Source organism: Boleophthalmus pectinirostris, unplaced genomic scaffold, assembly GCF_026225935.1.
Source record: "Boleophthalmus pectinirostris isolate CB_2022bp ecotype Guang Dong unplaced genomic scaffold, ASM2622593v1 HiC_scaffold_3, whole genome shotgun sequence".
NCBI lineage: Eukaryota > Metazoa > Chordata > Actinopteri > Gobiiformes > Gobiidae > Boleophthalmus > Boleophthalmus pectinirostris.
Window position 1 is genome coordinate 9799031 of NW_026571299.1, and position 60948 is coordinate 9859978.

The 60948-nt window shown below is 38.5% G+C and overlaps 1 protein-coding gene and 1 non-coding gene across 2 annotated transcripts; one reads left to right on the forward strand and one right to left on the reverse strand.

The window, feature by feature from the left end:
* Window positions 1–5835: 5835 nt before the first annotated feature.
* trnal-uaa (transfer RNA leucine (anticodon UAA)) lies at window positions 5836–5918 on the reverse strand. The gene has a single exon. It is a non-coding gene; the product is annotated as a tRNA-Leu (tRNA).
* Window positions 5919–9174: 3256 nt separating this feature from the next.
* On the forward strand, window positions 9175–60341 carry tgm8 (transglutaminase 8). Its single transcript, XM_055160274.1, has 15 exons — window positions 9175–9247; window positions 28741–28908; window positions 33166–33423; window positions 35418–35536; window positions 39303–39431; window positions 43224–43401; window positions 45127–45262; window positions 45496–45599; window positions 46615–46730; window positions 46957–47083; window positions 48627–48916; window positions 54861–55059; window positions 56272–56435; window positions 57507–57640; window positions 60164–60341. The coding sequence occupies exons 1-15, from the start codon at window positions 9220–9222 to the stop codon at window positions 60327–60329; spliced, it is 2316 nt and encodes a 771-aa protein (XP_055016249.1). The 5' UTR covers window positions 9175–9219; the 3' UTR covers window positions 60330–60341.
* Window positions 60342–60948: the final 607 nt, after the last annotated feature.

The window sequence follows — 60948 nt, forward strand, 5'->3', positions numbered from 1 at the left end:
ATGAATACAAACTGCTTATCCCACATTTGAACACCAATAATAATATGTTAATTTCACTTATATTTCAGGCGAACCTGCTTAATAAGGAGCAAGTGGAGAAAGAGGACCAAAGGAAGAACACGAATTTCTTCAATTCCGAATCGTGTTTGGATCAGACTCGTCAGGATCTCTGCAGCTCTCCTGATGTCATCATTGAGGAGATTGTAGAATACCTCGATGAGGCCTCGGTCCCGTGTGAGACAGATCCTGTTCTGGACTCCATCAGTCTGTGTGAGATCCTCCTCGAGATCCAGACTGGATCAGAGGAGCAGGGTCTGTGTGAGACCCCAGACAAAGAGACAGATCCAGAGACAGAGACCAATCCGACACCTGAGATCACTGGACCTGAGATGTGCAGGTAAAATGTCTTTCAAATATTAACAAAAACATCTGTTCCTATAGAAACACAGTGCTATCTAAACTTATTACTTACTGTTAGAATTGCACTTAATCATGATTCTCTTACAGTGAACCAGAGGATGAAACAGAGGATGTTTCTGGAACAGCCATTCCTGATGAAGGTCCTGTCTCAGACTCTGGTGATCCATCACAGGTCCCCAGAGAGACTGAGCTCTTTCCTATACAAGAGGACGTGACCCCAGGATCTGACCATAATCACACTCCTGAGCTTTCAGAGATGAGTGTAGATGAAGAGTTTCCACCTTCACCTAATGACCGTAATGTCCCTGAAGACTATACTGGACCAGACCGCTCAGTCCAGTGTGAGGCGGATTCGGCCCTGGACTCCATAAGTCTGTCTGAGATCCTCGTCGAGATCAATACAGAGATGATTTCTGAAGGCAGTCCTGTTGAGGTCAGTTTCCCTGATGGTCCACCTGAGGAACATACTGAAGTGTTAGAAAGCATGACAACCCCAGGATGTGACCAAAATCACACTTCTGAACAGGACCAGGGCATGAGTGAATCCAATATCTCCAGGTAAAAAAACAATCTTTTTTCATTCTGATTTGTATGTGACATTCATCACCAGTGCTATTTGAATATAAATGGTATTGCAATAATAATAAAAGGATTTTTTATGCCTTACAGTCAAAAAGAGCCCACCAGTTCTCAGATCCTGGAAGGACCTCCTGTGGCCTGCTTCATCATCAGAGCCCTGGTCCGAACACTGGTCCAAAAATCAACCTACGAACAAGAAGACCAAGCAGAGGTAGTCAGATTGTTGCTCGAGAAAACCAGAGACAATATTCTCCATCAGGACGTCCCTATCTCCGTCACAAACATGAGGGCTCTGGGCAAAGCTGCAGCCAAAGACCTCCTGAAGGAAATTGAACTGCAGGGGGGGCAGATGAGCGCAGAAGATGAAGCCTTCCAGAAAGCCACAGTGAAACACATCAACAATCACCTGAGAAACTTTCTGTTTGGTCCCAAGAAGAAGAGACTCTCTCGGCTGTTTGCAGCTGTGGGCAGATTCTTCTGTGCCCAGTGAACTTATTCATTGCATTTTAAATAAATCATATCAAAAAGCAATATGTTTTTTTAAACTTTTATGTAAGATAAATAATCAATATTTTACTTCGTGGTGTTAATATGTGCATGTCATTAAATGAAATGAGTTGTCGACTATTGAAAATTTTGGTTGTCTAAGGGCGCTTTCACACCACTAGTTCAATTATTAATTTGCGGCCCACTTTCACACCTGCAAACAAACCAGAATTGGTCCCATCGACATATATCCAAGGGTCCTTCACACAACAGGTTCGAGTGCACATGGCTCAGGGACGCTGAGACTTTCACACACGCCAGACCTCTCGGAAGAGTGGCTGAGATGCAACCTTCTCCCTGAGCCCATCCGCAGGGTACAGACAGCATCCGGTCCCCATGCCCCCAAGCAGATGCCCGACTCTGGCAGACAAGGTTTTTCAAACCCAGTCTAATAGTTTCCCTGGCCTGGGGAGCTCACTCGCAAACCTGTGGCCCACCAGCTGTGTGGCAGGTGTAAGGACCCAACCCCGGCCCCTGTCAGACCCCTTAACTGGGGCACGGGGGCCTGCTGCCAGGGCCCCGCTGACCCGGTGCACACCCACAGGGCTACCTGGTTGATCCTGCCAGTAGCATATGCTTGTCTCAAAGATTAAGCCATGCAAGTCTAAGTCCACACGGTTGGTACACTGAAACTGTGACTAATTAAATCAGTTCTGCTTCCTGTGATCGCTCTTCTGTTACTTGGACCACATTTGGCCACAGTTCAAGGTTGGTCGCATGTCTTCTTCACTCATCACAAACAGGGAATAAAATAATTAATATCCCCTCCCATGATGCATTTCTATTAGTTCATTTGGATCTACTGTCTGTAGCTCAGAACCAAGTTTGCATTCTCCCCTGAAGACCACACCAGAGTTCGGTGTGGAGTTCAAACCCACAAGGACTTCTGTCAGTGGATCTTAAGTCCAACACCTTAACCACTCAGCCATTCTGGTGGTGTAAAAAGTGCACTTGTACTTGTGTACTATGCTGGTGGGGTAAAACATGTCAAATCTAGGCACTAAGTCTGAAACTCATGAAAAAATTCAAAATGGATTTAAACAACACGTTTTCAGGATCCTGTGATCAATATGAGAGTTCATGGTCCTGTTTCAACCGAAAGGTGAGAGTAATTAACTGAAAAACTGTTGCTTAATGTGAGCTAGTAACTGTAATTTTACGCATGAGGGATTTGTTTCACATCACAAATCATCTCACCTGTTGCAATTCTGACTAAGTCAACTCTTTCTGGTCAGATTGTGTTAAATTAAAGATCAGATTAAAGTCTAATTTGAGTAACAGATCTTCAGACAGAGCAGCGCTACATTCACATCACACCCCTGGAGAATGTTGATGACAACAGCCGCAAAGTATCAATTAAATAAATGCCAGTTTTGCTGTGAACCTTTAAAAATAGCTACATCTCACGCCCAAAGATCTCTTTCTTTTCTGAATTTTGTTTTGTTGTTGTGTTTATATTTGGATTGGACAGAAATGTGTCACACGTTGGTGAGTTACAGTTCACAAAAGCAGATTCAAAACAAAAATATGAAATCAAACAAACTATTTTTTTCTCATTCTCATGGATCCAGCCTTGTGTTTCGTATTTATAGAGGGACAGATAATACTCCCTACAACTGTACAACAACTCACCCACTGCACCGGACTATAGAGGGAAAGAGGAGCTCATTCTCCAACAGGCTCCTCATACTATAATACTCCCTAAATCTATACAACAACTCACCTTTATGTAATAGATAATACTCCCTACAACTGTACAACAACTCACCCTTATGTAATACAGATAATACTCCCTACAACTGTACAACAACTCACCTTTATGTAATAGATAATACTCCCTACAACTGTACAACTCACCCTTATGTAACAAATAATACTCCCTACAACTGTACAACAACTCACCTTTATGTCAATAAATAATACTCCCTACAACTGTACAACAACTCACCTTTATGTAATACAGATAATACTCCCTACAACTGTACACAACTCACCTTTATGTCAACAAATAATACTCCCTACAACTGTACAACAACTCATGTAACAGATAATACTCTGTACAATTGATAATACTCCCTACAACTGTACAACAACTCACCCTTATGTAACAGATAATATTCCCTACAACAGTTTACCCTTATGTAAGAGATAATACTCCCTACAATTGTACAAAAACTCACCCTTATGTAAAATATAGCCCTATGTTGTGTCATCTTTGCACTCTTGTATAAAGCTGAGATATATTTGTATTACTATATTTACATATTTTATTTGTACTTGTACATGTATTTTATAATTATGCTTTATTTACACCAGCCTCTTGCTTTTTTTGCTACGTATTTAGAATTTATTATTACCGTTAAAATTTTTTGCTCTTTGTTATTATAATATATTTCTGTGCCTATTATAAAGAATTTCCTTTTTGGATCCATAAATTTGTCTAAGTCTAAGTCGAAGTCTAGTCTGTGCACAATACGTGGATGAATGAATCTGCCCTTCAGTTAAAACCCCTTTTCACCTCCTTGGGTTTTATAGACATGACATAATGGAGCTGCTTTGTCTTGCTTTTGTCTATGCACACGTTCGAGTAATAATAACCGTTGTCATAATAATACATTAGCCGTATATAGCGGTTTTCCAGACGCTCAAAGTCCTTTATTATTAGTCTGTCTACAACTCCAAAGCTCCGAATGTTTTGCTCCACCTTGTGATGTCATGAAGCTGTAGTTTCCAGTTAACAGCTACATTTGACCTTTTGTTCAGCGGAGATTAGCGATTTCAGGGCTTCAAATTCTTCTAGTCTGAAGTCCAAAGTCTAAACTGTAGTGAATGTGTATGGAGTTTAAAAACACAGTGGAGCACATTCTGTTTTTACCTCATGACGTCGCAAGTAAAACAGAGACTCCAGATCTGTTTGTGATGAGAAAACAACATAATAACTTTTCTAGCTATAGATATTCAGCCCATGAAATATATTTTTTTTAATATAAATCTGAATTGTGTAATGCAAACCTAAACATGGCTCTACCAGGAGTGGAACTTAAACCTACGAGGATTCTGAATCATTGGATCTTAAGTCCAACGCCTTAACCGCTCAGCCATCCTGGTACTGACACATGACGTTCATTCACATTATTTGCCTCAATCAGACAATTTTAGTGGCACCAGTGCACTTATATTATCTTCAACCTAAAATAGTTAAAAAGTAATCTGTGGACACTATTTTAACCTTTTGTTGTTAACTATTAGAGGCTGATTTATGATGGATTTTTGTTTTTAGCGATTATTTGTTTTGTGTTTCGAAAGCTAGATCTATCTCTCTAGGTCTCCCTGTAAATCATTAATGTTACTGTCCAAGCTGAAATGAAAGTGTTACTGGAAAACTTTCAGGCCAGTCAGACTAAGGTTACGTTCAGACTGCAGCCTGAAGTGACCCAAATCTGATTTTTTGGCCCCTATGTGACCTGTATCTGATCTTTTAATGACAGTCTGAATGACACAGATGTGATTTTTTCAAATGCGACCCAGGACACTTGGATATGTGCTCCTAAAACCAATACATATCCGATCTTTTGACATGTGACTTCAGTCTGAACAGCCAAGGCGCATTCATCCGACCTACACGTTATAATCAAGCCACAAATGTACACAAACGTTCTTCTCGTTATATGAAAATTGTTAATGAAGTCCGTGTCACTGAAGCGAAGCACATCACCACTCACCACTCTTGGCTACGTCTGCGCATCCACACGTTCCTTTCAACAGACTGTCCCACAAAACACCACGGCCAAAAACCTCGTCCTTCTCCTTCTCAATCTCCTCCTTAAAACAAGTAAGTTGTTCATGTTCTGGCTCCGGTACGAGAGGAACTTTAAAATCTCCAGGTGCTCAATGCTCGCGTCCATGTTTGGACAACTTCCATAAACACAGAAGCACGCTCGCTGCGGTTGACGTCGTTTTGTCTCCAGTGTGCATGTGGGACACTTTCGGGCCGTTTAACGTTCACAGTGGAGATCACATACAAGTCGCATTTAATTGGAAATGTGAACGACCTCGCAAAAACATTGGATTTCCAAACTGAGCATTAAGCCCTGCAGTCTGAACGTAGCGTAAAAGTTCAACTTCCACTAAACAGGAGTGGGATTTGAATCTGTGAGGGACAAACTCCTGTTGGATCTTATGCCCAACACACAAACCACTCATCCTTCTTCACGCACCTCAGACAAAGTTACAATTCTTTTTCTTTATTGTTTTATTCTGTTTAAATATTTTGAGCCCGTGTTATATCTGTACCAGGAGTGGGGTTCGAACCCACGAGGACTTCTGTCCACTGGATCTTAAGTCCAACGCCTTAACCACTCGGCCATCCTGGTGGTGCTTAAAAGTATTCGGTTTAGAGGTCTTGAATTTTCAGTCCCGCTCCCACACTCAGTCCCACATCTACGATATTTTGTCCCGCTCCAGCCCGCAAATATCTATCAAACACTGAGAGGGAAAAGGAATTGTCTAAAATGTGTGTAAAATTAGACCACGCCCGCAAATTTAGGCTGCTTAAAATGTTTTTATTATTTCCAAATAAAATATCCAGCACAAATGATGCACGATAGGCAAACATTCATCATTTGTATATTTAAATTTAAACTCATATTTAGTTTGCGGGAGTGCAGGGCTCTATCGCACGGGTCCCGCAGGATTTAGAAAGTCATTAAAACTAAAACACACACTGACCTCTAAACCCCTGCACCTGCCACACTGACCTCTGACCTCAGCATGTCAAACGTCAGGCAGCATGTTGTTGTTGTTGTTGTTGCTGATTTGAAATTTATAGCTGTAGTTATGTAACAGTTATATTTATGTATGAGTTTATATTAGTAAAAATAGTTTGATAATTGGTAATAAAAGTGATATGATAATTAAAACATGTTTATAAGTAATTATCTTGGAAGCTTCATGAAATATGAACAGAGCCAACACTCATTAAACTTAATAACATTTGATTGACAGATTGAGCTCAGTCAATCATCAGCTGTTCATTATTATTCATATTTTTTTAAAGCTTATACCATTTCTATGCCTTTGCTTTTCCTCATTTCATTGACACATGGGTCAAGTGCAGAGAATAACATGTGGACCGTAAAACCTTAACTGTTTATAATTGTAACTAATTATTAATCACTGGTAATTAGACCTTAAGCTTTAACTTTACTACACCCTTAACTATATTCAGATCATGTTTCTGCTAATAACATCTTCACGTTGTAGTAATTAATTTCATGAATACACTGATTTCTTGACAATGTTCAGTTTAACTCAGGGCCTTTTCTCTTTCATCCTTCAGGTCACTGGCTACTGTCCAAACTCAAACTGCAGTGTTGATGGAAAACTTCCAACACAAATAGAGCAAGAATCTACTTCCACATACCAGGAGTGGGGTTTGAACCCATAAGAGACATCTCCCATTGGATCTTAAGCCCAACACCTTAACAACTCGGCCATCCTGGTACAAAAAACACTTTTATACATATTAAAGAAGACAAACTTTTTTTTTTTCCCCCAAGGATTTTGTATTAAACTTACAACATAGTTCATTATTTTTACATTTTGTTTGTTGTAAACTGCAATATTAAACTAAAATGGCTGACACGGGACTATAAACCGGGACAAGGGGGCTTTTTTACTCTCACATACCTGGGATGCTGTCCTGAGGAAGTCGTCCTGCCTCCACCGGCAGGAAGACAGCGCCAAAACCTGTTTAAACCAGCTGACCGTACATGGTCTTCCTATAATTTATGTTATTAGGTTCATTTTTTGGACCAAGAGTTTGTTTTCTTACCTGACAGTTTCGACTGCTCCCTGCGCTCTTCCTCAAGGGCCGTTCACACCAGAGCGTCCAGTTTATATGTAAAGTCTATGTGTTTTTGTGGCGCGTCTTCAGACATTGATGCAGTGCGTCTTGAGCGTTCTGGCGTCGACACTCTATACAGCAAAAACTGGAGGGTTAAAATTTGAGGGTAAAATATGTCAGAGTTGTTTTTAACACCAAAAGTGTTATTTTAACTATTTGAAAGTTAAACGGGGGTTTGAGTTGATGTGGTTGAGGTTAATTCAACTTTCTCTAGTGTTAATTCAACTTCTCTTAGTGTTAATTTGGCTACTTCCATTCACCACATCAAACTCTTGTGAGAGAAGACCAGTTTGAACCAGTTTTGTACATAATTTCATCTTAAATGAACTAAAATAAAGTAAAAATAAAATAAAACACCTCTGTGTGTTGTTTAGTTAAGTCAGAATAACTCTACAAAGTGTTATCTGTTTACTCTCAAAACATTAATATAACTCTAGATTTCGGAGTTAAATAGGAACTTTGGTCCAGTGTTACTTAATTAACATTTCCAAAAATGTTAAATTAACTCTAGACCAGATTGGACTCATATAAACTCTGAGAAAATGTTAAAGTTGATTCTGTGAGAGTCAATTTTAACACTTCACTTTTTGCCGTGTAGACGTGCGTCCAAGGCGTCGACGCCAGAAAGCTGAAAATGCTGAACTTTCCACGTCAACCAATCAGGATCGAGTGTCCAGAGGCGTAGCGATGTTATTATCACCGAACCGGACCAAGAGCCACTTATACTACACCTGTAAAACTTTATCATTTTAATCCAAATATTCCTGATGATAGTGTAAACTGTTGGAAAGAGGTCACTAATGTAATTTCAGATTTAATTGAATATGACATAAAGGAAAACTTGAGGATTTTAAAGACATTTAGTTGCCCTTTTTGCGCATTGTAAAGAAGTTTGATATGTACACATGGGGGAGGGTCTTAATGTATGTATTTATTTATATTTTTGTATAATATAATTTTATGTTTCAATATCTAAAATCTTAATAAAAACATTTGTGAAAAAAAAAACAAAAAACAAGTGCGTGTATTTTACATTGATCAGTTCATTTCTAGAGGCTCAATTACTTCAATAAACTAACTTGTTTTCAACGACATAACAAGAAATATCAGTGTTTAAAGGTGAGCCACTTATGCTACACCTGTAAAACTTTATCATTTTAATCCAAATATTCCTGATGATAGTGTAAACTCCAACTGTTGGAAAGAGGTCACTAATGTAATTTCAGATTTAACTGAATATGACATAAAGGAAAACTTGATGATTTTAAAGATATTTGGTTGCCCTTTTTGCGCATTGTAAAGAATTTTGACACGTAGACATGGGGGAGGGTCTTAATGTATTTATTTTTTTTGTATAATATCACTTTATGTTTCAGTATCTAAAATCTTAATAAAAACATTTGTGAAAAAAAGAAAAAAAAAAAAGTGTGTGTATTTTACATTGATGAGTTGATTTCTAGAGGCTCAATTACTTCACTAAACCAACTTGTTTTCAACGACAAAACAAGAAATATCAGTGTTTAAAGGTGCACTTCGTAATTTTCCCGGTAGAGGTCTGTGACTCAGTTGTCTCCATGGTGACGTTAACGGCGTAGGAAGCTCCTGGGACATTTAAGTGCTTTCTAAACATCTGGCAGCGAGGGAGTTAACTGGCTGAGCACGTTTTGGGCAGGGCTTGACGCTATTTAAACTTGCGTCAGGATCACAAATCAGAGCCACACGCAGTAATACTACTAGAGAGAGTACTGCAACTACTACAGGACCTGAAAATGACTACACAATCTCCAAACACTAACAGTGAGTACTACTACTGCTAATACTACTAATACTTTGACCAGTATTGCAGTAGGGACATAGAAGAGTAGCTGGCTGTCAAATTTATACTTATAGTTTCTTGGCAAATACTAGTACGCGTGTGTTTTCAGAGCGCAGGATTTGGCACTGGTTGCAGTAAAAGTGTGTGCACGTTTTACCTGTTATTGTGGCAGAGTGGTTAGCCTTTATCATGATTTCAAATGAATAAGTTGTAGCCTATTTTTTTAGCACTGTGAGTAGAGAATTTACCTCTAAACGAGAAGATTCTGGGACATGATATGTTTAGACTTCTACATCTACGCATGAAATAATATGACGTTTGAAATTAGTTATTTATTTTAATTGACATTAGTTATTTTTTTCAGAGTTTACCAAGCAAAATTTAACAAAAACATATGCAAAATTAACTTTTAACTGTAGGGATGGGAGAAGATCTCGCGAGACGAAATTGCCACGAGAGTAAAATGATCTTGTCAGATTTTGTTTGTGTTTACATTTGGATTGGACTAAAAACGGTGGCGAATTAACACTTTGAGAAGCTGTAGTTCCAAAAAGTAGTGAAAAAAAGACTCAATAAAAAGGTAAAAACCAAAACTGTGAACTGAACACCACAATTTATTATTATTTATTATAATTTATATCAAAATTATCTCGTCTTGTCTCAATCTCGTAGACTTTATCTCGTCACTAGTCTTGTCTTGTGAGAATTCTGTTTCATCCCATCTCTACTTTTAACTAAATGTTGCTGTTTTTAACCAGTTTAGTTGGTTAATTTTATTTTACAGAGCTCATGTACAGCATAATTAATCAAAGAAACAGACATGAAGAGATGCTTTGTACCAAATTATAGTCCTAATAGCTCGTTTCCATCTGCAGTCCCTGAGAAATACAAAACACAGCACAAAAAACTATGTAATATATGTACAAATAATTATTTTTTAAAAAAGTACAATATCTCTATCCAAATCCTTCCCTACTCCATCTGTGCCTTTAATCAGACATAATTTAGTTCTTATATAAGTACATAAAGGGTCCTCTACCTGCTCGTCTCTGTGAAGATGTTATTTCTTTGCCTGGAATGTTCCATGATATGACTTTAAACACATCCATCCAGCATTTATTCATTATTCACGGGTGTTTCTGTTGCTCAAAAATACAACGCTGATGTTGCAGAGGGGTTTCTTTTTTGCTTTATGTATTGGTTCCAGACAGTTAGTATAAACTTACAGATTCCAGATACTTACACGGGTCCAGTCAAGTGGTAACGGAGGGAAACAGGGGCAGATTTTTTACATTCAAATAGTTGTTATTCAGAAACTAGAGGGACTATTGAAATAAGTAAAGTATCAGAATGTAGGAAAGAGTTACACTCCAACAGGGTAAAGTTAAACCTGTGATATTCTTTCAAGTTGTTGACTAAAAAACTCATGTCGGTAACGGAGGGAATGAAATATGCAGCACTTTTTGGGCAATAAATCCAAACAGTGATAACTCTTGGTTCTCACTTACATATCCTTAACAAACTGGTTTGAATATTTGCTTCATATAGTTTTCTACCATATGGTACAAGATTAGGTTGAAAAACCTCTTACTTTTTGAGTAATGAGATTTTTTATTAAGAAAGGTCATGGTAACGGAGGGAAAAGTAACGGAGAGAAAATTGTGCAAGCAAGTAGAAGGTGCATGATTTTGCATAATTTGTCAACTTTTTTCTTCCGAATACTTTAATATTACTTCAAAATGAAAGGAAACTATTTCTATAAAATATGTCAGTCCTTCCAAGCAAATTTTTATCATTTTAAATAAATTTTTTTTGGAAAAATCATGTACCTTCATCAACAGTTCAAAGATGGAATAACACAAGATATGATGAAATACATCAGTTTATTTACATGATTTTCAGGTCTTTGAAATTTGGGAAATAATTTTTGTTCCATGTTTCATACATGGTCTGTTTAAAACGTATGTAACTTTAGAACCAAAAATGGTACAGAAAAAAGGTAAACAGTTTCATAAACTAGAGTACATATGTATCTGTTCAATACATTTTTATATCAGATGCATTAACTTGAATTTTTGGCCTTGTTGTTTACTTTGCTTGACCGGGGCTCTTCAAAAAAAAAAAAAAAAAAAAAAAAAGATAGCTATTCAGTTTCTAGTAGTTAATAGAAAATAATTATTTTACAGAGAGTAATTTCAAGACCCAACTGTTTATCTAAGCTTTGTGTGTGTGTGTGTCTAATCACTGTGAACACTTTTGTGGTGCATTTTTGTTTGAAACGCGCTCTATAAATACAATTTGATTGATTGATTGATTGATTCTCTCCACATATCTGAATGCTGTAACCTGCTTGTTTCCCTTGTGATAGAAAGTTTTAATCTATACTGTGGAACATTCTAGACAAAGCAATAACATTTCCTTTATAACCTTTAATGCGTTGTTAAAAAGATTGATCTTAATTCAGCACTAAACATTTTAAAGTCTTGGCATAGTTTTGACAGAGAACGCTGAACCATGTTATACTATTGTCGCCTTTTCAAAAACATGACCTTGAATTCTATTGTATTTTTGCATTAATCAATCCATTAATCCAAAATTGTCTTCTCTGAGCACTCAAAAATCCTCCACATGCCCAGATTGTGAAGTCGCAGGTAAAATTTCAAGTGAGGTTTGAACCCACAATGAACAAATCGCATTGAATCTTAAGTCCAACATCACAACTACGGCCTGGGGACCATATGCGGCCCTTTAATCTTTTTAATCCAGCCTGCCAAACTTAAATAATAGTCATAATAATAATAATAATAATAATAATAATTTTCGGTGTTTTAAGTCATTTCAATAAATAGTAAATACCGTGGGACTTGAAAGACAGATTGACAGACAGTTGTAATGCTTTGTAATCTTTTTCAATTATGGGATATTTCAATAACATTGGATATGTTTCTACGTATCCCATGTTATTTTTTTCTCTTATGAAGTTTTATTACTAAAAACTCCATCCATTCTGTTTCTGGTCTGGCCCTTCCGTCAAATTTTAGAAACCCTTTGTGGCCCACGAGTCAAAAGGTTTGCCCACCCCTGCCTTAATCGCTTCATCACATGATACACATTTCTTAAATATTCTAATTATCATATTAAAGAAGACTTACTTTTTTGAGGATTTTGTATATATAAGATCTTATGTTATGCAAAATTGACTCTTGAGAGCTTGAAATCATGTTATAATGTTGTTGCCGCCTCAAAAAGCAGACCTGGAGTTCACACATGTTTGATTTATCCTGCATTATTAGTCAGTTTGTCTACATCTCCAAAGCTCAAAATCCTCTGTTCCACCTTGTGATGTCATGAAGTTGTACTTTTTAAGTTAACATCTACATTTTAGCTTCAATGTTCAGTAGCAACGCCAGAGCTGAAATGATCCAAATGATTCTAGTGAAGGTGTATGCAGTTTAAAAACACATTGGAGCACTTTCTGTATCACTACATGACATCACAAGGTGGAACAGAGTGTTTACCAGTTTGAGTGAAGAAGACAGTTGTGTGTCAAACAAGGCAAGGCAAGTTTATTTGTATAGCACAATTCGTACACAAAGTAATTCAAAGTGCTTTACAGAATAAGAAATACATTAAAATCATAAATAATCGTGAAGATTAAAATAAAAAACGAGAGACATAAATTGGAGAGAAGAGTGCGGAATGAAAACCTTTCAGTTATTTGCACAGTTAAACAGAAATGTTTTGAGCCTGGATTTAAACAGCGTCACAGAAGAGTCTGTCTCACATGTTCAGACTGTTCCAGGTTTTAGCTGCATGAACCTGAAACTCTGACTCCCCTTGTTTAGTCGTGACTCTGGGCACCAGCAGGAGGCCGGTCCCTGAGCTCCTCAGAGTGCGAGATGGTTCATATGACACTAACATGTCACAGATGGACTTTGGTGCTCGGCCATGGAGACACTTGTACAAGCAGAGCTGTTTTAAAGTCTCTGAGGCACAGGAGCCAGTGCAGAGACCAAACATGTGCGAATGAAACAAAACACAACTCCAGGTCTGTTTGTGATGACAAAAAACATTATAACAGATCAGAACATAGCGTAATATGGGTTCTTTAAGTTATAAAATGTGAAACACTTATCTTAAGGAAACCAAAATAATGTTTAAAAGAGAATTAAACCCACGAGAATGCATAATATATGGACTTTAAATTGCTGCGTATTATAACTTATTAGAATCTAGAACCTGAGAACCAAATAAGAGACCAGTTTCTTTTTGGACTTTCGGGTTTCTTGGTGAATTTTCGCGGAAAAAACTATTACTTCAAATTAAGAATCCTCCACTATTAAATCCTTAAAAACTCCTTTAGCGTGAGACAAAGGTGAGATTAAAGTTCTGAGAGTGAGCGAAGGTGTGGTGGCACTTTCATACTTAAGGTAAATACTAGTTTTTAAATGATTCACTACAACATCACGCACTGTGGGGCCTCGGCTTCGTGCGTGTCGCTGATAAACCTTGTGCTGAATCAGAGTGTGTAATTACTGTCAATTCTTTAAAAAACGTGAATGAGGCAGCAGCCCCCACACACACAACGAGATAAAGAAAATAAACTGAGGTGAGATCATCCGAGGCGAGGAGTGATGCGAAGTTACGTTAAATCGAGCTTTCACCGGGAAAAGCGTTTATGAACTCATCGTGGTGAGCAACGGGGAGTGTATCTGTACTCCCACAGTTTTCAAGGAAGTTTTGAAATAAGGAGCCTATGTTTTTCCTGATTACAGAGGGCGTGATTGATTGATTGATTGGTGGATTAATCATCATGGATCTTTGCTCGTAAAAAAAAGGAGAAAAAACAACACAGAGAACTGAGAAACAGCTTGAGTTTTCTCAGTTTTCTCACATATTTATTTAATTAGAACGCAGGTAAGGCTGGCTAAAACATAGGACAAAGGCAGTAAATAGTTGGAAAAAAAAAAATACAATCCTTTATTTAGCTAACAATAATATTAAAAAGAGTTCATTTAACACATTTATAAAAGTACACATTCAACGCAACAATCTGGAGCGAAAATCTGGGACTCAACTAAACTGAAATCCACACAAAAACGATATTAGTAATGTGAAAAAAATAAAGATTAATCAAACCAAAACAACCAGTTGAATCCCAGAAAGTGCTACTGTTGTGTAAATATAAAAAAGGTGCTATAGTATTTTCTTTTTTTAGATGTAAAGTAATAGGTGTATGGTCTTAAGTGCTGAGAATTTAGATGTTTTAAAGTGCAAGGTGCTACTCCATTGCACTATACTCTATTGCACAAACCACCTCAGCCAATAAATATATAAACATTATAGCAACTACCGTATTTTCCGACACTATTAGGTGCTCTGGATTATAAAACGCACTGTCATTAAATGGTCTATTTTCGAACTTTTTTCACAAATAAACTGAAGCGGACTTTAAATGAAACACAACAGTTGGATGGGTCAGTGGATTTGTTTGTTTGTGGCGTTCACGGTGACTCTGGGCTTTGTTCAGTCGTGGCGTGTAGGGAGGTGCTGTCTGGGATCGCTGGATTGTCGGCGTGTTCGCGGTGACTCAGTTGTTCAGTCGTGTCTAGAAGCGGCACATTGCACTCGCTTTTTCGGTTCGTTCCTCCGTTCCGTTCCTTGTCGGCGTGGAGTGATGAGTGTGGCTGTCTGCTCCTTGCGTGTTTGCAGCTTTGTAGTTTTCTGAAGTCGTGCTGGGACACCCGAGTGGATCCGTGTATAGGGCGCTCTGGATTGTGTGGCGCTCAGTCGTTTTTTGATGGGGTTGGAGGCTTAAGAGCGCGTCCTATAGCCCGGAAAATACGTTACTACAATAACTCTACAGATAAAGGAATGTACGGGCCGAACTCTGAGATCAGACTTTGCGAGAGAATTTGCTAAGGACGTAGGAGAATCGAGAGAATTTAAGAGAATTTGGGAGAATCTGAGAATTTAAGAGCAGAAAATCACAGCAGCAGCGTAATCTGCCACATAAAAATTACCACACAAACGCCATCAAACGCCACCACCCCAAATACACACCACCAAAGGCATCAGAATCAGCAATCGAAGCACCAAACTTTTACTTATCTCATTTAAAAGAAGTTACATGTTTTGTTGTGAAAGTTACAAGAATTTTTGAGACCGTTTTCCTCATTTGTGAGACACTTGATACAAATTTGCAAATGTGTTCGGACTGTTCCAAGTTAGACAGAGGTTTTTCACGCTCTACGGTCCAACTCCGATTCCAGACGTAGAAGGGACTGGCTGGTCAGTCATCCGTAACCCCCACCGTACCACGCCCTAACCCCAAATATTTCAAAACCAGACTCTAATCTTAACCATAATCTAGGGCTGGGCAATTAATCAAACTCATTTGGTGAAGCTATATTTTTAATAGTCAACATTTACACCTGATTTTCTTACTTTCAAAACACTGTTATTGTGCAGTTAAATAATAATAGGGATGTAACAATAACCGAAATATCGTGATATCGTATCGTCAAAGTTCTCACAATAATATCATGGACCATCTCAGTATATCGAACACAAGTCTCTCTGTTTAAATTAAGAGTTATGTTGCAGCAATAACTAAAAAAGACAGAGGGAACTACATAGACCATGATCCTTTGCTCTATTTCAGCGCAGACTATAAGAAGAAATAACAGTTCTAAGCACTTTTAAGTCTTAGTTCTTTGGATTAAGTCTTGTCAAGGCATTTTAAGAAAAAAAAAAAGAAGCATATTAACAGTTTTGTTTACCCTCCACAAAATATCGCAATAAATATTGTACCGTGAGATGTATATTGTGAAAATATCATATCGAGAGATTTGGACATTGTTACATCCCAAATCGTGAGCCTCCACACCACATCATGAGCTTTCCCATGATATCGCAATAAATATCGTACCGTGAGGTTCATACCGTGATGATATCGTATTGTGAGACTCGGATATCGTTACACCCCTACATTATAAACTATTAAAATGAGATTGCATATATCTATATAAATGTAATTGTGTAATTGAAGGTAGTTTACAATCAGTCCCTGCTCTGACTTTGATTAAAATCTATTAAAATCATAATCGCCCATTGTTTTGTCCTTATCGCCCGTCCTACCATAATCTCAAAACCAGGCCCTAATTATAACCATAATATTATGTCATGTTATGATTGACGTGTAAGTGTTTGTATTGTGTTTTCTGCTGTTTTGGCCGGTCGCCATTGCAAATTGAAAGGTATTCTGAACTGACCTGGTAACATATTTAATAAATAAATATCAAAACCAAACCCTAATCTGAAACATAACCTCAAACTCAGGCTGCAACAGTTGTTCATTATCAAACAAAAAGGCTCTGATTGTAACCAAAGCCTTATAACCCTATAACAAAACACAAACTATCACAAAAATAAAATAAAATGTTCCTAAAATGTCAGGATTACGAATACATTATGAAGTGAGGAATAACTGTGGGCTACTGCAAACAGATGAAATTGAAATAAACTGAAGCTTTATTGATTTGATTTGATTTGATTTACTTTAATTTTAATTTATTAATTTTGTTTATGTTTTATTTTATTTATTTATTTTTTATTTAATTATTTAGTATTTTTATTTTATTTGATTATTTATTTATTTTATTATTTATTTTATTTTATTTTTATTTTATTTACTTTATTTTTTTATTTATTTTTAATGTTTTATTATATATTATTTTATTATTTTTATTTAACTTAAATTATTATTTTATTTTACTTTTATCTATTTATTTATTATTTTACATTTTATTTGTGTTTATTTAATTAATTAAGTTTGTTTTTATTTAGGCCTAGTTCATTTGTAATTTTTCATTTTTTTTTTTTTATAATTTATTTTGTATTCATGTTTATTTTAATGAATTTATTTATTTTATCTGTTTAGTTAATAGCAGCATTTCAGGTTTCTTATCAGGTGTATCTTGTATCTTGTATCTCGTGGATTAAGTCAAACCTGTTGTCACAACCTGCAGAGTCTTTCCAAATCACTGATGTTGGCGTATTGCCTTTCTTTAAATGAGCTCATTGTGCCAACAAAGACTAGATGTGACATGAACTTATTGTATGACTCACTTTTACATGCCCAAAAAGACAAAGCATGCGTTCACTCATACCAGTACTTTATTTACTTATTTATTTGTGCAGTTTTTCACTTGTGGCTGATGTCATCAACATTCCCTGGGGGGTGTGACGCTAACTGTTGGCATGCTCCGTCTGAGGCTTTGTTAGAGTTTAATCTGAGTTTTGTTTTAACACACTCTGACCAGAAGCCAAACTTGCACATACACTACTGGTCAAAACGTTTTAGGACACTCTAATTTTCCCAGTTATTTATTACAATTCAAGTCCAACGAAGAGCTTGAAATGGTACAAAAGTAAGAACTGAACAGACAGAGGTTAAAAAAAAAAGATAAAAGATACAAAACATAAGTCCAAGCTCTGCCAAAACTACCTCAGGAAAAAAGAACAAGATGGTAAAGCTTGAAAACATGGAGTGTCCAGCACAGTGTCCAGACTTAAACCCCATCGAGCTGGTTTGGGATGAACTGGACAGAAGAGTGAAAGTCAAACAACCTGCAAGTGCCACACATTTATGGGAACTTCTGCAACAGACTTGGGAAGAACTTTATGAAGAATATTTGATTTCTGTTGTAAAAAGAATGAGCCACGAGTGTGTTCAGATGAATCAAAATTTTAGAATACGTTCTGGTCAACAGTAAACCATAAAAAAAAATGGAAAAAGTGTGGCGTTCTAAAACTTTTGACCGGTAGTGTAGGTTAAATCCTCCGCTAAGCTCGACCTTAACAAGACTAGATCAAGATCTGGAGATGGGTCCCCGAGCTTTGTACTGCTGAAGGTTTCCCCAGTGTCTCTGACTGAATGATGCTTCAAATTCAGAGAAGGAATTTCCCTTATGAGTGATCAGTAATCATTATATCTGTAATTAGCGTGGCTGACACACCCTGGTTGTATTCTCACATACCACCACTAGATGCCATCTACCTTACTGAAATTACATCAAACCAAACCTGCACCTATAATGTGGACTGATGAGTGTCTGGAGAGATTGTGATGTTCTAGAGTGAGTGAAGTGAATGATGTTTTTGATAAAGGATGATGTTTTTAAGATGCTGAGAGAACTGGGAGTGAATGATGATACAGAATTGTTACGATGCGCCTGGTATTATAAAGACATTCTCTTTGTATATTTGATTTTATGAACTATAACATCAACCTGCCCAGGGACGACAGGTGGAAATTAGAACTGGTGCTACAACCTGGTACATGCATCTCTCCTGTTAAGTTTAATGCAGATCAGGGGTGTCAAAGATACGGCCTGGGGGCTGGATCCGGCCCTCCAAGACCTTTATTCTGGCCCTGATTTTCTACTAAAATATTTTAATTATATTTTCTATTAAAATATTGGTAATTTTCTGCATCGCTTAGCATATCAGTGTCTCCAGCGTCTCTGTACGTGGCCCCTCCCACCAGAGCAGCACAAATGAAGACTTGTCTCTTTCCAAACGCTCTTAAAGGACGATCGTTTTGACTGTTGACCGTGACACCGTCATCAACAAAATGTCAAAAATGAGAAAAGTGGACGCTGAGTGCATGATTTTCCAAGAAAAACTGACTTATTTCTATTTGCAAACATTGTGTTGAAATTATATTTTTCTTAAAGTTTCAGGTTGTTCATGATATTATAATATTTTGTAAAAGAAACAGTTCATCAATTAAAAAAGATTTTTGTAATAGATTTGCATTTCTCGGCACCAATATTTGAACTTATGGCATATATACCCCAAAAATAGCAATGAGTTTTCTTATCTGGACTCTTTGGGATTGAAGTAGGTTGGATACGGCCCCCGGACCAAAATGAGTTTGACACTCCTGATGTAGATTGTGCACTGTCCCTGTCTCATTAAATAAACTACACTAAACTAAACTAAACTACTGCTGGGTTTGGCCTGACAGAAGAAGAGCAGTGAGCACAGTGGAGCGGAGTAACAGATGGTTGCTCTCGTTTAATTAATTAATTCACTTGTTCTTTATTCATTTATTTATATATTTAGATATCAAATGTCCAGTAACTCCTCTGTTGTTGTTTGCAAGAACATTCCACCAAATAATATGTCACACAGTGTCACAAAATATTTGGGTGGATTGTCTGTGAGAATATTGGAGGTGTGAACCCAGTGAACTCAGTGAACCCGGTGAGTGAGAGATCAAGGATTTACTCATCATGTATCCATCTGTCCATGTGTTTGTTTGTCTGCACACACAGGGTGTACTTGGAATGACTTTCTGATGAATAACGAAGTTGACTTTGAAGCATCACTTATTAATGTTTTTTGGGGATTAGTTTAAATACACTTGATCATTAACTCCTCTCTAGTTATTCGCAGAAAGACCATTAAATCATTTGTCATGCAGTGTCATAAACTAGTACACGGGATTGTATTGTGTTGTAAGACTAATGGAGGTGCGAACCCTGGTTTACCTCTGCCTCGAGAGACACGGAGGAAGAAGTCATGGCATTTCTTTGGGAGGAGTGGCTTCCTATTTATTTTACATCCATCTATCTTCTGTCTCTCTATCGATCTACTATATGTTTATACAGCTTGAAAGAGAGAGAGACTTTATTGATTCAGAAGGAAATTGAATCATCTCAGCAGCCTGCAGGGGGCACAAGGTGAACCCAACAGGAAAGCGTCTTCAAATCTGCACTCTTGTTGTTTTGCTTGGTGATCAAGTGTAGCCTGATTCATCAGTCGATTTCACTTTGTGGAAACCGTCTGACCTCGCAGTGTTAGAATTCGTTCGCTTGACAGTAGGCGGGTACTTTTTTATTTAACCAATCGCTGCTATTTGGTCGTTTGACGTATGTGATGCGCCACTAACGGGGCTAATAGGTATATTAAGCTTTTCAAAATCCCGTAGGACAATAACGTCTTTCTTCTTGTTAAAATTCACCAAACATTCTCTTTGTTCCAGTGTTAAATCCTCGATTACACTGAAACGAATCTGCGTATCACTGTATCACCGTATCGGAAACAATTCAGCGTCCAGCGTTTCTGTGTCTGCGAGCCTTCCCTATCCACACAGCTTTTTAGCATATTTGTTTACGTTTTACAGAAACTAAACTTAAAACCGCATGGCTAATTTGCATAAATTAAGCACTCAAAAAAAACAGCTTCGCTCCATGTGCCCTGATGCGGTTCAGCTTCTGTCGGACTAAAGGACACGACTCAGTAGAATATATGTGTTCTTTCTCTGACAGAGGGGTGTTCTGCTGATGGTGAGTCTGTTCTGTGTTTCTATCGCATTGGAGATGGTTCATGTTAAACTTTTCAGAGATTATACGTCTGCAGGTCGTACGCACAGACTGTACATATGAATGGACATATATTCTAGCCTCTTAGCGTTTTGAAGGTGAATTAATTCGCGGCGCATAGACGTACATCAGCGTATCAGTGTTTTCAGGCGTCCACACAGTGCCGGATCAGGTGAATTCGTGGGAGCTGGCGGCACCAGTTCGTTCCGTCTCTGGAGCCGTTTTCCATCGGATTAGTGTGAACGAACACTGCATCCACAACAAATACGATTCGAATACGTACTAGTGTGGGTGGGGCCACAGAATGTATGGCTCTTTGCTGATTGGCTGATGCTCGAACTTGCACTTCCGGGGTTTATGCGAACCATCTAGTGTATTCTGATTTCTGACCTAGTCGCTGGAAAGAAATGAAATTGAGCGGAGGCACTAGGTAAAATGGGACATTCCTTCAAAGTATTTCCTCTGGAAGGTCTTCTTCTACATTTGGTGCCACATATGGTTCAAAGATCAAGAGGTCTCAATGGATACGGGAAAAACAAACAGATAATTTCACAAAATCCAACATTTCTTTACTTGTGTCCTTTGAGCTGCACATTCTGCACTTCTAAGATGGTTAAAATCCCATGATATGATGTTAAAAACTGATTTATTTACTATCTATCTATCTATGTTCTATCATACAAAATAGTACATTGAATTGTATTGTGTTTTGAACTCAGGTTTACCGCTGCAGAGAGAAAAAAAGAAAAGAAAGGGAGAGCAGATGAAGTAATCGCATTTTACTGGGAGGAGTGGTTCGTTCCACTGTTATCGCTCTGTCAGCTGTAAAGAGAACAGAGATGCTGTTTGTTGGTCAGAAGTCTTTAAAAGTTGGCCAAGGAGCAAACGAGGCTGAACCGGTTAAAGGGCACATGTGACACTTTATCTGATCTGTGTTAGAATGTCGTTTCCTCATCGCAAACAGATCTGGAGATGTGTTTTGTTTCACTCATACATGTTTAACACACAGATCTAATCTCTGCCGAACAAAAAGCTTAAAGATGTAACATTATAACTAGTGCTGTCATGCGATAAAAAAAATTGAGAGATTAATTAATTATGATCTGTAATTAATTAATCTAATTAATCTCATTTTAATCTCACCTAAAAATTGCTGAGAAAAGCCTTCAATTTGAGGTATTTTCATTTAAATTCATTATTACATTATTGTGGCAGATCAAAAGACTGATATAGATTAAAAAAAGTGACTTTATAAAGTCATTTATTGTTTAACAAATCTCTCCAATTTGGCTGTTGAGCCCAAGTCTCCATGAATAAGAAACTGTTTGCTGTAAAGCAGCAAAGACGAGGAAATCTGAACATAATAACTTTTGTCGACTTAAAGACAATAAAAAGTCCAGTCTTTCCTTAACCATGTTAAAAATATTATTGATAGAGAAATGCTTTATATATGAGATCACTGGTTTTAGTCCTTGTTTTAGTCCTGGTTTAGACCTGGTTTAGACCTGCTTTAGTCCTACTTTAGTCCTACTTTAGTCCTAGTTTAGTCCTGGAAAGGGTTAGTCCTGGTTTTAGTCCTGGTGTTAGTTCTGGTTTAATCCTGGTTTAGTCCTGGTTTAGACCTGGTTTAGTCCTGGTTTAGACCTGGTTTAGACCTGGTTTTAGTTCTGGTTTTAGTTCTGGTTTAGACCAGGTTTAGTCCTGGACTGGATTAGTCCTGGTTTTAGTCTTGGTGTTAGTTCTGGTTTAGAGGCGCACAGGAGGAAGCGCGGTTTACGCAGCGTAGAGAGAAAACACGATCCACACGCGGCTCACGGGAGCACGTCGGTGTCCACGCAGTAACTACGGAAGGAAACGTGGTCCGCGCGTTCTCAGGTTAATGACGATGATGAAGTGTGTTGTGTGTGTTTGTGTGTGTTTGTGTTTGTGTGTGTTTGTGTGTGTTTGTGTGTGTTTGTGTTTGTGTGTGTGTGTGTGTGTGTTGTGTTTTGTGTGTGTTTGTGTGTGTTTGTGTTTGTGTTTGTGTGTGTTTTGTGTGTGTTTGTGTTGTGTGTGTGTGTTTGTGTGTTTGTGTGTGTGTTTGTGTGTGTTTGTGTTTGTGTTTGTGTGTGTTTGTGTTTGTGTGTGTTTGTGTGTGTTTGTGTGTGTGTGTGTGTGTGTGTGTGTGTGTGTGTTTGTGTGCGTGTCCCCTCATGTGGCAGGTCACTATAGGACAGTAGTGCAGACATCATGAGTCTATGCAGGTTGTTTTCAGGCGATTTTATATTTGTTATTTTCTTTTATATTTCACGTCGGGAGAAGAATTTCCAAGACACGAATGTGTTTTTACCTGTGCGCTGCTGCCTCTGTTCTACTGGCTGTTCAACCTCGTCCATTGTGCGACTGACGCCGCCAACGTGCCGTTTACATCGCTCTTACTGCGCGCGTTTTGTGTGGGTTTCCGACAATGAGTGGAATTACCGAAATAAAAAAAATGTATAAATGTGTTTTTTGTGTGTGTGTGTGTGTTGTTGTCCCAACAACACATAAAAACTGGTTTAATAATAAAGCAACTCGCATACAGAAACAGTAAAGTTAGAGATTAAAAATGAGATTAACGCGATTAAAAAACATAACGCGCTAAATATGACTGTAATTAATTAATCGCAATTAACGCGATAATTTGACACCCCTAATTATAACACGGAGTCAGTTTTGTGCAATACCGGACCTTTAAATATTTGATGAATTTGAGAAGAAAGTGGATTGTTTTGACACTTCTGCTGAAAAAATAAGCATAAAAGTATTCCATTCAATATCCCACATTAACAGAGTGTCCTCACAAGGCTTTACAGAGTTGTTGATCCAACCAGCCAAAGGAATGTTAGAAAATCAAACATTGAAACAGTCATTGTTCCATAAAAGACAGATTTAAGCAGATTAACAAACATTACACGCTGTATAGAAGTATCTGTAAGGACATGTTCAGCACCAGCGCTATAATTAAAGGTTTGTTTTTTTATATAATTTTTGGTGGAGTCTCCCACTTGCTCGTCTCCATGGAGATGTTACTGCTCAGCCTGGAATGTTATCTACGTATTTCCATAGTGGCAAAGTTAGTCAGGCTTGTCAGATCTGTGGAGAGGCGCCACCAGCTCACAGTAAGAATTCACATTCACATTCATTGGCACATAAGTGAGTTCAGTGAGAGGCCATTGTTTGCAGATTGGCAGCCACATTACCATCAGTCAGCCTCAGGGTAGGGAGTATGACGTAAAGTAAAGTGTGTTGAGTTTCTTAGGGCCTCTGATGTCACTTCTGAGTCTAGTGTTCTGGTTCTAGGTGTAACAACATTTTTTATTTGTTTTATTTTTTTCTGTATTGCAGTTTTTTGACCCTAACAAAGTTTTAAGAGTGACAGAAAGTCTACAAAGCTGCGGTCAGACGCTACGTTAGGCCATAAAACCATCCGTCCATTTTCTTAAATTTATCCAGGGAAAAGTCCTAGAGACAGAAGTCTGAGCAGTGAGGCCCAGATTACCCCAGACACTTCCTCCAGCTCTTCCAGGGGGATGTTCCCAGTCCAGCCCAGAGACGTAATCCCTCCAGTGTGTCCTGGGTCTTCCCCTGGGCGTCCGAACACCTCCTCACGGAGAGGTCCAGGATCCATCAGAATAGACTCAGCTGTTCCTCTCCATGTGGAGGAGAAGCGAGCTCCTCCTGCCTCACTGAGCTTCTCACCCTAACGCTAAGGGATATAGAGATAAAGATCCTATAAAACCAAGATATTGAATTCGTCATTTTGAAAGAAAATATTTGGACAAAGAGGACTATTTTGTGCCTTTAAACAAGTAACACAAAAGAATTTTCCAATTTCATCCTCTTAACTCTGCTCCAAACCATGTGTTTTTACTGACACAGGATTGTCTGTAGATTTCTCCATTTAAAAGACTCAAATTGATCTTTGATGACAAAATTGTGCAAACAGTTTGATTAAAAAACTGCATAATCTGCACAGCTCTATTGAAATCAAGTTTTGGATGACACTGCAATTCTTCACATTCTTCACATTCTTCGTCATTGGGCAAGACGGTCACAGATAATGGATCTGTGTCATGTTATCTGATTAAGGAACTGTTACCTGTATGTTCTGATGAGTTGAGGAGATATATATGATGTAGGCTGATATGTCAATCGGGCGTAGAGGGACCGAGTTGACTTTTAACCCCGTTCCTAACCCTAACCAAACCCAAACCTTCACCGTTTTACAATCCTAACCTTCATCATCATTTATAACCCTGTTCGTAAACTTCATTAGTTTTAATGACAGATTGTCGCCTGCTCCTGACAGCTTTGTAACGCTGTCATTAAGCATAAACCTTAAGTCTCTCCGACTGGATGAGTTTGTACAATATAGAGCAGAGCATACCTGGAGAAGTCGCAGGGCCAGTTTATGAGGTGTGTCCATCTCGCTCATCTGCACACGCTAATCTGGGTTAGCCCTCAGACTGTGTTGATATAGAAGTTTCTATAAAAGGACACAACTAACCCGAGTTCAAAATAGGTCGTGTTCCAGCTCCATCGACTCCAAATTATTTTATAGTTGGTTTTTTTTAGTGTTTTAGTCAGTGCATATTCATGAACATGCACTTGTAAATACACCGGAATTAACCCGAAAGCTTTTCATCTGTAGTCCCCTGGTCTAGTAAGTCTCAAGTCTTTAACCTCAAGTCCGAGTCAAGTCCCAAGTCAAATACAGGCAAGTCCAAGTTGAGTCACTGGTCCATAAGTCCAAGTCAAGTCCAAGTCGTCTGCTTTGATCTTCAAGTCATTTCAAGTCTTTAAACCAAAATACCAAATATATCTTAGATTTTTGCAATTTAAATGAATTTTAAGATAAATAATACTTAAAAAATCATACTACATTTTAATATGATTATTTATAAAGTATATAAGAGTTGTAGAAATATAAATGTTTCCTTTTTAAATGTCTTGACAAGATCTTAGTGTGAATCATTACAGTCAGAATAGAAAGAATTCAGATTTTAAAGTGCTTCTCAAGTCACTGACCTTCAAGTCCCAGTCGAGTCCCAAGTCTTACTCCATTTTATCAAGTCAAGTCTCAAGTCCTAAAAATAGTGACTCAAGTCTGACTCGAGTCCAAGTCACAACGTGCAAATCCCCACCTCTGGATAGAGACAACATAAGACAACGTCACACAATAAACAAACTGTCAATGACAATTCATAGAACAAACATGATAGAAACAGCACAATACGACACAATCACGACATACAACACTGACATCTACATAGAAGCGGAACATTACCCTGGTTTCTCTTAAGGCTTAAACCATCGTTTCAGATTGAGTCTCTTATTGCAGCTGGATGTTGTTCCAAATTTCTGTGCCCTGACTGATAACACCTGCTGACTGAATATTGTGTGTTTATAAGGTGTTATAGACGCTCTTGTTACTCGACCACTAGTGCTGGATTTGAGAATAGAGAGCTCACCCAAAGGAGGTGGAGCGAGTCCATTTGAGACCTTATATACTGAGCAGGCGACTTTAAATGTTCTAAAATTTCCAAAATTTAAGATATTATATTTCTGAAGTATGAGACAGTGATGAAAAGATAAAGACTCCCTGTGAAAATATTTTGTTTGTCAGTGACGCAGTATTCAATGTGAGAAAAAAATCACGCCGTGGAGAAACATTTTAGCTGCATTTTCTGACAATGATGATCTAATTTTAAGAATTTTTTATATGTTTTTACATACATATAGTGGAGTCCAAGGTAACACCAAGATACTTGAATTCATTTACAAACCAGAGCCCCTCTCCCCTCAGAAACACATTTACACAAGACTTTGTTGGACGTTTGGAAAATCGCCTGCTTTGGTGTTCTGTACGAGACTTGACTTAGTTGGCCACTTATCTACACAGGTGATTGCTGATGTTAATTTCTCTGAGGCTTTGATGACAGACTTTGCTTTTGTGAAATTAAAAATAGTCTGTATCTGCTGCAGCCTCGTCACTTTGGGCATAAAATGTTCGTATAAACCAATGAAGATTTTAAGGCGATGAATACCAAATTTTTCGATTATTCAAAACTCTTGTGACGCTGTAGTGTGACACGGCGTAATCCCTCAATTAATCCAAGCGTGAATGTGGAGAAAGTTCCAGCTGTAGTCATCTGGGAGTGATTTATGTCCACAGTAGACAGAGTGACAGTTTAGCGGTGCCATTCCAGCTCCCACAGACGAACTTTGACGTTGTGTCACTGGGCAGTCACACTTAATGGATGTGTGTCATGTTTTCTGATGAAGTCTCATGAACAGTTAATCCCCACGGCGTTGAGGAAATATCATCTGAACGTGTGGGTTGATGTTCTGATGAAATGATGTGCTGATATGTCACATTGGCCTAGAGGGATGAAACTGACTTTTAACCAAACCCTAACATCACCATTTCACAATCCTAACCTTAACCATAATTTATAACCCTGTTCCTAAACTTCTTTCCTTTTAATAACCGATTTTCCCCTGCACCTGATTATGTAGCTAGACTAGGGCGACTAGACATCATCCCTATTTACCGGAGACAGTCCCAGGTTTGAGCCCTGTGTCCCCTGTCCGAGCAGATTTATACAAAACCAGTGATTTGTCCCAGTTTTATACAAGAAATATTCCAAGTGTCCCTATTTTTGACCAATTTGATCCAAACCAGGACTAAACCAGGACTAAACTAAGACTAAAGCAGGACTTCATCAGGTTTAAACCAGGATTAAAACAGAACTAAACTACTAAACAAAAATAAAACCAGGACTACATCGGGTCGAAACCAGGACTAAACGAAGACTAAACCGGGTCTAAACTAAGATTAAAACAGGACTAAATTAAGACTAAACTAATAAACCAGGACTAAACTAAGACAGGGCTAATCAGGTTGAAACCAGGACTAAACCAGGACTAAACTAAGACTAAAGCAGGATTCCAGGTTTAAACCAGACTAAAACAGAACTAAACCAGAAGAACATAAACCAACAGACTAAAGACTAAACCAGGACTAAACTTACTAAACAACATGAAACCAGGACTAAACCAGGACTACTAAGACTAAACTAAAGCAGACTAAGATAATAACCAACTATCAACTAAGACTAAACCAGGACTAAACTAAGACTAAAGCAGGACTTCATCAGGTTTAAACCAGGATTAAAACAGAACTAAACTACTAAACAAAAATAAAACCAGGACTACATCGGGTCGAAACCAGGACTAAACGAAGACTAAACCGGATCTAAACTAAGATTAAAACAGGACTAAATTAAGACTAAACCAGGACTACATCAGGTCTAAAACAGGACTAAACTAAGTCTAAACTAAGCATAAACCAGGACTAAACTAAGGCAGGACTACATCAGGTTGAAACCAGGACTAAACTAAGACTAAACGAGGACAGCATCGGGTCTAAAGCAGGACTAAACTAAGACTAAAGCAGGACTTCATCAGGTTTAAACCAGGACTAAAACAGAACTAAACTACTAAACAAAGATAAAACCAGAACTACATCGGGTCAAAACCAGGACTAAATGAAGACTAAACCGGGTCTAAACTAACATTAAAACAGGACTAAACTAAGCATAAACCAGGACTAAACTAAGACTAAACGAGGACAGCATCAGGTTTAAACCAGGACTAAAACAGGACTGTCACAATTTTTCACTAATCAGATTTCCACTAACTGTAAAGAGGAGCATAAATTTGCATTTGCAGAAATCTGTGTTTGCAATGACCATAAAAAAAAAAAAATAAATAAATAAAAATGCAGTGATAAAAAGTCCCTCAGATTATGACTGACACGAGAATACACAATGTTACACGCTCTTTTCACAATTTTACCAAACTTCCCAACCCGAGTGTGTCCCAGATTAGAATTATGAAAATCTGGTCACTTTAAGACAGCACCAAGCTAAAAACAAGCAGCACGTGTTCGAGGTTTAGTACTTTAAACTGTTGTAAAATTCACCAACTTTTATTCACTTTTGTTGTGTGTTTCTCTGTGTTCAAAATGTTCAAAATGTTGTGTTGTGTTGTTTCAGTCCTGGGGGTGGACTTCAAGCCGGCGCAGAACAACCCGCTGCACCACACGGGGGCGCTGTCCAAACACCTGCTCATCGTGAGGAGAGGACAGAGCTTCAGCATGCACATCCAGTTCAACCACCCGTTCATCAGCGGCCTACACAAGCTCATCTTCACTGTCACCACGGGTAAGGACCCAGAAGAGACCTGGTGAAGACCTGACTTAGATCTGATTATGTTATTAGGTTCTTTTTCTCAGACCTAGAGTGTTATTTCATACCTGACAGTTTCGACTGCTCACTAGCGTCTTCCTCAGAGTAGTCAAGTGATGTTGCTGTGACGTGTCTGGTCAGCTGATTTAAACAGGTTTTGGCGCTGTCTTCCTACCGGTGGAGGCAGGACGACAGCGCCACCTGCAGTCCCACTTCCTCAGGACAGCATCCCAGGTGTGTGAGAGTAAAAAAGCCCCCTCGTCCCGGTTTACAGTCCTGTGGGCACGTTTCCGTATTTCGATTGCTTCTTTAATCCAGCGGCGATGTTTGTTTTCCTCTGTCCCAATGATGTTTGCTCCATCCCAATCCATAACGTGGTTCTCTCTTTTGCAATGGTCAGAAATGGCCGATTTGAGTTGCTTTTTTACTCTCACACACCTGGGATGCTGTCCTGAGGAAGTCGGACTGCAGGTGGCGCTGTCGTCCTGCCTCCACCGGTAGGAAGACAGCGCCAAAACCTGTTTAAATCAGCTGACCAGACACGTCACAGCAACATCACGTGACTCTGAGGAAGACGCTAGTGAGCAGTCGAAACTGTCAGGTATGAAATAACACTCTGGGTCTGAAAAAAAGAACCTAATAACATAGAATATTGGAAGACCAAATGAATCTCATTGGACTATTAGATCTGATTAGTCCTGGTGTAGACCTGGTGTAGAACTGGTTTAGATCTGACTTAGTCCTTGGCCAGACCTGGTGAAGACCTGATTTAGAAATGGTTTAGTCTTGATTTACTCCTAATTTAGTCCTGAGTTAGACCTGGTGTAGACCTGGTTCAGACCTGGGTTAGTTCTGTGGTCATTCTTTGTACTTAGTTAAGTGGGATTTTGTGGGTAAGACTTGTTTTGGTCCTGTCTTAGATCTGATTTAGATTCGTGATTATTGATGTAGTCCTGAGTTAGACTTGGTGAAGACCTGCCCTCTGCTTGGGTTAGACCTGGTTTAAACCTGGTTTAGACCTGACTTAGACCTGTCTTAGTACTGTTTTAGACCTGACATAGACCTGACTTAGACCTGTCTTAGTACTGTTTTAGACCTGACATAGACCTGGTTTAGACCTGTCTTAGTACGGTTTTAGACCTGTCTTAGACCTGAGTTAGACCTGTTTGAGACCTGACTAAGTTCTGTTTTAGTCCTGTCTTAAAACTGTCTTAGTCCTGTCTTAATCCTGTTTTATACCTGTCTTAGACCTGACTTAGACCTGGTTGAGACCTGAGTTAGACCTGGCTTGAGACCTGTCTTAGACCTGACTTAGACCTGGTTTAGACCTGTCTTAGACCTGTCTTAGTACTGTTTTAGACCTGCCTTAGACCTGACTTAGACCTGGTTTAGACCTGTCTTAGACCTGACTTAGACCTGGTTTAGACCTGTCTTAGACCTGTCTTAGTACTGTTTTAGACCTGAGTTAGACCTGGTTGAGACCTGGTTGAGACCTGAGTTAGACCTGGCTTGAGACCTGTCTTAGACCTGGTTTAGTACCTAATTTGACTCGAGTCCTGTAGCCCTAATGACTAAGTTTAGACAGTCTGTAGACCTGGTTTATTCCTGCGTTTGACCTGGGTTAGTCCTCATTAAATCCTGCTTTAGGTCTGACTTAATCTTGGTTTAGACCTGGTCCGGCTCTTTAGATTTGAGAAACAAATCTCAAAGTGCTACAGTCAGTTTCAAATTACAACAAAAACAATACAACAGTTACACAGGCCTGTGTGCCTTTTGAAATAAAAAAAAAACATTACAGCTTGTTTACTCCAGTTTCATTCCAATTTAATCCTGGTTTAATCTCGTCATGTTGGACCTGTTTTTACTTCCCACTAACTGTTTTGCTTGCTGCCACTGTGTCCTTGGGCAAGGCACTTTCCTGTGTGAATCAGGGATGTAACAATAACCAAAATATCAAAATAATATCGTGGACCATCACAATATATCGAATTAAAAGTCTTTCAGCTTAAATTGTTGTGATGCAGCTAAAAAAGCAAAGGGAACTACAGAGACCATGATCCTTTGCTCCATTTCAGTGCAGATTCATGGATCTATAATAAAAGCTGGATACAACATTCCCCCTCTGACTAGTGGCCGCTCCAGGTACTGCAGCTCCCGGGACTATTTGGGGAATTCAAACTGCCCGTGTTTCGTTGACAGGGCATCCACAACTTTAACAAAGGTCGGATTTTGTAGGGATTTTTTTCTATTTTCACAACATAAACTTCTTTTAAAAATTGTAAATCCTCAAAGAGCCTAAAAGTTTGCTTTGTAAGATTTAACCTAGCCCCGCTCTGAGCCCGCACAAGCCAAGCCCCGGGGTCTAAGCATGGCCGCAAGGTCAAGACAATCAGTCGAGCTCAAAGACAAATGTCTCTAGATTAGCCTAGACTTGGGCACATGCGAATGCAGATGAGTGTGCACAAGGAGTACAGGCTCGTACATCACGTGATCAGTTTGACCAATCAGAGCGAGAGGAGCTAGAGCAGAGCCGGAGCTAATGTTTAGAAAGCATTTTTTAAGACGGATTTTGAGCTGAGAAAGAGTTTATGATCTGAAAATAGGTAAAAATTGCCCCAAAATCCAACTCTTTTGAAAACTGTAGGTGCCCTGTCAGCTGAACACGAGTGGTTTGTGATTACATTGCGCTCTAGGAGAAAATTCCTTTTTGGGCCGGAGGGATTTTTTCACTATAGCCAGGCTGGCGCCACCTAGTGACTCTACTCACTTCCATTTCTCTTCAGCGACTAGGTCGGGATTTGGAATACACTAGACAGTTTGTAAGAACCTCGGAAGCTGTAGACTGTGCACTGGTCAGTCAGCGAAGAGCCATACATTCTGTGTTGGCAACGATTCCCGAGATCGAGGATTTAAAGCCGGTACAAAGAAAATGTTTGGTGAATTTCATCAAGGGGAAAGACGTGATTGTCCTTCTTCCTACGGGATTTGGGAAAAGCTTAATATACCAGTTAGCCCCGTTAACGGCGCATTACATATGTCACGACCAAATAGCAGCGATTGGTTAAATAAAAAAGTGCCCGCCTACCATTGAGCGAATGAATCCTAACGCTGCGAGGTCAAACGGTTTCTACGAAGTGAAAACAGCTGATGAATCTGTCTAACAGTGAGTTTCCACTACGCCAACTCAAGATGACTACAATCAGAAATACCCTATACTCTCGATCTGATTGGTCCAAACACTCCTCACCGTGTATTTTACAGACGTCACACGGATGGGAGGAGCTCGCACGTATTGAGGAAGTAAATGTGGAAGAGAAAATTACTTTTGGGCCTGTGCGCCAATGAGCACAGACCACTGAAAATAATACGTTTCACCTTCAGATTTCCAGTTCACCTTCAGATTTACGGTTCACCTTCAGATTTTATTATAGATTTATGCACAGATTACATGAAGAAAAAAACTTTTATAAGCACTTTAAAATCTTAGTTCTTTGGGTTAAGTCTTGTCAAGGCATTTTAAGAAGAAAAAGTCACGTATTCAACCAGAACTAACACCAAGACTAAAACCAGGACTAATTCAGTCCAGGACTAAACCAGGACTAAACCAGGTCTAAACCAGGACTAAACCAGGACTAAACCAGAACTAAAACCAGGACTAAACCAGGACTAAACCAGAACTAACACCAGGACTAAAACCAGGATTAATCCATTCCAGGACTAAACTAGGACTAAAGTAGGACTAAAGCAGGTCTAAACCAGGACTAAAACAAGGACTAAAACCAGTGATCTCATATATAAAGCATTTCTCTATCAATAATATTTTTAATATGGTTAAGGAAAGACTGGACTTTTTATTGTCTTTAAGTAGACAAAAGTTATTATGTTCAGATTTCCTCGTCTTTGCTACTTTACAGCAAACAGTTTCTTATTCATGGAGACTTGGGCTCAACAGCCAATTTGGAGAGATTTGTTAAACAATAAATGACTTTATAAAGTCACTTTTTAAAATCTATATCAGTCTTTTGATCTGCCACAATAATGTAATAATGAATTTAAATGAAAATACCTCAAATTGAAGGCTTTTCTCAGCAATTTTTAGGTGAGATTAAAATGAGATTAATTAGATTAATTAATTACAGATCATAATTAATTAATCTCTCAATTTTTTTAATCGCATGACAGCACTAATTGAAATGTGATTATGAGTATTTTTTATGTTTTTTTTACTCTCAGGGCTGTATCCAGGAGAGGACATAGGAACCAAGTGCGTGTTTGGGCTCCCAGATTTGGTGAATCGCTCGGCTAAAGCTAAAGCCATCTGGAGCGTCGTCATGGATACCAGAATGTCCTATCTGGAAATGGGAAACCTACATCTAACCGTCACTCCCCCGGCGAACGCTCCAGTGGGAAAATACCTACTGTTTCTGGATGAGGCAGGAGAGCAGAAGGAGCTGGGGTCTCTGGTGGTGCTCTTCAACCCCTGGTGCCCAAGTAAGTCCTGCCCCACAAACAGAAGGTCCTAGGTTTGATTCCTGGACGATATGAGGCCACTGTTTAGTGCATGTTCTCTCTCTGTTGATCTAAAACATGAAAAATATAAAACCATGTAGATAGATAATTAACGAAGTGTTTTATTTTAATGCAATTTAAATTTTTTTTTTTTTTAATCAATCATTATAAACATTTTTTTTTTTATTTAAATGCGTGTGAATGAAATAAAACACAGAGGCCCAGTGCGTCAGAGAAAACAATTTAAAAATACAGAAATGACGCAAATTCACAAACTCAAACACAAGTTTAAAGGAGGTACAAACAAAGAACGTGGTGCAAATGAAAAAACATGATGAGAGAAACAAAGACAAATGTGTCATCATCAAATGCGCTACAAATAGAGAAACAAAGCACCTGCAAATGAAAAACGCTGCATAAAAAGTCAACAGAAGTGCTCCAGACCTATAAATATCGCTGTACAACGCCGTACATCACGTGCCGTTTATTTTAGTGTATTTCACACTCTCTAGTTTATAGTTTATCAGTTTGAGCCTTTCTCTCTCTCCATCCAGTGTGTCTCTCCATTGAGCTCTAACACTGAGAGCGCCCCCTGCAGGTTTGGAGCAATTCCGTTGTAGTCACTCTATGTAGTGATGTTACGAGATGTGCCGAGGCTTCGAAGACTGCGTCGAGTAATGAAGGAGGTGTTTCCATGAAGCGCGTGTCGAGGCTCGCTTCATTTGGGGGAGGAGCCAAAAATGATGACGTCCGAAGCCTCGCTGTCCGGCTCTACCACGTGACTGCTTCGGGAAGTGGTTCGGGGATTTGGCGCGTTTCGAAACATTAGGGCCAGTGAAACGCAACGGATTCCCCCAAAACCGAGAAACCGAAACTGTCTGAGTCCAAATACGGTGGAGAAATTGATATTTTTAAATAAAAATGAATAAAATGACCCTATTTTGCCGTGCTTATTGTGGCATAAGCACATTTCATCCTGATCTCCAATTTGTTCCTACTTTTTCTTTTAACCCGACCTTTATATCATGAACACAGACTCCAGGTTAATACATTCACACTTTATGTTGAAATCACAAACATTCATATATTTAATCGTTCATTTATTCAGTATAAATCTTTCCATCAGAACCTCGATGATCATGTTGGTTGTTCTATTATCACTCTGCCTGTTATTATATTTTTTGGCCTCTTGATGGCGCAGTGGAGCAAATGAAGCACCTTGACGCGTCGGCTCAAGAGTCGAGCAAATGGCTGGAACGCTTCAGTGCTTCATGGGGCTTCATCTCAACATCACTAACTCTATGCAGCGTTTTTTAGGTTTTCAGTGTTTTCTTGGTTTTCATCGTTTTGTGCTTTGCGTCGTTTCTCTGTTTGCAGCACATTCGATGATGATACGTTTGTCTTTGTTTCTTGCAGCTCGTTTATTTTAATTTGCACCATGTTCTTTGTTTGTACCTCGTCTAAACTTGTGTTTGAGGTTGTGAATTTGCGTTTCTGTTTTCTCTAACGGAGACGCATTGGGCCGTCGCAGTGCATTTGACCCCCGTCAGCCTCCGTCGTATGGAAACAACATTATAACATAAATCAGAAAATAGCGTAATATGGGACCTTTACAACAACATGGCAATTGATTTATTTTGAAGTTAAATTTTCATTATATGAGGTGTAAACATTTGAACTTTCTGCATTCAGATGGAACATTAGTTACACTGCACTTTTAATACCGACTTAGCATTAATAATCAGGGCCAAACACCAGCAGTGTCTTGCCCAAGGACACAACAACAGTATGTCATGATAATACCAAGGACCGAAAACACACATTTTTATTTCTGGTTTAGATACCAACAAAAAGCATAGTGTTGTTGTGCACTTCAACCATCACAAGTACATTTTTGTAATTCTTCAGATATTATTTTTATGTATTCCTGTATGAATTTATTTATTTTATTGTATTTTTATTTATTTTTTTTTCAGCTGACTGGGTGTACATGCCAGAGGAGGCCGACCGTCAGGAGTACGTGATGAACACACACGGGATCATTTACAAAGGGACCGGGAACTACATCACCTCCATGGCCTGGGACTTCGCACAGGTATGGACCAATCTGCACTGTTGCCATAGCGATTAACAATTCAGAAAACTAAAAAATTAGTATAACTTCTGAGTGGATAAATGTCCCGAAAATGTCATCTATAATAACAGGAATTTGAAAGCAAGTTGGTATAATGTAGATTAAGGCCTGGGGCTGTTCCGGTTTAGTTCTCTTATAAACCTGGTTCTGATTTAGTCTTAGTTTAGTCCTGGTATTGTTCTTTATTTAGTCCTGGTTTAGTCCTGGTATTGTTCTTGATTTAGACCTGGTTTAGCCCTGGTTTAGTCCTAGTATTGTCCCTGGTTTAGTCCTGGTTTAGCCTTGGTTTAGCCTTGGTTTAGTCCTGGTTTAGTCCTGGTATTGTCCTTGGTTTAGTTCTGGTTTAGTCCTGGTTTAGTTCAGGTTTTATCAATGGTTTAGTCCTGGTATTGTTCTTGATTTAGTCCTGGTTTTGTCCTAGTATTGGCCCTGGGTTAATCCTGGTTTATTCCTGGTTTAGTCCTGGTATTGTCCTTGGTTTAGTTCTGGTTTAGTCCTGGTTTAGTTCAGGTTTTATCAATGGTTTAGTCCTGGTATTGTTCTTGATTTAGTCCTGGTTTTGTCCTAGTATTGGCCCTGGGTTAATCCTGGTTTATTCCTGGTTTAGTCCTGGTATTGTCCTTGGTTTAGTCCTGGTTTAGTCCTGGTTTAGCCCCTGGTTTAGCCCCTGGTTTAGTCCTGGTTTAGTCCTGGTTTAGCCCCTGGTTTAGCCCCTGGTTTAGTCCTGGTTTAGTCCTGGTATTGTCCTTGGTTTAGTCCTGATTTAGCTCTTGTTTAGTCCTGGTTTAGCCCTGATATTGTCCCTGGTTTAGTGCTGATTTAGCTCTGGTTTAGTCCTGGTTTAGCCCTGATATTGTCCCTGGTTTAGTGCTGATTTAGTCCTGGTTTAGTCCTGGTTTAGCCCTGGTCTTAGTCCTCGTTTAATCCTAGTTTAGCCCTGGTTCAGCTTTGATTAACTTCTGGTTGAATTCTAATTCAAATCCCTTAAAATTACCAAATGTTGTTTTAAATTGTCAAAAACAGAATCCCAGAACTTTCATCAACATGCTAACACACACTTCCTGATTATCGGACAGTGAAACACTTTATAATTTGAAACATTTGGACTTATTTGGACTTTAAGAGCTGCTTTTACGATATATCTGTACTGGAGGAAGGACCAATTTTTTTCTCAGGTACATGAGAAAAAAATAAAAAAATCAGATACAGGTTTTAAATCCCGGTTTAGTCCTGATTTTATCTTCGTGGTTTTGGTTGGGTTTTGCAGTTAAGTGAAGAATTTGTCACACACGCTCTGGTCCTGGCTTGTTTCCCAGTCGATCTGAATAAAGTCCATTTGACAGATTAATGTATTTTTGAGTTTTATGTAAGTTAAGTGGCGGTTTGTGATGAAAAGTATAAAACAAAAAGATGAAAAATACAAGAAGTAGCAGTGAATTCTAAAGCCCTCTTCATATGTCACAAATCACACAAGGCCGACGCACAAGGAACATGTTTTTCTGTTGGATTAAACGTTGATTTAAGGCCAGACAAGGCAAGGCAAGTTTATTTGTACAGCACAATTCATACACAAAGTCATTCAAAGTGCTTTACAGAATAAGAACTACATTAAACTCGCAATACAAACAAATCAAAACATAAATAATCATCATGAAATTAAAAAGAGACATTAAATGAGAGAGAAGAACTAAATAAAAGGTGCTGTCAACCATTTTTACCTGGTCCCCGAAGAGTTGACCAGGTTTTGTGTTCACCCTGTGTCTGTGTGTCTGTCCACCCGTGATAATTCCGCCATTTATGAACCGATTGTCACCAAATTTGGTACGTGGGTCAAGCCCCCGTGCCCGATGCCGCAAAAAAAAAAAGTTTGGTGACGATCCGAGGTCATTTGAGGTCACATGGGTCAATTAAAAGGTCACGCCGTTATAAAGGATCGCCAATTTCCGCAATTTCTGAACCATCTGCGGCTAAAACATTCACCCAATCGTCACACAAGTTGGCACACACATAACCGGGGTACACTGGATGTTACAGGTTGAAACTGGTCAAGGTCAAATATGTGTTTTTGGTCATAACTTCGTGAAGGATCGAGCTCGAGCAAAAGGAGTGGTCTCAAAAATCTCAGAAAAATTATTATCTATTTATAATTCTATGCATTTGTATCGTAAAATATTAATAGTTTTCGAGATAATCACTAATTATAACAGTTCCTTTCTCTTTCAGTTTATGCCGTTAAAATTCTAATTGGAACGAAAATAATTTCCATTTCTTTTTTTTCTGGTGATACACAACTCACTGATCTACAGTCACACAACTCACATATACACAACTCATGAACAATAACATTTTGGTTACACACTAGTAAACACAGACATTCTCATGTGTGAACAATATCACACAAATGTTCATGGGCCTGTACAGATACACACATTACATTGTGGATATAACGATCATGTAATATGGACTGAACTCCTCATAAGCTGCTTCTGTGGTGATGAACTGACCCCTTAAAGTTTGGTGACCTCGGATCATCACCAAACTTTTTTTTTTGCGGCACTGGGCATGGGGGCTTGACCCGCGTACCAAATTTGGTGACAAGTCGGTCCATAAATGGCGGAATTATCACGGGTGGACAGACACACAGACACAAGGGGTGAACACAAAACCTGGTCAACCCTTCGGGGACCAGGTAAAAATCAAGGTTTGTGAGTTAAACATGTGTGAATGAAACAAAACACAACTCCAGACTTGTTTATGATGAGGACACAACTAGGGGTGTGCAAAAATACTGAAATATCGATATATTGTATCGTTAAATGTGATGATACAGTATCGATATTGTGGGCTCCTGTATCGATATATCACCAAGAGTATTTTTTGGTATAGTTTACTAAATTCTTTTGTCATAGCGCTACAGTTTTGTTGCTTGTTTAGAGGAGAGAAACTTGTTTATATGACATATTTGACATTTTTGTTTTTGTTTTGATGAGTACATTTTGGCGTGTTTCATTTTAATTTCGCACAAAACGTGGTTAAACAAAGACTTTTAAGATAAGATAAGATAATCCTTTATTGTCTCCCATGGGAGAAATTTGTCTTGGGACAGGGGGTAACATGCTTTATCAAAAAACAGGACAACACAACACAAAGCACCACATAAACAAACACCATAGAACAAAATAAATATGAGACCAAGTATGACCACGAGTGATGCACCAACAGGACCTTTAAATTATTCTTAACAGGCAAGCCCTTTGCAGTCTTGTATTCTATTAATTATTGCACATTCCCTAAGTCTATGTGCAGTTTTAATTGCACATTCCCTATGTGCAGTTTTGAGTTTTTAGTATCACAGCCTTTATTTTTTATTGAACCGTGTCAGATCAATTTGAAATATATATCGTATTGAATCGTACCGAACCGAAATCTCACTGTATTGAGGTATGTATCGTATTGGCAACTTCTTAATGATACCCACCCTTAGAAAAACATTATAACAAAGATTAGAAAATAGTGTAAAACAGGTCTTTTAAATATGAAGACATTCGTTATGTTGAGTTTTGCAGCTCAGTGGAGAATTTCCCACACACGCTCTGTTTCTGGCGAGTTTCCCAGTGACTCTGAAGGTCGGGTTCAGTGCAGATGACTCACCTTATTTTGGAAAATCAGTGATCAATTGGCCCCGCACGCTCATGCTCATTTCGACATGTGTTATATTGTTTTGTAGTTCGAGGAGAAGATGGTGCAGATCTGCCTGATGCTCTTGGACCTGAGCCACAAACACCTCAAAGACCCGGCGGATGACGTCTCGGCTCGCTGTAACCCCATCTACGTCAGCAGGATCATCAGCGCCATGGTAACTCAACACAATATCTCAGCGGGTGTCGTCAATATTCCCTGGGGGGGTGATGCTATCTAGAGGCACTCCTCCGTCAATAGCTCTGTTACTAGGGTGAGCAGATTTTCAAAATAAAAAACTGGGACATTTGGTTTGGGTTGCTTTGTAATAATAAAATTGTGAAACGAGTGCGTAATTAAGGAAAAATTGTATGCACTCAGCACTAATGTGAGTCAGTATAGTCACAGTTTCTTTGTGTTTTGGTCATTTTTAAGCAGCTTTTCTGTATTTTACCTAAACAAATGACAGTTTATGCCTCTTTTTTACTGTTGGCAGGGATCAGATTGGTCAAAAATAGGGGCATTTCTTGTTTAAAACTGGGACAAGTCACCGGTTTTGGATTAATCTGGGGACACAGGCCTCAAAACTGGGACTGTTCCGGGTAAATACATCTTTTTCACAACGGCCGGAAGTGCCGTGATGTAGAGTAAATGTCACTCCTGGTTAATGCTTTTTTTTCTCTGGCAAAATATCTGTGGAAAAATATCTCGCGTATTTTCCAACAGCTTCAAAATCTGCCTCATCACCAAATCTTCAACCAACAAGGTCGATAAAGGACAAATTCTGTTCTGTTCATGAAGAATTTACCCACAACTATCAAGATAAGAAAGATGAAAACTTAAAGGCGAACAATGACCAGGATAAGTGAACTACTCCTGAGCAAAACTAATGTTATGATCATGAATAAAACATAAGTAACTTGTTAACTCAGAATGATTTGAGAATTAAAATTAAAAATCTGTTTCATGATGTAGATATTGCAATAGACAGAGAGATTTGTGCAGTTCAAATGCTACAGATGTTCACAGATTACATATCTCGTATTTAAACTGCATAATTCTTTCTGTCTATGCCAATATCTACATCATGAAATTGATTTTTAATTTTAATAGTAGAATCAGTCTGAGTGAACAAGTTACTTATGTTTTATTCATGACCATAATGTTAGTTTTGCTCAGGAGTAGTTCACTAATGCTCGTCGTTGTTCGCCTTTAAGTTTTCATCTTTCTTACCGTATTTTCCGCAATATAGGGCACACTTAAAAGCCTTTAATTTAATCAAAAAACAACTGCTCGCCTTATAATCCAGAGCGCCTTATATATGAATTTATTGGGGTGTCTTAGTACGACTTTAGTAAACTACAAAGCCGCACCACTTGCAGCATTACGGCTCCAGTAGTCAGGAGCGTCGTGGAGTAATACATACTGTGATTCCTTTTAATATCAAAATGCATCTGTCAAGAGACACGCTTACAATGCCCACTTTAAACTGAAGGCTAAAAAGTCCAAGTTAAAGTGAAAGTGCGAGAGAAGGCAAACACACATTCACCAAGACAGGGAGACAGCGCCGAGCGACTTACGCCACGATCTGCCAATGGATCGTGGACGCCCGGGCTAAGGATCAGTATCAACTGTGGTCCGAGCTTTCACCAAGACCGGAATCATCACTGAACTGCCAGGGAACAGGAACCACACTGACTCGGATAATGACGAGAGAGATGGGGGCAGCGCTGGACGCCGTAATCGCCCAACTGTTGTTTTGTTTAATGCGCCTTATAGTCCGGTGCGGTTTATATGTGAAAAAACTTCAAAAATAGACCATTCAATGATGCCTTATAATCCAGAGCGCCCTATAGTGTGCAAAATACAGTACTTTGATAGTTGTGGATACATTTTTCACGGACAGAATATTTCCTTTGTCAACCTTGTCGGATGAAGATTTTGTGATGGGGCAGATTTAAGAAGCTGGTGGAGAATATGCATTAAAATCATGAATCTGAAGTATTGCACCACATTATAATAACATGTTATAATAACACTGTTTTGCTCTGCATCAAAACTAGAAGTGCGGTGTGCTGATCTTTTTGGGCGCTCACAACTTTAGCTTGTGGTCCGTAGCTATATCCCGCAGAACTCTTTGCGATCAGAGTTTTAAAATCTCATAAAAAATCTCCTCGTGTCCATGGTATGCGCTTTTTGTTGCACCTTTAAAAATCGTTTAAGATCATTTTGTACGTTTCCGCCTTTATCTTTACCTTTAGATTTTCAGTTCGTCCCCATCACCTTTTTTGCTGAAAATGTGTTGTTTAAATCAATTATATCTTTTTTCTTGAGTTTTCATCATAAAACTTATCAATCCACTTATGTGTACACCATGGTAACTGCTGAACATTCCACCATAGACATAGATGCATCATATTTCTTTTATGTGTAGGCTGAAATGCATTAAAAAAAAGTTTAGATTTCGTTTAGACACGTTATGTTTTATTTAGTCTTGGTTTGTTTAGTTTTTACAGTTACAGTGAGTAAGAGTTCACCCTGGAAATCAAAATATTTCACGCTCAAATTGTACTCCGAGTGCTTGTTGTGTCATGTTGTTCCTTTGTAAGAGAAAGTAGTCTATTCATTCACACTCAATTGCCTCATTTATCAAAATAAAGGCAGGCGATTCTGTGTAGGTTGCTCTTGGTTTATACATGACCCGGTGGCTTTAGTCCAAGGTTTAGTCCCGGGTTAGTCCTGGTATGTCCGCTTTTCTTCTGTCGTCTCTTAAGCCTAATTCACAACAATCCACCCGTGCACTGAAACTCTGCGTGCAGATCTACCGAGCTTGAGGTGTTTCCATTCAGGCACCACAGGCGAGTTTTTCTTTTTAAGTACTTGGTCCCTCCCGAGCCCAGTGGGAACTAAAACATGACGTCAGCAGCCAATGAGAGAACAGCACTCTGAAACTCTCATTTTATTCTTTTTACATGAACTGATTATTGGACATGTGTAGGGTGAAAAGATGTCCCTGTTTCCCTGGGACAGTCCCAGTTTTGAGCCCTGTGTCCCCTGTCCCAGCAGATTTATACAAAACCAGTGATTTGTCCCAGTTTTATACAAGAATTGTCCCAAGTGTCCCAATTTTAGACCAGTTTGATTCCTGCCAACAGTAAAACGAGGCATAAATTGTCATTTGTTTAAGTAAAATACAAAAATGTTGACCCAAAAAAATGACAAAAACACAAAGATGTGAGTATACTGACTCATGTTCATCAGGAACGGGCAGTTTCCTTAATTACGCACTCGTATCACAATTTTTATTATTAACAACAACCTAAACTATCATTCATTCAATAGTTTTTTAATATAAAACCAAACATTACTATTTTCTTCATTATTTGTCTCTAAAACCAAAATGAAAAAACAGATAACGATTAATTTTTTCAGTTTTTGATTTTGTGTTTAAATGAATAATGGAAAAAACGAACCACGGCTGATTCCCGTTTCCGTGACTTAAACTGCGATGCCGAACTTTGGTTTGGAACCAGACTGGGACTGAGACCAGGACTTAGACCAGGACCAGTCCAAGACTGAGTCCAGGGACCAGGACCAGGACTTAGACCAGGATCAGATCAGGACCAGGACTGAGACCAGGCCTGACACCAGGCCTGAGACTGGGACCAGACCAGAACTGAGACCAGGACTGAGACAAGAACAGGACCAGGACTGAAACTGACACTGAGACTGGGACCAGACCAGGACTGAGAGTGTGGTGTTTCTGCTCAAACTAGATATAATTATAATAGCTGTTTTTACACCCTAAAGGAAATCTGAGTTAACTGTTTAAATGTCAGACATACTCCATTTTATGATTTCTACAAAAACAAATACAAAGGCTGCATCATACATATGTACAACAGCTTGATTAGTATTTGTGATTAGCATTGGTCACTTACTCCTCTTGTAATCCTGTATTTGTTTGCAGATAAACAGTGAGGATGACCGCGGCGTGCTGATGGGCCGTTGGGGTGACAACTTTACCGGAGGCACGCCCCCGTCTCACTGGAGCGGCTCCTATCCCATCCTCCTTCGCTGGCTCACTATCAACTGTTACCCTGTCAAGTTCGGACAGTGCTGGGTCTTCGGTGGAGTGATGTGCTCAGGTGAGGACGAGGGCTCATCAGAAGTATCGGAAATCAGATGCCGAAACTAGCCCTGAAACTAGATTCTCATTTGAGCAGGTATTGACACTGAAAAAGTTACATTCACAGGACAGAAATGAACTCTTCCTGAAGCTTTAGAATAATCTTGAACTGTATCAGAACAAGTATAAGAGCACATACTTGTTCTGATACACCATGGACCATTATGGAACCTACCTGGACAACTATGTACACAGATATAAGACCACATGGGAATATAAAAGAAAGTACTACCATTTAATTCAGCTTTCCAAAAATTACATTCTATTACCTAAAGACAGTGTTTTTAATTATGATTTGTTAAAAATGACTGGAATATTATCTTAATTTTAGTGCATTTGACATGTATTTTGTTATTAGAACTACATTATTTGCCTGTTTTCATTCTATTGTATAATATTTTCCTGGACACAGATACATCACCTGTTTGTGTCGATGTTTTGTTTTTGGTTTTTTTTTGTTTTTTTGCCTGGATTATTCCACAGTATGGCATTAAACTGTTTTTAACTGATTGTTAAAAGATGCATTCGCTGTATTGGACCATTGTGGTGAAGAGGGAGCTGAGTCAAAAGGCAAAGCTCTCGATTTACTGGTCAGTCTACGTTCCTCCCCTCACCTATGGTCATGAGCTCTGGGTAATGACCGAAAGGACAAGATCGCGGATACAAGTGATCGAAAAGAGATTCCTCTGCAGGGTGGCTGAGCGCTCCCTTAGACATAGGGTGAGGAGCTCAGTCACATGAGAGGAGCTTGGATTAGAGTCACTGCTCCTCCACATCGAGAGGAGCAGTTGAGGTGGTTCGGGCATCTGTTCTGGATGCCTCCTGGACGCTTCTCTCGGGAGGTGTTCCGGGCATGTCCCACTGGAAGGAGGCCCCGGGGAAGACTCAGGACACACTGGAGGGACTATGTCTCTCAGCTGGCCTGGGAACACCTCGGGGTCCCCCTGGAGGAGCTGGAAGAAGTGTCTGGGGTGAAGGAATTCTAGGAATCCCTGCTTGGACTGCTGCCCCCGCGACCCAGCCCCGGATAAGCGGAAGAAAAAGGATGGATGAAATTCTTACTGTGAGCGAAGTTGCCTCTCCACAGATTGCACCTGTAACCCGGCCTAGTGTGTTCAGCTGCTTGTCTCCATGGAGATGACTCAGTGCCATTCTGCTGAACAATCTAGGAAAAGAAATAACATCAGAAAAGTTACACCATGAAACTTTTAAAAACCTGTACCCAATTTTTCCCATGTACTTGAGCAAAATGCCCCAGTACAGATAAACTGTAGCAGCTCTTGAGTCGGCTGGCTAATTATGGAGCGTTTGTTTTATCCGAGACTCAGGAAGTGCACGGTTAGAATGCTGTTTGTCGCTAGCTTTACCATTGCAGTAAACCTCGCTCTGGCCTCTGAAAGTTGTGAAACGCTCTTACAAACTCATCATGGTGAATTATTAGGATGCTCTGACGGCATAAAGTACGCGAGGAATCACTTTGGACCACCGTTTCAAATAAACAAATTACATTTTTGACATTTTTAAGACCACAAAAATCAGGTACAATGCCTTTAAATCATAATTAGGGGAAAGTGCATATTATATTTGTAACAGTGTAAATAATAATGATTTTTTTTCAGTGTATTTCAGAAAGAATGTATTGAATAAAATCTAATATTAGTGTAATGTCCTTGTGTGTTTGCAGTGATGCGTTTCTTCGGGATCCCGTGTCGTGTGATCACAAACTACCAGTCTGCCCACGACAACGACAGAAACCTGCTCATAGACGTGTACCACCCCGACTATGGGGTCCGGGACATGCCCTCTAAGGACAGTGTGTGGTAAGGATTCTGACTTTATGACGGGGAGAATACTTTGAACATGTATTTAGTTACAGAATAGTGAATACCTGCAGAAAAGTGTATTTTATAACATATTCTGATACATGGTATTCAGAACATGTATTTTTGATATGTGTATTTATTTACTATCCCGACATTGGCTATTACGGAGTAGGTTTACATACTTTTGACAAGATTCAAGAATAATCTAGTTCTTTGTTCTGCACTTACAGGAACTACCATGTGTGGGTGGAGGGCTGGATGAAGAGACCTGATCTTCGTCCTGGATACGACGGGTGGCAGGTGCTGGACCCGACCCCTCAGGAGAGATCTGAAGGTATTTCAATCTAATCTGTGTGAGAGAAACAGGGACTGAAGGCTGCGTTTGGGCGCTTGTTTGCAGTGTGGCTGCTACATATTGGGTTAAATTACCTCTGTGTGTGTCATATCTGCTGCCCGAGTCCAACCAGGAAGTAAAATGATGAACTTCACCAGAATGGTCAAACTTGGGACTACAATGTTTTAGTGACATGAGTCTAACCTGTCATCTGCACTTTAAAGGGCCCATATTACACCATTTTCTGATCTATGTTATAGTGAAACAAAACACAACTCCAGGTATCAGACGACGAAAAGAGGTCTGATCAATACAAATCAATATTAAAGGTCCTGTATTACACAAAACTGACTCTTGTGAGCTTTAAAGCAATGTTAGTTTGTTGTTACCTCTACAAAAACATATCTGGAGTTGTAATCTTGACAGAATGTTGCCCTTACTGAAAAATGTAAAAGTGGGCAAGGTACAAACCCGAGGCACTCCGACTGAACATATTAAAAATCCTTTATGGACGCATTTCGACCAGCAAGATGGTCTTAGTCAGGGCATAATGCTAGAACGGGACACAGAGGGGCCATTAAATACAATTAATTATCAATCATGTGACCATATCACGTGACTAGAGGAAAAAGAACAGAACAAAAAAGGTTGGGCAGCCTTTTTTGTTTTGTTCTTTTACATTTTTCAGTAAGGGCAACGTTGAATTCTGTCAAGATTACAACTCCAGATATGTTTTTGTAGAGGTAACAACAATCTAACTTTGCTTTAAAGCTCACAAGAGTCAGTTTTGTGTAATACAGGACCTTTAATATTGATTTGTTTTGATCAGACTAGAGCAAATGTGATAAAAGATTTTGAAACTAAAACAAGCTTACAAACTTTATGGATGGAGTGACCAAAAAGTACTCCACTTATAACTAGATCTACATGAAACTTTATTTACAATTTCCACATACAATTTAGTCCAAAAATTGAAAATGATGTTTGTTTATGTGTCTTTTCTGTGTTTTATCAGGAGTGTTTTGGTGTGGTCCCGCCCCAGTCAAAGCCGTTCTAAATGGAGACACAGATCTGAAATACAACGTCCCATTTGTGTTTGCGGAGGTCAACGCAGACTGTGTCGACTGGCTGGTACGAAATACACCTGACTGTTTGATTCGTTTTTATTTCGAGTTTGTGCCAAGAGAGAAAAAATAATCATATACATACTACATACATATTGTAAACAACAGAAAAGAAAACCTCTCGAAAAGAAGCAGGAAGAAGAAAACTAGATTCAGTATTTGAATGTATTTTTATTTATCATTTATGCACATATTTATTTATCTGTGTTAATGTTTGTGTTTTTTGTGATTAGGTAAAAAGGGACGGGTCCAAGGTGAAGATTTTCTCAGATTCAAAACGAGTGGGTCAGAACATCTCCACCAAGTCTGTGGGCTCCGACAAACGCTTGAACATCACCAGCAACTACAAGCACGCAGAAGGTCAGGAGCATTAAAGGCGCACTACGTAACTTTTTGGTTTGGGGGTCCGTCGTCTGCTTGTTTCTATGGATATGTCGTACCTCTGCCTGGAATGTCCCACAGTATGATATGTTGTATTTATTAAATTACAGGTGGATTTATAGCACACAAATAACTATAGTTTGGTTGCCTCTACACAGATCTGACCTGTTATTTAGTCTGGCACCCAAAGCAAATCCATTATTACACCAGACTGTCGATGTAAATGTCTGTGTTGATAGAATAATGTTTAGAAGTAAAGCCAGCCTTGCATTTGAAGGATTTATGTCTGAGCAGCAGCAGCGAGTTGTACTTCATGATAGAAAGATCGGCAGCAGTGGACTGATATCACCTAGCACCTATCTTATCAGCAAAGTAAAATTCCGCTGCTGCTGAGAAAATAGTCCCTCAACATGCGACGATTCATGCGATGCAAGGTTAGTTTTATTTCAGACATTATTCAGTCAACACAGACATTTACATCGACAGTCTGGTGTAATAACAGATTTGCTTATCTTCTGGATAATGACGTCGCAACATCACTGGATAGTACTGTATTTTTTGGACTATAAGTCACACTTTTTTTCATGGTTTGGGTATTTCCTGCCACTTATACTCCGGTGCGACTTGTATATTAAAAGTTTCAGACTGACAGCCACGAGAGGGCGCTCTAGGCTCATGTGTCAGTTTTCTGCGCATGTCTACTGCAGAAAAAGCTGCTGTCCTGCTGCAAGTAGTGAAATATGCAGCAGAAAACTGTAATCGAGCAACAGAAAGAAAGTTTGGAGTGAACAAGAAACTTGTGAGGAACTGAAGGAAAGCGGGAATGGAGAACACAACTTCACGGCAACTGGGAGGGTGCGGTATGCCTGGGCTTCAGTGACAACCGAAGTTGCGCGGAGTTGCTTAGAAGTGGCACTGAGGATGAAGATTCAATAGATTCAATGGATTTAGTTTTAGGATTGAGAGTTTGGTAAACTTATGTTCTGTTGCTTTAGTTATCTGAATAACTCTTAATATGTTACGTTAACAGACCAGACGCCTAAACAGTCTGTTGTTCTCTGTTCTATTATTATTACTATAATTTGCCTTTCGAGATGAAATGTCGGTTCCTGGTCTCTGATTTTAAAAAATACATTTTTGGGCTGGTGCGACTTATACTCTAGAGCGACTTATTGTCTGAAAAATACAGTAATCCCTGACGTGGTGCATTCGACACCAAAACTTCTACTTTTTCAACTTCTGACACCGACACCCTGGACCAGAGCGTTGATGCCTGAACGCTCAAGACACGCCACGTTGACGTCAGATTCTTGCTGCTCTGATGCCTGAAAACAACCTAAATGTGCATCCATATAGACTTTGCGACTTTGTGGACACCTTGACACCACGGTCTGATCGCAGCTTCAAACCCAAACCAATATTTTCTTTTTGACCCTCATTGCTACATATATATGCTTTAACTCTTTGTCATCTACATTTTCATCTTCTTTTTCTAACTTTTTATCAATGATTTGTTTTACAGGAAGTGAAGAGGAGCGAGCTGTCTTTACATACGCCTTGACCAGAGATTATTCCAAAGTTGACAAGGAAGAGGAAGACGAGGAAGAAGAGTCCCAAGAGCCCACCCCAGATCGCCAAACCCCGTCTGAACGCAGCACCACAACTGTGAACGGAGGGGGTCTGAACGGGCCCCTGGTGAACGGGACTGGGCACGGGTCCTCCAGTAGCATCGTCGAGAATGGAAGAGACAACATCACTGTCTGTCCTCCACCTCTACCTCCACGTCCACAAATCACCATGAAATTCCAAGAGGTGAGAGTTTGTGAATTTTCTCTGTTTAGAAAGCTTCAGTCACTACTTTTTAAAGGTGCTGTATTACACTTTAAAGGTGTATTGTGTAGCTTTTCTCCATGGAAATGTTATTGCTTTGTCTGGAATGTTCCACAGTACGGTATTAAACCTTTCTGTCTTCATGGAATCCAAACCAGACCAAGTAAGATCTGTGGAGAAACAGTCAGAAGGTATTTTTGAGCTATAAAACCTGTCATTTAAAACATTTAACGTGCAAGCTGTTTAATGTCATACTGTGGAACATTCCAGGCAGAGTAATGACATCTCCATAGAAACAAGCAGGTGACAGACCCCCAACCAAAAGGTTACACAGTGCACCTTTAAGCCATGTTATAATGCTGTTATCTCCTCAAAAATATCAAATGAAACTGAAACAAGCACACCAAAGTTCTGGCAGAGGTGCAAATGTAGGAGATTGATTCATTAGTCAGTTTCACTTTGTGGAAACTGTCCGACCTCGCAGCATTAGAATTTGTTCAGTTGATGGTAAGCGGGTACTTTTTTTATTTAACCAATCACTGCTGTTTGGTCATGACGTGTGTAACGGCTGCTAACGGTGCAAACTGGTATATTAAGTTTTTCCCAAATCCCATAGGAAGAAGGGCAATAAAGTCTTTCCTCTTGATAAAATTCACCAAACATTCTTTTTGTTCTGGCTTTAAATCCTCGATCTCGCGAATCGTTGCCAACACAGAATGTCTAACTCTTCTCTGATTGGTGCCCGGACTCACACTTCCGGGGTTTTTGCGAACTGTTTAGTGTATTCCGATTCCTGACCTAGTCGCTGGAGAGAAATTAAATTGAGCAGAGGCACTAGGTGGCACCAGCCTGGCTACCAAATGCAAGGAACAGCAATCCAAAAGTGAAAAAAACACATTTTTTTCATTTTTAAATTACGTTTGATCTGATGAAAGCTTTTTGTCAAACAATAATAATAAAATCGTCCATTTATTATTAGTCTGTACTAGGGACATTGCTATGCCATGAAATCCATTAGGAATGAAACCAAACAGAATGAAAAGAACGGTCAGAGTGCAGTGATTACTCTGTATTATTAACATTACAGCCGCACCACTGACAGACTTTGTTTCAATAAGAATTTAGGTGTTATTTTTGGAGTATATAATATAGACTGATCATTATTATTATTTAAATTCTCATGACACTGCAACCTGAATAATCACAATTCAATTAATCAATCAATCATCTTTATTTCAGACTTTGGGGTCCATATAGAGCAGACGTGTCAAACTCAGACCCGGGGGTCAAATTTAGCCCCTGGTATAATTATATTTGTCCCATGAGATCATATCAAATCTGTATTAGAGCTGCCCGCCGCACACAGATAGACTATAGAGACATAATTTAGTTAAAATATTGTTATTATTTTATTTTATGCTTGTTCTGGATTCAATGTTTAAGCAAAACTATTATTAAACATTAATTTTAATAAGAAAATGCTTAACATTACATATCCCGAAAGAAGAGAAAACATGCAGATGTTGTTGAAATTCGTCAATAAATATTTAGCTTGGCTCACGACTTAGTCCCAGTTTTTAATTTTGTCTCTCTGTGAATTTGCGTTTGACACCCCTGATAAAGAATATTTAAAAACATAAAAAAAATAAAGGCCTATAGTTCATAGACACTGACACATTTCTCTGATCTGGCAAAGATTTTAAAACTTATATCTTGTTATTCATCTTGTTTTCAGATTTATTATCTAGTCATTAGACCAGAGACTGCTTGATTCTAGTCTAGAGGTCATTTATTTTAAGATATCTTGTCAAGTAAAATGATCTTGCTGCGTGGACAGATCATTCCACTACTTTTAAGTCAATTTTCTGATAGATTTGAGTGTTTATATCTTAAATTTGGCCAAGCTTTAGATTTTAGAAGTGAACCTGACACTGCTCTGCTCAGGCGTTACCAAAACATTTAGAGTTACATTTAGGTTTACTGTAACTGCACCACAAGTGGGCAGTGTAGAGTCATGTGCAGTAAACTTTAAACAGAGCTATTATCACATAACATACGAAATTATCTATTAAACCGAACACCTGACATTCCTACATACCATTCCGTGTCAACGATATATATATGTAACTTCTAGGAATTCTACAGTGTTATGCAAAAGTGAAACCAGCTTCACCTTATGTTACCTCTGTGTGTTTTCTATGACATTTTTATGTATTCGTCACACGCCCAGGTCTGGAATGTTCATGGCAATTTGCAAATATCTTTTGGCGTGACTTGGCAAGGATGAATGTATGTAGGCAGGAGATGACAGCTGAGCAGTGCTGGAAGGTAATCAAGTGCAAAAAAGAAAACAACACTTAAAGGTGCACTGTGTAGCTTTTCTGGTGGAGGGTCTGTCAGATGCTGAATGTTCCACAGTGTGACATTAAACAGCTCTACTTTACATTTATTCAGTTACAGGTGGTTTTATAGCTCAAAAATACCTAGAAAAACCGGCATTCTGACTGTGAGCGGGGTCGCCTCTCCACAGATCTGACCTGTAACTTGGTCTGGTTTGGTTTTGAAAAGCATTTGATGAACCCTTCACCAGAAAAGTTACTCAATGCAAAAGTATTTAAGTACCAGTGTAAAAAAAAAAAAAAAAAAAGATACATATATTTGTAGCAACTAATCAGTTTCTTACATTTTCTCATGAATTTTGTGTGTTTATTTTTGTTTCCTCACAGCTGAAGCTTGAATTAAAATGTTTAGTAAGGATATTACTCCAAACATGGTCAAATTAACCTGCAAAATAAAAAATGTAGTGAAGTAGAAAGTACAGATATCTGCTTTCACATTTAATGAAGTAAACGTAAAAAGTATAGACTGTAAAATGTATTTAAGTAAAGTACAGCTACATAATATTCCACTTAAGGGTGCATTCAATTACAGGTGGTTTTACAGCTCAAAAATACCTAGAAAAACATTCACAGACATTCTGACTGTGAGCGGGGTCGCCTCTCCACAGATCTGACCTGTAACTTGGTTTGGTTTGGTTTTGAAAAGCCTTTGACAGACCCTCCACCAGAAAAGTTACTCAATGCACCTTTAAGCAAAAGTATTTAAGTACCAGTGTAAAAAACATATGCATATATTCATGGCAACTTTTTCTTATGAATTTTGTGTGTTTATTTTTGTTTCCTCAAAGTTGAAGCTTGAATTAAAAAGTTTAGTCAGAATATTACCCCAAACGTGGTCAAAATAATCTGGAAAATCATATGAAAAACACTTTTTACTTTTCAGTCTTGTTCAAAAATGTAGTGGAGTAGAAAGTACAGATACCTGCTTTCAGATTTAATGAAGTAAAAGTATATTCATAGCAACTAATCAATTTCTTACTTTGTGGGGTCACCTCTCCACAGATCTGACCTGTAACTTGGTCTGATTTGGTCTCCATGAAGATAGAAATATTGTACAATACCTACTGTGAAAGTTTACAAAAGTATTTCACCCTCCACCAGAAAAGTTACACAATGCACCATTAAGTACAGTTTTTAAGTATCTTTATTTTACTTAAGTCGTTGTTTTGCAAGATTCAAGTAAGTCTCAAGTCTTTGACCTCAAGTCCGAGTCGAGTCCCAAGTCAAATACAAGCAAGTCTCTGGCCCATAAGTCCAAGTCAAGTCCAAGTCGTCTTGCTTTGAGCTTCAAGTCATTTCAAGTCTTTAAACCAAAGAACCGAGAATAGCTTTGATTTTTGCAATTTATATGAATTTTAAACTAAACTGTACTTTAAAAATTGGCATGTTTATATACGAGTATTTATATAAGAGTTGGAGAAATGTTAATTTTTCCTTTTTAAATGTCTTGACGTGAAAATTATTACAGTCAGAATAGAAAGAGTTCAGATTTAAGAGCGCTTAATAACAGTGAATTTGTCAGCTAGTCGAAGCATCAGGTCTTCTCAAGTCTCAAGGCTCAAGTCCAAGTCAAAGTCCCAAGTCATTGACCTTCAAGTCCAAGTCGAGTCCCAAGTCTCAGTCCATTTTATCAAATCAAGTCTCAAGTCCTAAAAATAGTGACTCAAGTCTGACTCGAGTCCAAGTCACGACTTTCAAGTCTCCAACACTGCTTTTTACTTTTACTTCACTATATTTGAGAACATATGTCTGTACTTTCTACACCAGAAAAGTAAAACCTACTTTTATTTATAGTTTGAAAGCTGCTGAAATGACCAAGACTTATTTTCAGCACTTTTAATTTGAGTTAACGTCCCAAATTTGAGCAAACCAAATACACAAAAACAGCTAAAAAGGTTAAGAAATAAACTGGATCACTTAAAATTTGATTAATTCTTATTCAAAATCACAAATTTCATCCTTTAATTGTTCTAAACCCTTGCAAAATACTTTTACTTTTTACTCTTGAAGCACATTTTAATACATTTACTTCGATGTTTTCATGTGACACTTTCACTTTTAGTTGAGTAATTTTATTGCTGGTGTGTTTGTACTTTTAATTAAGTAATAAAATTGTTTACTTCATCCACCTCTGCCCAGACCTGGAATTCTCATGATGAATTCCAAGTCATTTTTGACTTGACTTGGCAGTGCTGAAAGTGTGTGGGTAGAAAGTCAGAGGCCACTGAGTTCGTGTGAATAAGTCGACCTTTTCAAAGGTGTGTCTGTAATTTTTATTTGAATCCCAACGCCTGTTGTTTATTTAATATTACAAAAGGTATGAGAAGATATATTGCGCAAAATTCTCCTTACCCATTGCTTTGTACTCGTATTTATTTTATCTGTGGTACGTTTAAGATCCAACAGCGCCACCTATAGGCCTGTCACGATAATTACTACATCAGCTTACTGTTCAATACTGTATGTGATCAATGCAACAGTATATTTTGCACATTTTCATTGCAATAATGGTGAGACTTTTGCCATTTTTTGTGTACTATAGTAAGATTTGAGCTGAAGAGGGTTTAATAAGTAACTTTTATGATTAATTATTGGTTCATTCTGCTGTTTTTGTTTTGAAGCTCGGGGCTTTTAATGACACTTTACATTTAAAAATATTTACTGGGATAATTCTGCTTTATTGTTATTGTGTCAGTGCAATAAATTAGTTTCAGTATTAGTGTTTATCGTCTATATTTTCGTCAGTAATCCTACTCCTACTTCAAAATTTGCAATCGCAAAAAGCCTATAATAAATCTGCAGTAGTGTGTAAGTGTAGGTGTACTAAAGGCCACTAGAGGGCGCACTGTAGCTGCTGTACGTACTAATATTTATATATTTTTTGTTTAGTTTGTTTTCTTTTGTTTTTTTTTTATATATATTTAAAAAATTAAATAAAATCACCACTATTGTATAATAATAATAATAAATTGTATAAATATATTGTGGCTGTAGATACAAAAATCTGAATATGTGCAAAAACAAAAAAAAAAAAAAAAAAACTTTTGATAGAACCTATTGATTATTATTATTATTATTATTTGTTTGTTTGTTTATTTATTTATTATTCATATATTTTTTATTTATTTATATATTTTTATTTAGACTGTCCTTCCTCTTGTATGAAAAGTAGAATTTTAGTTAGTGTCAACAGAATCTCAACAAACATGCAGAAGACGTATCTGTAGACCAAAGGATCGATCTTCTTTTCGGGTTACTGTATCTTCTTGTGAAACTACAAATTAAAACAGAAGCAGAACTACATCAGTGCTACATCCATTCAACAAGCAAACACATTACATTAAAGGCAGCGCGACATAAATGTGCACACACAATATCTACCCAGACTTCGACAAATGCAACCAAGACTGTACAATACATCTGTAAAATTAGGCAAAACATAAAAACAAATAAAATATATGTATAGCGGATGCCAAATTTCATAGGATGACCATGGATGGTTATTATTATTATGGTGTGTTTTGCAGGTGTCTAAACCGCTGAACGGTGAGGATGTGAAGGTGAACCTGGTGCTGCACAGTGATGGTCTCGTGCCCAGAATTCTGGCCGTCAACGTGAGCGTGATCGCCATGAGCTACAACGGATCTCCTCTGTCCACCATCCAGTCCGAGCTCAAGGAAGGAGACTCTGCCACCCGGAGAAGGTACAGCAAGAGGAGGAGGAGGGGTTGTAGTTTTATCTATGTATTTATTTTGAGCAAGTAAAGTTTACATTCTTATAAAATGGAACATGTAACATTAGAGAAATCATAATAGAAAAATATACAAAAAGTGGGGGTGTAGTTGTACTAGTAGTAGTTGTAGTAGTTGTACTAGTACTTGCAGTTGTAGTAGTAGTAGTCGTCGTCGTCGTAGTAGTAGTAGTCAGTAGTAGTAGTAGTAGTAGTAGTAGTTGTAATCATAGTAATTGTAGTTTCAGCACCAGTAGTAGTAGTAGTTGTAGTAGCAGTAGTAGTAGTACTTGTAGTAGTAGCAGTAGTAGTAGTACTAGTAGTAGTACTAGTACTAGTACTAGTACTAGTACTAGTACTAGTACTAGTACTAGTACTTGTTGTTGTTGTCTTGTTGTAGTAATAGTAGTAGTAGTTGTAGTAGTAGTAGTAGTAGTTGTTGTTGTGGTGGTAGTAGTAGTCTTGTTGTAGTAATAGTTGTAGTAGTAGTAGTAGTTGTCGTAGTTGTCATAGTAGTAGTAGTAGTTGTACTCGTAGTAGTAATAGTAGTTTCTAGTTGTAGTTTCCGTAGTATTAGTATTATTAGTCGTAGTAGTAGTTTGTAGTTGTAGTAGTTGTAGTTTCAGTAGTATTAGTATTATTAATCGTAGTAGAAGTTTGCAGTAGTTTGTAGTTGTATTAGTTGTAGTTTCAGTAGTATTAGTATTATTAGTCGTAGTAGTAGTTTGTAGTTGTAGTAGTTGTAGTTTCAGCAGTAGCAGTAGTAGTAGTTGTTGTAGTTACTAAAATTCTAACTCAATTCCGATATTAAGGTATAGCCTCAATACTCAATACCTTTTCCAGTACCACCTAAATAAAATAATAAATACATTTTATATTCAAAAGTGACCTAAAATCTGTGTAATCCCTCAGTGGTCCAGGTCTAAACCAGGTCTAAACCAGGTCTAAACCAGGTCTAAACCAGGTCTAAACCAGGTCTATGGGCGTATACTAGTCTGTGGGCTGTTGTACCTGCTCAGATGAATCTAGTTTCAATCACAGTAGTAGCTCGTTTAATTATATAAGTCATTGTAAAAGTGCAAATAAGTGCTGGCTACATAAAAGTAAAGTTTCATTCTTACATTCTTGTCGTAATAATTAAAAAACAACACTACTTTATACTTGTCCGTGTATCTGTGCAGTAAAAGTACTTTTCCTCTCTCCTGCAGACCTGATTATCCCTGCAGTAGTATCTTTCTCTGAGTACTGGCAGCCCATGCTGAACAGCGACGTGATGAAGATCTCCGCTGTGGTGTCAGACACCAACGCCCCAGATCAGGTGTTCCTGGCAGAGACCGACCTGGTGCTGATCGATCCGCCCCTAGAGATCAAGGTACGTCCCCCCAGTAATGAGACGTGTGCACAAACTGACTCACTGACGGCAAATGTGTAGATCCAAGTTTATCTGTACAGCACAATTCGTACAAGTGTTTTACAGAATAAGAAATACATTAAAATCACAATACAAACAAATCAAAACATAAATTATCATCATAAAATTAAAAAGAGACATTAAATGAGAGAGAATAAAAACTTTTCCGTCATATCTCTTTGATTTTTGCTATGTTTTTTAGATTGTAAAAGGCTGTAGTTGTTGTTATTGATTTGATTCTCCAAGTCCAAGTCGAGTCTCGAGTCACTGGCCCATAAGTCCAAGGCAAGTCCAAGTCGTCTGCTTTGAGCTTCAAGTCATTTCAAGTCTTTAAACTAAAAAGGACCAAATAAAGCTTAGATTTTTGCAATTTATATGCCTTTTAAACTAAATTGTACTTAAAAAGTGACAGCATATTTATAGAAGAGTATTTATGAGTTGTAGAAATGCTTTTTTTTTTTCTTTTTAAATGTCTTGACAAGATTTTAGTGCAATGACGCTCAATTAGTCTTCCGATAATTTATGTTATGAGGTTCTTTTTTCAAGCAAAGACCACTAGTGAGCAGTCGAAACTGTTAGGGATGAAAACAAACTCTTGGTCTGAAAAAATAACCTAATAACATAAAATCTTACAATAGAAAGAAACGGTCAGAATAGAAAGAATTCAGATTTAAAAATGCACTAATATTGCTGTATCGTTTGTACTGAAATGGAAGGATCATGTTCTATGTAGTTCCCTCTGTTTTACTGTATTGTACTGTATATTACTGTAGTACATTTGAGGATATCACATCAACATATCCCTTGTTGTTTGCTTGGAAAAACTGGAAGAAATCTTGTAAATACAGCTCTGGTCATGGACGCTTATTTTGTTTTTCCCTTCACTGCGTAAACCACATACACATGGTGCCCGAAAGTGATTAATTGAGTTATGTTTAGTTCTGCGTTTGCTCAAAGCTTTGGTTTTTTACTTTTCTTTGACAAATAGTCACTACTTAAATAGAGTAAATCTGTGTAACTGTGTGTGTGCAGTTGCTGAATGAACCTCGAGTGTTTCGTGAGGTCGTCCTGCAGGTTTCCTTCGTGAACCCTGTGGGTGAGACTCTGAAGGACTGCAGCCTCACTCTGTCCGGGAGCGGTCTGTGGAGAGAGGAGCAGCACGTCAGGTCAGTATAATGATCCCTCTCACGAAAAACTGTGTAACTTTCTTGCCGCATTCTGTTACCTGCTTTTTTCTAAGGATGTGTCATTGCTCTGTCTGGAATGTTCCACAGTATGACATTAAACAATAAACCTTACCTTTATTCAATTACAGGTGGTTTTACAGCTCAAAAATACTTAGAAAAACTGATATTTTGACTGTGAGTGGGGTCGCCTCTCCACAGATCTAACCTGTAGGTCTTAGGGCGCGTGGAGCAGTGATGACAGACGGAGATGAGAGGCTACAAAATTCATGTTTTCCTCATATGAGTGACATCAGCGCACACACACAGCTCATATAGTAAAGTTGTGTGTGTGTGTGTGTGTACATGAGCAGCCGTGTCGTGCTTTGACCCACCTCCTCCAACCGGACCAAAGTCCCAAACGAGCTTTAGGTTCTAAGTTCGTTTGCTCTCACACTGGACAAATGTACCACGTTTTAGGGGCGATCTGTGCTTGGGCACTGTTCTAAAGTCCTAGTGTGAGTGTGAGGTCTGGTTTGGTCTCCATGAAGATAGAAAGGTTTAATGCCATACTGTGAAACATTCCAGACAACGCAATAACATCTCCACGGAGAAAAGCATTTGACATAAATACTACATCCAAGTTCTTGTCAATTTTTTCCCTTTAAGTTCCTATACTTCACAAAATCGACTCTTCTGAGCTTTAAGTCATGTTAGAATGTTGTTACCTTCTCAAAAACACGCTTAGAGTTGTGTTTAGTTTCATTCACATGTGTTCGAGTAACACTTTATTATTAGTCTGTCGACATCTCCAAAGCTCAAAATGCTCCGTTCCAACTTGTGATGTCATGAAGAGGTAGTTTTCAAGCTAACAAACACTTTTTACCTTTAGTTCAGTAGAAATCGGCAATTCCAGGGCTGAAACGATCCAGATAATATTTAATTTTTACAATACAAACAAAGGACATGGTTTATCTAAAATGTTTCACAGGATGGTATTAAACCTTTCTATCATCATGGAGACCAAACCAGACCGAGTTACAGGTCAGATCTGTGGAGAGGTGACCCCGCTCACAGTCAGAATACCAGTTTTTCTAGGTATTTTTGAGCTATAAAACCACCTGTAATTGAATAAATGTAAAGTAGAGCTGTTTAATGTCATATTGTCGCACATTCGAAGCATCGCAATGACATATTCTTAGAAATAAGACGATGGCGGACCTTTAATATCCACACGCATTCATTTTCAGCGAGGGAGATCTTTTCTAAACACAATTTCCACCATTTTTGTAATAAGTATTGTGTGTATACATGCATCACGAATCTCGGACATCCGGTCATCGCGCAATGCATACTGGGAAGGATTTTCCCAAAAAGTGAGCATCAAACCACCATAATTGTTTTCCCAGTGGGATGCGTCTATTGACAAAGTCGATCTTTTCAAGTCTTTTGAACCATATCGCTTTTGTTTCTGGTTCTGATATTGTCATATTTTAGTTTTGGGATTCAGACATTGTAATTGTGTGGTTGTTGGATCCTAACAGTGGAAAACAGGCTTCGGAAGTTTGTGAACTCCTTAACTGCAAAAGGGGAATCAGATGTGTGTGACTGCAAACCTCTGTTCAAACTGTTTCTCTTCTCAACGAAATTGAAAAATAGTGAAAGGTGAAGGCGATGGGCAGGATTGATCCACAGGAAGGATGAAAAAGGAAACCTTTGGCTGCTTAAGAAATCATCCCGAGTTTGCAGAGAACATTTTGTATGTTTTAGTGCCATCAAAGCAAAATCCCGTTTGTTTGTTTTCTGCACCTCTCGCTTAACAGACTGAGCTGCACTTTCTTGTTCTTGTGGTTTTACAGCAACATCACGTCTTGGTCACTTTGCAGTGGAAGGTGTTTCTTGGTGAACAGCTGGTGCCTTTCACTTTGGCGTTGACTTTTTAAATTCGTAACCAAAGATTGAGCGAGGGATTGAGATTTTGCTTTGATGGCGCTCCACATACAAAATGTTCGCTGCAAACGCGGGATGACAGCCCACGGTTTCCTTTTTCATCCTTCCTGTGGATCAATCCTGCCCATCGCCTTCACCTTTCACTATTTTTCAATTTCGTTGAGAAGAGAAACAGTTTTGAACGGAGGTTTGCAGTCACACAGATCTGATTCCCTTTTGCATTAATGGAGTTTGCAAACTTCTGAAGCCTGTTTCTCAAGCCATTTTCCGCTGTTAGGATCCAACAACCACACAATTACAATGTCCGAATCTCAAAACTAAAATATGACAATATCAGAACCAGAAACAAAAGCGACATGGTTCAAAAGACTTGAAAAGATCGACTTTGACAATAGACGCATCCCACTGGGAAATCAAACATAGCGGTTTGATGCTCACTTTTTCGTAAAACCCTTCCCAGTATGTATTGCGTAATGACCGGAAGTCCAAAATTCAGGATGCATGTATTATAAAATCATCATCATGTTCTTTAATACCTTTTGTAACCCTTTTATATTTGTGTGTTTGTCTTTCCAGCCTGCCTGAAATTAGTCCGAAGAGCAAAGTGATTGTGAACGTGTGTTTTTACCCCTATCAATCCGGAGTGAAGACTTTGGTGGCGGACTTTGACTGTTCTATGTTCAGGGACATCAAGAGCACCCTCGGCATCCCGGTGAAAGACAGCATTTTCTTCAGATTCTAATCCAGCAATCGTCACAAATCCACAATCATACCCACTCCTCTGCTCTGTATTACCTGGATAATTGAAATATTCTGTGTTTTAGCTGTTAGTACGACGTAGAAGTAAAACAGCGAAACAAAATCATAACCTGAAATCAACTGCTGAAAATACTGTCACTTTAAATCGCATTATATTGAGTGTATAAAACAGATCTATGTGCTTTTATTTTTCACTAATAAAAGATGGAAAAATCACTCTTTGTTTTCTATTTCTCTCAGTTCTGTTCAGGTTGAAGCATAGACTGTAAATATAAATGGACAAAGCTAAACCACTAGTCGCCGCCTTACAAATAGGAAGTGAACACGGGCGTGCTTCCAGCTCCGTCGACTCTGGCACCAATTCACTTTACACTGAAAAATTGTCACTCCTCTCTCTGTGACTGCTGCTGTCAGGCTCATCATTTTGGTCTTAAATGTTCGTATTAACCGACTCTACGTGATGTATTAACTCCGTGTGTCATTCGTTCATTAGTTTTTCAATATAAAACCAAAAATAAGAATGAAAAAACAGATAATGATTTGATTTTTCGGTTTTCGATTTTGTGTTTAAATGAAGAATGGAAAAAACAGATAACGTTTAC

What these genes read in the sequence shown, in the direction of transcription:
- tgm8 (XM_055160274.1), top strand. Translation starts at nt 9,220, where the DNA reads ATGACTACACAATCTCCAAACACTAACA. An exon ending in CATCTTCACTGTCACCACGG is followed by an intron (nt 28,909 to 33,165) that starts GTAAGGACCCAG and finishes TTTTACTCTCAG; the next exon opens with GGCTGTATCCAGGAGAGGAC. An exon ending in CAACTACAAGCACGCAGAAG is followed by an intron (nt 47,084 to 48,626) that starts GTCAGGAGCATT and finishes TTTGTTTTACAG; the next exon opens with GAAGTGAAGAGGAGCGAGCT.